General features: G+C 39.9%; 3 protein-coding genes across 3 annotated transcripts in view; 2 read left to right on the forward strand and 1 right to left on the reverse strand.

The window, feature by feature from the left end:
* Positions 1-521, forward strand: part of LOC130092582 (uncharacterized) — a 3,575-nt gene extending 3,054 nt beyond the window's left edge. Inside the window, exons 5-6 of the mRNA XM_056260484.1 lie at positions 1-41; positions 205-521. The exon at positions 1-41 is cut by the window's left edge and continues 32 nt beyond it. Coding sequence (XP_056116459.1) covers positions 1-41; positions 205-521 — 358 coding nt within the window. The remainder of the gene's footprint in view (positions 42-204) is intronic.
* Positions 522-17,386: 16,865 nt separating this feature from the next.
* Positions 17,387-50,145, reverse strand: LOC130092434 (gastrula zinc finger protein XlCGF8.2DB-like). The gene is made up of 2 exons (XM_056260290.1): positions 49,989-50,145; positions 17,387-19,088 (listed from the first exon to the last, which is right to left on the reverse strand). Exons 1-2 carry the CDS (start codon positions 50,071-50,073, stop codon positions 18,172-18,174), a joined length of 1,002 nt encoding a protein of 333 aa, XP_056116265.1. The 5' UTR covers positions 50,074-50,145; the 3' UTR covers positions 17,387-18,171.
* Positions 50,146-67,566: 17,421 nt separating this feature from the next.
* LOC130092432 (uncharacterized) overlaps positions 67,567-72,089 on the forward strand; it is a 6,841-nt gene continuing 2,318 nt past the window's right edge. Inside the window, exons 1-7 of the mRNA XM_056260287.1 lie at positions 67,567-67,844; positions 68,852-68,998; positions 70,380-70,543; positions 70,627-70,763; positions 70,949-71,042; positions 71,193-71,537; positions 71,674-71,851. Of these exons, the coding sequence (XP_056116262.1) occupies positions 67,763-67,844; positions 68,852-68,998; positions 70,380-70,543; positions 70,627-70,763; positions 70,949-71,042; positions 71,193-71,537; positions 71,674-71,851 (1,147 nt within the window). The 5' untranslated portion in view covers positions 67,567-67,762. The remainder of the gene's footprint in view (positions 67,845-68,851; positions 68,999-70,379; positions 70,544-70,626; positions 70,764-70,948; positions 71,043-71,192; positions 71,538-71,673; positions 71,852-72,089) is intronic.

The raw sequence follows: 72,089 nt of genomic DNA on the forward strand, positions 1-72,089 counted from the left end.
ACAAACAATGATCCAGCCTGCACAGCCCACCAATGTACAAGGTGATTCAGCTCACATCTTCATCCCTTAATTATTCCTTATTTATATGAATACTACAGATATTTCAGAGATAAAAGTGAAAATTATTTCTTTTTTCTGTCCCTTTTCCTCTCTTTTAGATGAGACCACTGCCCTTTGCTCCCTCTCCACGAGCTTCTCGCACAGGTTCCATCAAGGTAGGGGGTCTACTTTTTGTCCTGGACCATTTTCGGTGGACACAGCCCATGAGGGATTCCATTGATGGCCTTCTGGCAAAGTACCATGGGCAGAAAGACCTTCTCACCCAGGTGGATGCAGAGTATGCTGCCCTTGTGCAGGCTGCCTCCAGGGATCCCAATAGCCTCTTACACCCCACCACAAAACAGCATCTCACGTTATGTGAAGCACCTTGCCAAGATGACGAACACAAGTTCATCCCTGAACACCAGTCCAGAGAAACTCCTGGAGACCCAGCAGCTGTGGCATCACCTCACAAAAGGTAGTGAAACTGTAAGTGTTCCAGTGGTAACCCTCCCACCTGCCCCAGTGAACCCACCCAGAAATAAGCCCCAGGAGTCCCCGCTAACTAAGGGTGAGATTGAACAGATGGTAAAAGAAAACTGCGCTAGTTAAAATTACAAATGATCTACTCTTAGCTTCGGATCAAGGCTGTATCTCAATACTAGTCCTACTTGATCTTAGCGCCGCGTTCGACACTATAGATCATAAAATACTCTTGGATCGACTACAAAACTACACTGGTGTTCAGGGACAGGCATTAAGCTGGTTTAGATCGTACTTATCTGACCGTTATCATTTTGTCTCTTTACACGGGGGAAAATCAAAGTTAACGTCAGTAGACTACGGAGTACCGCAAGGATCGGTGCTAGGCCCTCTGCTATTCTCAATATATATGCTGCCACTTGGTAATATTATAAGAAAACATGGAATTAATTTCCACTGTTATGCTGACGACACTCAATTATATATTTCATCACGACCAGATGAAAACACTACCTCATCTAAATTGACAGAATGTCTCAAAGATATAAAATGCTGGATGACGCGTAATTTCCTGCTATTAAATTCAGATAAAACGGAGGTATTACTTATTGGTCCAAAAAACTACACACAAAACCTCTTACAATACGACTTTAATATAGAAGGATGTCCTGTTACTTTTTCCACTACAGTAAAAGACCTGGGTGTTATACTAGACCGCAACTTGTCTTTCGAAAATCATATTTCATATGTTACAAGAACGGCCTTTTTCCACCTTAGAAACATTGCTAAATTACGTAACATGCTATCTGTTTCTGATGCAGAAAAGTTAGTTCATGCATTCATGACCTCGAGACTAGATTACTGTAATGCTTTATTAGCTGGTTGTCCTGCATCCTCAATAAACAAGCTACAGTTAGTGCAAAATGCAGCCGCTAGAGTTCTTACTAGATCAAGAAAATATGATCATATAACACCGATTTTATCATCTCTGCACTGGTTACCTATTAAGTTCCGTATCAATTACAAAGTACTACTACTGACCTATAAAGCCCTTAATGGTTTAGCTCCTATGTACTTAACGGACCTTCTTTCGCCCTACAATCCACCGCGTTCTCTAAGATCACTAAATTCAAGGCTTCTGGTCATTCCTAGGATATCGAAGTCCACGAAAGGAGGGAGGGCATTCTCGCATTTAGCTCCAAAACTCTGGAATAGCCTTCCCGATACGGTCCGATGCTCTGACTCGCTGACACAGTTTAAAACTAGACTAAAGACGTGTCTCTTTAGTCAAGCATTCACATAATGCTTACCTTTTAGTCCTCTGCTATGCCATACGGAACCGTTTGCCACTGAAACTGCTTAACGCACCAGTGGGGCTCGACAGCCTTATAGACAAACGGGTCGGTCCGTATGGTTGCGGTTGGGTTGCGGAGAGTTGTGAGATTATAGTTTTCTAACACCTACTCCCGTGTAATGGAAATCATTATGAACATCAGCTATTTTAATTATTTCCCATCTGCCTTTCTGCTGTTATCTCGGGACGCTTGTCCCGAGAAAAATGGCGTTCGTAGGCTCCAGTTTTGTATCCTGCCTCTCACGGGGATTTCGGATGCCCCAACGCCTGTGATGAGAAGACCAACGCCTGTGAAGAGACGACTCAACGCCTGCGAAGAGACGACTCAACGCCGGCGATATGTTATCCCCTTAATATTACATGATTAACTAAATGTATTCTTTCCAGGTACTTTCTGATATGCACTTACTGTAAAGCTTCTTTGAAACCCTATGATTGTTAGCCAGAGGAGAACTGGCCCCTGACTAGCCTGGGTTCTCCCAAGGTTTTTTTCTCCATCCAATCTGATGGAGTTTTGGTTCCTTGCCACTGTCGCCTTGCTTTTGGCTTGCTTAGTTGGGGATATTTAATATTCAACAATATTATCGAACTGTGTTGTACTACTTTCATGTTATCACTGTGAAGCTGCTTTGATGCAATCTGTATTGTGAAAAGTGCTATATAAATAAATGTGACTTGACTTGACTTAAAAGAGATTTTGGAGAAGCAGCAGCAACAGCAGCCTGTTACAAAGAGGACACGGAACTGTGTTGCTTGTGGCCAGCCAAAGTCACGTTACCTTGGTGATGGCTCCTCCATTCATTTTTTTTATCAGTCTGGGAGCGTGAAGTACTTTTACTGCTCTACAAAGGTATACCAGATGTATGCAGCGGAAGGCCTCACCAATTCTCGAATGCCGTTTGCTGACTTTGCTGAAACACCTTTTTTTAATCGAGAGCTACAGGCCGCAAAGCAGCGCTCTGCAGAGGCAAGACAGGTAATGGAGGAGCAGGGAAAGAGAACGGCCATGGAGCAGCATCCCACTGGTCGCCTCTGTAGGTTCTGCCACAAGCCCCTAAAACAAGGCCCAGATAGTCCACATACACATACTGGGTTCCCTGGTGTGGCAGGGAAATATGTATATTGTCCTGCCAAAGTGTTTTCCCTATATCGGACAGAGGGGATGACCCACGAGATGACTTGGGGAGAGTTCTGTCAATCTTCCTTTTATGAGGCAGAAAGGAAGAGATGGGTAGCAGAAAAGGGAAAGTGACTGCCCTCATGTTTCCTTGTTTTGAATGTATATATTGTAATTATTGTATCATATAAAAAATAACTCTGTATCTTGTTTGTTATGGATATCTGTTACGTGCTGAAACCACTGTGGTTTGTTCTTGCCTTATTTGTCTTTCTGTTTTTTTTTTTTTTTACTTAAGAATGCCATGTTGGTCCATGCATGATTGTAAAATGTTAAAAAGTCTGCTTAACATTTACTGTTATATATGCATAATTTATCAGTTAAAATGTTTTTACAATTCGTTCAAAACTCGGAATGGAAAGCACTACTTTTAATCTTTTGTAATTTTAAATACTTTGCATTTCACCTGTAAGATTTTTTTTGCATATAATAATTCTTAAGCATGTTATTATATTGTTCTTACTTTTTATTAGTTTGTTACTTTTGGCACAATCATATTTATAACTACTGTATACATGCACATGGGCAGTAGGATAAACTTTGTTTAAATGAAAAAGTACTGTGTAGCCTGTTTCAACCTGTGTCTTTTTTATTCTTCCATAGACCTTTGTTCAGTAGGCACTTCATTTCATAGATTATTTCTTTTGGTCATGTTGAGATATTCCCATATTTTTTTTACATTTGTTCATTCAATCCAATTGCCTTGGTTCACATTATTGTGTACTTAACATGTACTGTACATAGTGTTGTGGTATAATACGTCTTTTAAAATGAAAAAGGTATTATTTTATAATTGTATATTTTATAATTGTATACTTTTATTCTTTTGGATGTTTATTTTTTATTAAAAAATAATTTAACTGAAAATATCCCAAAAATCCTTGACTGTTATTTTGGACAAGCACAATAAGTTACCGTATATATCACAGTGCACCAATTAATTTATCACAAAAATAAGGACTGTTTGGACAAGCACAATAGGTTATACACTCACCAAAAGGATTATTAGGAACACCTGTTCAATTTCTCATTAATGCAATTATCTAATCAACCAATCACATGGCAGTTGCTTCAATGCATTTAGGGGTGTGGTTTACTGGGATTTTCACACACAACCATTTCTAGGGTTTACAAAGAATGGTGTGAAAAGGGAAAAACATCCAGTATGCGGCAGTCCTGTGGGCGAAAATGCCTTGTTGATGCTAGAGGTCAGAGGAGAATGGGGCAACTGATTCAAGCTGATAGAAGAGCAACTTTGACTGAAATAACCACTCGTTACAACCGAGGTATGCAGCAAAGCATTTGTGAAGCCACAACACGCACAACCTTGAGGCGGATGGGCTACAACAGCAGAAGACCCCACCGGGTACCACTCATCTCCACTACAAATAGGAAAAAGAGGCTACAATTTGCAAGAGCTCATTGGACAGTTGAAGACTGGAAAAATGTTGCCTGGTCTGATGAGTCTCGATTTCTGTTGAGACATTCAGATGATAGGGTCATAAACAGGCGTAAACAGAATGAGAACATGGATCCATCATGCCTTCTTACCACTGTGCAGGCTGGTGTTGGTGGTGTAATGGTGTGGGGGATGTTTTCTTGGCACACTTTAGGCCCCTTAGTGCCAATTGGGCATCGTTTAAATGCCACGGCCTCCCTGAGCATTGTTTCTGACCATGTCCATCCCTTTATGGCCACCATGTACCCATCTGATGGCTACTTCCAGCAGGATAATGCACCATGTCACAAAGCTCGAATCATTTCAAATTGGTTTCTTGAACATGACAATGAGTTCACTGTACTAAAATGGCCCCCACACACCAGATCTCAACCCAATAGAGCATCTTTGGGATGTGGTGGAACGGGAGCTTTGTGCCCTGGATGTGCATCCCACAAATCTCCATCAACTGCAAGATGCTATCCTATCAAGATGGGCCAACATTTCTAAAGAATGCTTTTAGCACCTTGTTGAATCAATGCCACGTAGAATTAAGGCAGTTCTGAAGGCGAAAGGGGGTCAAACACAGTATTAGTATGGTGTTCCTAATAATCCTTTAGGTGATTGTATATATATATATATATATATATATATATATACTGTATGTATACATTAATTTTCTTTGCTTTGTCTTCCGTGCAGTTATGCCACAGCCTTCACCAGCATCACATGCAGTTTCTAGTTCTCCCAGTCCACCAGCTCCTGTGTGTAGGCCTTCTTCACAGACTTATGGCTCTGTACCACCTCCTGCAGCACAATCAGCACCTACAGTTCCTGCATCAATGCCGTCTGCACAGACAGAAGCACCTGTTACTAGCTACTTGCAAGATATTGGCCACTGGAACTGCTCTCTTCATCAAAGAATTTGGAAGAAAACAGATGGAGTCCATGGGGCTCTGGCCAGGATAACATTCAGTAAGACACCTCATGAATATGGTCTCCTTATGGCGCTATCCACCTCAGCCTGAGCTTATAGAGACAGACATGGGCCTTCCGTCACCAAAGTACTTCCAGCTCCATCCCTTTTTTATTTGGAAACCTGAGCACAGTATAAATGAAAGGCTTAGAAACAACTACATCCTGCCCTGTCTCTAAAGCTGTCCAAATCCTCATGTTGTGTCCTCTGGTGTGGGAAGACCCCGAGTGATCCTTGGCACTAGTGGGTAATATTACATCCTTGCTTCACGTCTGTGCTGTAAGGCATGTAAAAAATACTGGTTCGCTGATAAACCTTAGTTGGTGGACATGCTACCACAGCGATTCAGAAACATCTTGCCAGCCTTCCTCACCCATAAGAAGGCAATCTGTAAAACGGTGATGGATGAACTGAGGTGCTCTGGAAAATCCCCTAATGACATGGCCAACCAGCTGTCTGAGGTGCTTCACCTTAAGTTTGAAAGAGCTCACCTTGCTTACCTTCTCATTGTGCAGAATGTCAGGGATGCTGAAGCAGGGCTGTGAGGCCAGAAAACCATCACAGGAGCATTGAGGAAGGATGACACACCTGCACCGTTTGGGGGTTACGAAGACACTGATGGGTGGCATGGGGTGTCTGTGAGGACATGGTGGACATATTGGATTTCTGTACGTAGTTATACAAATATAATGTAAATATCTCTAAAAATAAAGGTCTAAAACATTATCAAAATGTTCTTTTCAATCATTCACATTCAAATACTTTCTATATTAAAGATAACTATACCCTATAAATGTTTATTAACCCTCTGGGGTCTACGGTGTTTTTGGGGTCCTTGAGATGTTTTGACATGCCCTGACATTTGTGCTTTTTTCAGTTGCTTATAAACATATTAATGGCACAGGTGAAATTACACTCTATTTAGCACAAACAGGGCTACCATAATATGTGAGCAACATGTATGTACATTTTTGTATTTTTGAGAGAATATTGTTTATGCATGTTTATTGAAAAAGATAAAATTAAAGTTTCTGAAATAAGGCCACAAAACACATACTAAAAATGTGTCCACAAGACTTTTGACTAATGGATGTTGTCACCTAGAGTTTTTGCTTCAAAATGATCTGAAAATCATCCGGCCTAATCATTCACATAAAACAATAGATTGTTTTAAATTGTGAAAAAAAAAAATTTGTTTGGAAAGGCCCAACCCCCTCATGATTAATTAGGATGTTCACACCTGAGAAGACAAAGACCCGCATAATAATGAGCCTTTCATTCAGGTGTGTCACACAAGAAAGAATGCAAGGACAATATATATATATATATATATGTATATACATACATACATACACACACACACACACACATATATATGTGTGTGTGTGTGTGTGTATGTATGTATATAAATATATATATATATATATATATATATATATATAGTAGGCCAATACATTTTATCATACATATTTCAAAGTTAAGGATTCATTATTTTGATATAGCTTGCATTGGAACAAACACTATAACAGTTGATTAGTTTATTTTTGACAAAACATACTATATATTTAACATATGAGCAGAAACTGTCTAACAAAAGCTTATTCGATGTCTATTTTATAGTAAAAACTTTATAATCTATCCAAAACTAATCCAAATCTCAGTAGGCTATAGCAATATAGTTTGGATGTGTTCATGTAAAAATAACGTTTACTAATGTAGGAGCGAGAGTGAATGAACGCACAGATGCGATGTACATCTGTAGTAAACAACATCACGCGCGCGTCTGTGCCATTCATTCATACAGACACGCAATTCATATTTAAACAGTCTTTGTGCAGTTTACAGACACTATTCAATAACGCGATTAGAACAAAGCACTTAAGAATAAATAACTTACTACATCAGCTGGATCCGCTCCTTGAAATTAAACTACCAGCACTTCTGAGGTAACTTTTCCAGGATTATTACGATAGTATTATTCCTCACAGCGCAGCAAGACGAGGTAAAGTTCAAGATTCTTATTAAACTGGATGTTTTATCCAGCTGATGTGGGCGTTGGCATGGCTTGCCTCAACATTTGCGTTTGAATAGCGCGCGCTCTCAGAGACTTTGTTTTTATTGTGAGTATCTATAAAAAAATAGACACTTAACAGGATCTAATAATGTACAACACTTATATGTAAGATCAAAATCAACAGAGTAATTTGAGTCTTTTTTGCACTGATAAGGAAAAAAGTGAGCTCGTCGCGTCGGCGCGATAGCCAACCCCAGAGGGTTAAGATATTTTAACATTTTGTACATCCTACACAAGAACAAATCTAACCATTTTTATTTTATTTTTGTGGCTACGTTAATCGTATGTAAAGGCTATCTAGATTAAAAAATGATTACAAAGTCATTTTATGGTATTTCCACCAGCTCCGCAGTCAGTACTTGCTTGACATGCCCCAGTCCCCTCCTCAGACAGAAATCCCTGTGTACCTGCAAGATATTAGCCATTGGAACTGCTCCCTCCATCAAAAATCTGGATAAAAACAGAGATGGAAGCCATGGGGCTCTGGCCAGGATCACGACCAGTGAGACACCTTCTGAACATGGTTTCCTTGTGCCGTTATCCTCCTGAGCCTGGGCTTTTAGAAACCAACACAGGTCTGCCATCACCAAAATACTTTCAGCTCCATCCCTTCCTCATCTGGAAACCTGAGCACAGTATAATGGAAAGATCCAGAAACAATTACATCCTGTCTTGTCTCTACAGCTGTCCAAATCCTCATGTTGTTTCCTCTGGAAGACCCAGAGTGATTCTTAGTGTGAGTGGGCAATATTACATGCTTTCCTCTTGCCTGTGCTGTAAAAAATACTGGTTCGCCTATAAACCCCAGTGGCTAGACATGCTACCAAACCGTTTCACTAACATCTTACCAGCCTTCCTCATCCATAAGAAGGCAATCTGTAAAACAGTGATGGATGAACTCTGGAACTCTGCAGCACTCTGAAAAATAACCAAATGATATGGCCAACCTGCTGTATGAGTTATGCTTCACCTAAAGTATGAAAGAGCTCACCTAGCCTACCTGCTCAGTGTGCAAAATATCAGGGATGCTAAAGCAGGGCTGTATGGCCAGAAGACTATCACTGGGGCACTGAGGAAGGATGACACACCAGAACCTTTTGGGTGTCATGAGGACACTGATGGGTAATAAATAAATAATTGCATGGCTTCAGGTTAAAAATTCATTGTAAATAAAATAAAATAAAATAAAAATTCAAATAAAAATTTATTGATTTAATTCCAAAAATAATTTGATGAGTTCTGTTGACAATAATGTTGATCAATAATGTATTTTTAAATGTATTTTTGAAGTGGTCTTAGCAAAAAATTGGGCAATGGATTTCTAATTATCAGCATGTTTAGCATAGGACTGGATAAATGTTGACATTTTAAATGACCAATAAAGTTCAAACTCCACACAAAGAACACAAATAAGGTCTCACATCTTCATGACATTTCAGGTCTATAATTTTCATGACCATTTTTTATTACACTGATCAAAATGAAATAGTATTCTTCCAGAGTGAATGCTCTTGTTTGTAAACCTGAGGAATCCACACTGAGGAACACTACAATTTCTTTTCAGAATGAGTTTGCAAATGACGTTTCAGGTCTGTGTGAAAAGTGAAACTCGTTTCACACTGAAGACAAGTGAATAATAATAATAATAATAATTAATTACATTTATATAGCGCTTTTCTATTCAAAGCGCTTCACATGGAAGGGGGAATCTCCTCAACCACCACCAATGTGCAGCATCCACTTGGATGATGCGACGGCAGCCATAGTGCGCCCGAACGCCCACCACACACGAGCTTACTGGTGGAGAGGAGACAGAGTGATGAAGCCAATCAGTGTATATATATATATATATATATATATGGGGATGATTAGGAGGCCATGATGGACAGAGGCCACTGGGCAAATTTGGCCAGGATGCCTTGGTTACACTCCTACTCTTTCGAAAGACACCCTGGGATTTTTAATGACCACAGAGAGTCAAGACCTCGGTTTAACATCTCATCCGAACGACGGTGCTCTTTTGATAGTATAGTGTCCCCGTCACTATACTGGGGCGTTAGGACCCACACAGACCACAAGGTGAGCACCCCCTGCTGGCCTCACTAACACCTCTTCCAGCAGCAACCTGGTTTTCTCAGAAGGTCTCCCATCCAGGTACTAAGCAGGCTCAGCCCTGCTTAGCTTCAGTGGGCAACCAGTCTTGGGCTACAGGGTGATATGGCTGCTGGCAGAAAGGCCTCTCTCCAGTGTAAAGCCTCATGTGAATGTTAAGGTTTCCTTTAAGCGTGAAACTCTTTCCACACTGAGGACAGATGAAAGGTCTTTCTCCAGTGTGAACTCTTTTGTGAACCTCAAGGATTGCCTTGTTTGAGCAAGTCTTTCCACAGTGATGGCACATGAAAGGCTTCTCTCCGATGTGAGTTACTACATGATTCTTAGGGTTATTGCTTTCTGTGAAACTCATTCCACACTGATGACATATAAAACTAATTAATTGATTTAATTAAAAAAATATTTTGAGTTCTGTTGACAATAATGCTGATCATTACATCAGTTTAATATTGTTTGTAATTTAAACTGAAATTTCAGTGATGTTTCTTTTTTTTTTAAGGGGTGACTTAATGAATTTGTCTCAACTAAAAATTGGGCAGTGGATTTCTAATTATCAGCATGCTTTGCATAGGACTGGATAAATGTTGGAATTAAGTAAAGGGTAAAACATGTTAGTAGTGCTTGTGTTTAGGCTGTGGGAAGTCTTAGCCTCATATCGCTGACTGAATGTCCGATGCATATGGCACACTTAACTGGAAACACTTCAGGATTTTCAAAGTCGCCATCTGAATTATACAGGATGTCCAGGAGACGTATGTGTTGCATTCTTTAATGGTCCGCCTGGAAACAAAGCTGTCGTGATGCCAAACCCCCTCATGGAAGAAGGACACCGTCGTGTTTACAGCTGTGACAATGAGCGCTTATCAGATCAACTAAATGCAGAATTTTAAAAGTATGTGACATATGTAAAGTTCTATGCATAGACTCTTTAAAATACTTCCAAGAGTTTTACACACTGTTCTGTATTGTATGGATATGAACATTATATTTTCACACTCCTAAACACAGAACAAAATGAACTATGATTGGTTGCTTTCTGGGCGGTACTCAGCCAATGAAAGCTGCAGAAGGTCTGGCTGGGCAAGACTAGGTTGTGGGTGGCAATGTGACAGTATACACTAGTCAAGTGAGCTTTATTTATTTAGTTCTTTATACAATACAGATTTTTTCAAAGCAACTTTACAGTGATAAACAGGAAAATGATGATCAATGATGCTAACTGTCTGCCTCGCTGCCTGCTGTGTGTTTGTTTGCTATGAGGTTTGCTCCGAAGTTGTAAGCTCCCCCTGAGCCTCGTATTTCTTTATGATTTGAGCCATCATTTACTATCTAGTTGTTTATACTACTAAATACATCTTACCCAACATCTCAGATTAACCTTACATCTCTAGCTTCCGTTATTGTTAACACAGCACGCTAGTAACTCGCTAACGTTAGCCTGCTAACGCGCCACCCGTGCGCTCATTTATTTATTTATTTTCTCGCGCGCGCCTGCGCCTTTGAGTTCATAAAGTCCAGGTAAGTAAGAATCAGTCAACAAACACAGTGAGTAATGTCTTCTTGTCCTGTTATTGTCACCTGTGTCACATGTCATATGTTTAGTATAGCCTTCTCCGATGGCAATATAGGATTTATATGTGATAAATGCAAGGAGACAGTCAGGCTGACGGAGAAGATTTCAGAACTAGAGACACGCATCCAAACTTTAATTGAGGATGGTAAGAATGCTAGATCTTTAGATACTGTTTTGGATGCGCCTAGCATAGTGAACTCTTTACATGATACGGTTCCGGCTGAAGTAGAGCCCGTGCAGCAGGGCAGATGGGTGACAGTGAGATATCGTTCTAGTCGTGGATCAAAGAACCACTCTTCCGTTCCGATTCCCATAACAAACCGATTTGCCCCACTCAGTGAAACACCCACTGAGAATTCTGTTGATTGTGCCCTGGTAATTGGTGATTCGATCACACAGAACGTGAAAATAGAGACACAAGCCACCATAGTCACATGTTTGCCGGGAGCCAGAGCGCCTGACATCAAAGCAAATTTAAAAGTGCTGGCTAATGCTAATCGTAAATTCTCTAAGATCATTATTCATGTCGGCACTAATGATGTTCGACTCCGCCAGTCGGAGATCACCAAAATTAATATTAAAGAGGTGTGTGAACTCGCAAGTACGATGTCAGGCACTGTAATTTGCTCTGGCCCCCTTCCTGTACGCAGGAGTGATGAGATAGTTAGCAGATTGGCCTCACTCAATGGTTGGCTGTCGAAGTGGTGTCCGCAGAATAATATAGAATTCATAGACAATTGGAAAAGTTTTTGGGGCAAGCCTGACCTGTTGAAAAGAGATGGTATCCATCCCTCCTGGGCTGGTGCTGCTCTTCTCTCTAGTAATTTGGCTCATAGTCTTAGAGATAAAACATGACAATCTGGGGCTCAGGTCAGGAAGCAGACAGACTGGCTAAACCGACCGTCTGCTACCGGCCTCACGTCACCAAGGTCAGATAAATCCCATCACATTGAGCCTCTTTCACCTAGATATCATCATATAGAGACTGTGTCTGTTCCCCGAATTTGGAAATCCAAAAAACGTCAGGTTAAATTTTTTATTGATGTTCAACAAATAAAAAACAGATATAATACAGATGAGCAAATGATAAAGCTTGGGTTGCTGAATATTCGATCCCTTACTTCAAAATCTCTCATAGTTAATGATATGATTTCAGATTATAATCTAGATGTGCTGTGTTTGACATAAACCTGGCTAAAACCAAACGATTACATTATTTTAAATGAGTCAACCCCACAAGATTACAGTTATAAACATGAACCTCGTCTGAAAGGCAAAGGGGGAGGTGTTGCTGTAATTTATAGTAATATTTTCAAAACCACTAAGAAATCTAGTTTTAAATATACTTCTTTTGAAGTATTGGTGCTTAATGTAAAAATATATAGTGTAAACGATAAATCACATTTGAGAATTATGCTGGCTACTGTATACAGGCCAGCAGGGCACCATAAAGATTTTATCAAAGAATTTGCGGACTTTCTATCAGAATTAGTATTGGCTGCAGATAAAGTACTAATTGTTGGTGATTTTAATATACATGTAGATAATAAAAAAGATGCAGTGGGATTGGCATTTAAAGACATTGTAAACTCAATTGGAGTTAGACAACACGTGGCAGGACCTACTCATTGTCGTAATCATACTCTAAATCTAATATTATCACATGGAATAGATGTTGATGCCGTTGAAATTCTGCAGCAGAGCGATGACATCTCAGATCATTATCTAGTCTCATGTAAATTACATTTAGCCAAGGCTCCAAAGCCGACTCCGTGTTATAAATATGTTAGACCTATAACTTCTGCCACTAAAGATTGCTTTATCAATAATCTTCCTAATCAGTTTCATCATCTCAGCATCCCGGATAGCTTAGAAGAACTTGATATCGCAACATAAACTTTTAACTCTCTCTTTTCCAGCACTTTAGACGCAGTTGCTCCGTTGCGCTTAAAGAAGATTAAAGAAAATAGTCCAACGCCGTGGTACAACGAGCACACCCAGGCCCTTAAGAGAGCAGCCAGAAAAATGGAGCGCAACTGGAAGAAAACTAAACTAGAGGTATTTCGGATTTCATGGAAAGAGAGCTCGATTGCTTACAGAGAGGCTTTAAAAGCTGCTAGATCTGCTTATTTTTCAACCCTATTAGAAGAAAATAAACATAATCCAAGGTATTTATTTGAAATAGTGGCTAAACTAACGAAAAGGAAAGCTTCAAGCTCAGAAGTGTCCAAGCAACACAGCAGTGATGACTTTATGAACTTCTTCACTTATAAGATTGATAATATCAGGGACAAAATTATAACTATGCAACCGTCTACCACAGTATCGCATCAGGGAGTGCATTGTAGTCTGCCTGAGGAAAAATTTGATTCATTTGTTGCTATAGGAGAGGAAGAATTCTGCAAACTCGTTAATTCATCTAAATCAACAACTTGTATGTTAGATCCTATACCGACCGACTAAGCTACTGAAAGAGATGCTTCTTCTTTGTCTCTAGGATACGTACCAAAAACCTTTAAACTGGCTATGATAAAACCGCTTGTTAAAAAACCACAACTTGATCCTACAGAATTAGTCAATTACAGGCCGATCTCGAATCTAGCTTTTCTGTCAAAGATATTAGAAAAAGCAGTATCCTCACAACTGTGTTCTTTTCTAGAAAGAAATGATATCTGCGAGGATTTTCAGTCCGGATTTAGACCGTACCATAGCACTGAGACTGCTCTCATTAGAGTCACAAATGATTTGCTCCTATCATCCGATCGTGGTTGTATCTCTCTATTAGTGTTACTCGATCTTAGTGCTGCATTTGACACTATTGACCACAACATTCTTTTAAATAGACTAGAAAACTATGTTGGCATTAGTGGAATTGCACTAGCATGGTTTAAATCATACTTAACTGACCGTTATCAGTTTGTAGCAGTAAATGAAGAGATGTCTTATCGATCACAAGTTCAGTATGGCGTACCACAAGGCTCAGTACTAGGACCGTTGCTGTTCACTCTGTACATGCTACCATTAAAAGATATCATTAGGAAACATGGAGTTAGTTTTCACTGTGATGCCGATGATACTCAGCTGTATATTTCTTCAAAACCTAACGAAACTGACCAATTCACAAAATTAACGGAATGCAAAGCTGATATAAAAAATTGGATGACTAGTAATATTCTACTACTGAATTCTGAAAAGACAGAGATTCTAATTATTGGACAAAAAACTTCCACACGTAATAACCTAGAATACTGTCTAACACTTGATGGCTGCTCTGTTAAGTCTTCGTCGTCGGTTAGGAACCTGGGTGTGCTCTTTAAAACCAACCTTTCTTTTGAAAGCCACGTGTCTAGTATCTGTAAAACTGCATTTTTCCATCTTAAAAATATATCTAAAATACGCCATATGCTCTCATTGGAAATGTGGAACAATTAGTTAATGCGTTCATGACCTCAAGGCTAGATTATTGTAATGCTCTACTGGGTGGTTGCCCTGCACGCTTAATAAATAAACTACAGCTAGTTCAAAACGCAGCAGCTCGAGTTCTTACCAGAACCAGGAAATATGACCATCTTAGCCCGGTTCTGTCAACACTGCATTAGCTCCCTATTAAACATAGAATAAATTTTAAAATATTGTTGATTACTTACAAAGCACTAAATGGTTTAGCTCCGCAGTACTTGAGCGAGCTCTTAACGCATTATAGTCCTTCACGTCTATTGCGATCTCAAAATTCCGTCCAGTTGATAATACCTAGAATATCTAAATCGACTGCTGGCGGTAGATCCTTTTCCTATTTAGCACCAAAACTTTGGAACAGTCTTCCTACCATTGTCCGGGAAGCAGACACACTCTGTCAGTTCAAAGCTAGACTAAAAGCACATCTCTTTGACCTAGCATACACATAATACATTATAGACTTCTATAATACAATGTTAGGCTGCATAGATTAGGTCAGCCGGAACTGGGAACACTTCCCTTAAATCTTGATGTACTCGTTACATCGTAAGAAGAATGGCATCTACGCTAATATTAGTGTCTTTGTTTATCCCGAGGTTTTCCCGCAGCCTGACGGATCCAGGCCGTATCCAGATCTGACGAAGGAGATTCGCCTGGACCCGATGACAATGCAGTGCTGAAGTGTCAACTATCCTCTCCCTATCCCTTTCCCACTCTACAGATAAAGCGTTGTGAATTTTGGTTCGCGTACCCCGAAGTGAAAAAATAAAACAAAATTCTGTATCAAAATTAATAGGCAAGACAAGTAGTTTGTTTAGGATATACAAACCAGCGCACATATTTTCAAAAGCACATAACTATAGAATCAATTCTGAATGTGCATGTGAACGCCGTCAGCGTTAATCACAGGTTCGCGTTTAAAGTCTGATCATTTCGACGGAGGTGAATCAATCAAAATTAACTTTAGCTGGAAATAACATTATTCAAGAACCGCTATAAAACCAAAACAATCTCTGTTACCTTAAATTATATGTTTATCTCTGTAAAGCTGCTTTGAAACAATCCATTGTTAAAAGCGCTATATAAATGAAGATGACTTGACTTGACTAACGGAATTCAACTCTGCTGTAAAAGCAGTTCTAAAAAAGACAATAGTGACATTAGTCAGTTCAGTGTTTATTCAGTTCAGTGACAGTAAAATTAATCAGTTATGAAATTAGTTCAATTCAGCCATAAGCAGCTCTACAGAAGACAATAATGTCATTATTCATTTTGAATCAGTTCAATGTTGATTCAATTCAGTTCAGTTCAATAACACTGGTGATGCTGCAAAAAAAACATAAATTATGTCAAATAAGTCAAATAAGCTATAAAGCAGTTCTGCAGAAAACAGTGATGTCTTCTTCATCCAGCTTACCGGTAATTCAGTTCAAGTTTCATTCTCATCCAAAAGTGTCAGTGCAATCAAATCAATAATATTACTGAATATTAAGAGTCCCCAACTAAGCAAGCCAAAGGTGACAGTGTCAAGGAACCCAAACTCTGGCCAAATGAACCATCATTGTGTGATTATGATTCCAGGCTGCATCACAGGTCAGATTGTGGATTGATCATTCAGAATATTTCATTTGGTTCCTCCTTCTGAAAGATTGGGATACGTCACACCAGTATTTGGTGGGAGGAGGAGTTGTAGCTGGTCATAGGGCAGAGGACTTCTCTGGTTCACCACACCAGGGGTGGTCCACTCTGGCCCCCGAGATCCACTCTCCTGGAGAATTTAGCCCCAAACCTAATCAAAAACACTTGAACAAACTAATCTACAGGATTAATAGAAAGCTATAGGCAGGTAAGTTTGATCAGGGTTGGAGCTAAACTCTAGGGCCAGGGCCACTACTCAATTATATTGAATTTAAACTGAACAATTACTTTTTTTGAGTAATCAACTTACAAATGTGTGTTTTGCTACTAAAGTTTCTATAACTGTGTAATCTGTGTAATTTGTTGGTTGAACAATTTCATAACTCAAAAGATGAATGCAAACTGTTGCTTTTGTTTTGAGATGTTGTACAGTATTCTTTTCAAAATTAAACAGAACAATTGATAAACGTTCTCTTCATCAATCCCCAGAAAAAAAATTCTACTATAAATGTAGTAAATGGAATAAATTCGCATTGTGCATGAGTTAGTTCACCCACCAAACAAATTCTGTCATCATTTACTCACCATCATGTTGTTCCAAACCCATAAGACTTCTGTTCATTTTTTAAACAGATAAAACGAGTCCATATGAATCAAGCGGTTCAGTTTTCTGAAGAGACATGATCACTCTATATGCTGAACACATGTAATTTAGGCTTTTATTCACATATAAACATTCCTCAACATTCACATCAGATATGGTAAACAAAACCTCAAGCACCTCAAGCAAACGTTTGCTTGACTTGCAAAGAACCAATAAGGTTCATACTCATGTGTTACGCAGCCCATTTGAGCTCCCGCAAGAACCAATGAGGTTTGTTCTCGTGCTTCAAGCAAGTACGGTTGTGCTTATGTTCGCTGATCAATGTTTATATGTGCATAAAAACCTAAATTAAATCTGGTCATCATATAAAGTCTCTTTAGAAATTTTGGACTAAACCACTCAATTTATATAGATTAGTTTTATTAAGAGTGGTGGTGAGATCAAAGGCTGTTGCAACTCTTTTTTAACAGCTCTGGGCTGTGTTTCCCAAAAGCATTGTAAGCCTAATTTGGTTGTAGAGACCACTGATTGCAATTGTTCTACGATCAACTTAGACTTACGATGCTTTTGGGAAACGCAGCCCTGGACAGACCCACATACAAATTGAGCCCTGTCAAGAAAGTCTAAAAATTTACAAATACAAGGTGATTCATACACGTGACAATTTTCAAATGCAGATTCAACAATCAGTCTGTACATGCAGAAACATTCATAAAGCATCAGTTTACTGTCGGGGATTTGTTGTGTTGCATCACGCCACATGCAGTGCAAGCACAGCATCACTAATAATAATGGGTTCTATTGTCTTTTGCTCTTGCCACTCGTGTCCGGTGTAGAGACAGTGTAGGTTCTGAATGTGTAAATTGCTGTTTGCAAATATGAGATATTAGTGATGAATGTGAATTACCTTATACATTTATTAATATTTTGTAAATACATTAATTCTGAGTCAATTCTAGCACCATAGTTAAAACATTTTCACAGAAGGCTGCAATATATCGTGTTCGGTCTATATACTTTATTTTTTATATTAATTTAAGTTGTGGAATTTCACGGCAATAGGGAAGGTAATTTATTCAATATGTTGTTTTCGTTGTATTAAATAATCAAATATAAAATTAAATATATGATTCAGGTCTATCTATAATTTTGATGATCATTTTTTATTACACTGATCAAAATTAAATAGTATTCTTCCAGAGTGAATGCTCTTTTTTGTAAACCTGAGGAATCCACACTGAGGAACACTACAATTTCTTTTCAGAATGAGTTTGCAAATGACGTTTCAGGTCTGTGTGAAAAGTGAAACTCGTTTCACACTGAAGACAAGTGAAAGGCCTCTCTCCAGTGTGAAGCCTCATGTGAATGTTAAGGTTTCCTTTAAGCGTGAAACTCTTTCCACACTGAGGACAGATGAAAGGTCTTTCTCCAGTGTGAACTCTTGTGTGAACTTCAAGGATTGCCTTGTTTGAGCAAGTCTTTCCACAGTGATAGCACATGAAAGGCTTCTCTCCGATGTGAGTTACTACATGACTCTTAAGGTGATTGCTTTCTGTGAAACTCATTCCACACTGATGACATATAAAACTTTTCTCTCTTGAGTGAATCCTCATGTGACAATTAAGGTTTACTTTACATCTGAAACTCTTTCCACACTGACCACATGTGAACGGCTTCTCTCCTGTGTGAATTCTCATGTGAGTCTGAAGACTTTCTTTTCGTGAGAAGCTCTTCCCACACAGCTGGCAGGTGAAAGAGCTCTCTCCAGTGTGACTTCTCATGTGGGTATTAAGGTTTCCTTTATGTGTAAAACTCTGTCCACACTCTTGGCAGGTGTAAGGCTTCTCTCCAGTGTGAACTCTCATGTGTACTTTAAGGTTTTGTTTTTGAGTGAAACTTTTTTCACACTGCTGGCAGGTGAAAGGCTTCTCTCCAGTGTGAATTCTCATGTGGACTTCAAGGTTTTGTTTTTGATTGAAACTCTTTTCGCACTGACGGCAGGTGAAATAACTGTTGGATTCGGTCTTCTGAGATCCTTTTTGTGGGGAAGCCTTTTCAGTTTGTGTGGATTTTTCTCCAGTAATGAAATCATTATGTTTTTCATACTGATTTGTCTCTTCCATTTCATCCAGTTCTTGACACTCCTCTTTCAGTGCCATTAGGCCTAAAACCATAAAAAAAAACAATGACAAATACAAGTTATTGGCACAAAGACACATACTGTACATTAAACCAACCTGAAAGCATTAAAGCATCAAAACCAACATAAAGCATAAAAGCCTCTTCTAGTGCTATTAGATCTTTGGACAACATGAAATCTTTTGTTAAATGAAGAGATTTCACCATTTCATCAACACAAGTATGGGGTACCACAGAGCTCAGTATTAGGTCCTCTGCTTGTATACACTTCAACTGAGGGACAGTATCATTAGATATCACTTATTATCTTTTGACAACATGAAATCTTTCGATAAATAAAGACATTTCATCTTTTCATCAACACAAGTACGGGGTGCCACAGGACTCAGTATTAAGTCCTCTGCTTTTCTGCTTGTATACATTTTAACTGAGGGACATTATCATTAGATTTCACTGATATGACAATGATACTAGGAATTATACTTCCTTACAACCAGACAAAACTACACAACTTTAAGTTTGCAGACTTATTAATAATATAAAAGATGGGATGGCCAGTCATTTTCTTCTTCTATTAAATTAAAGGTGCTGTCTGTAAGAATGACAGCTAGTGGTCGAAATAGGTACTGCAGTCCAAATTCAAAATATCAGAGATTATTGTTTCTCCCGCCCCTCCTCCTCAGACTCGATGCTCAAGCGAGTTGCCAGTTTGAGGACACGCAACAGGAACGAGAGCAATTGACAATGAAAGCTGAGGAGACTTAGTTAATGAGTTGATTTATCCATGTTTTAATATGCTCTTGTTCATAGAGATTTTGTTCAAAAAGAGGCTTTTTAGGCTGTGTGGAATCTGCAATCTCTGACCCAGTTTGTTTGCTCGTTTCCAAGGCTGCAATACGCTGTGTTTCCTGACAACTGCCATCCCTGGGTGTTGAAATACTATTGGGTGAACTGGCAGTGGGCGAGATCACACAAACCAAAACAAAAACCGACAGACAACACGGAACGGGTAAAATGTTAAGTAAAATAACTGACTGTAGAAGTGTTTTTCAGAGAAATGAGAATGTGAACTTAGCATGTTTCCTAAATATCTGCAAACATATTACATACAAAAAGTTACATACAGCACCTTTAAACCAAAACAGAAGTATTAAAGTGGACCTATTATGCCACATTTTTACAAGATGTAATATAAGTCTTGGGTGTCCCCAAAAGAGACACGCATCCAAACTTTAATCGAGGATAGTAAGAGTGCAAGGGCTTCAGATACTGCTTTGGATGCGACTAGTTTAGTGAAGTCTGTACATTGTTCGGTTCCGGCTGAAGTAGAGCCTGTGCAGCAGGGCAATTGGGTGACCGTGAGACGCTGTAGTCGTGGGACAAAACACCGCTCTTCTGTTCCGATTACAATAACAAATAGATTCTCCCCACTCAGAGAAACACCCACTGAGAATCCTGTTGAATGTGCCCTAGTTATTGGCAATTGTATTACACAAAACGTGAAAATAGAGACACCAGCCACCAGTCACATGTTTGCCGGGAGCCAGAGCGCCTGACATCAAAGCAAATTTAAAAGTGTAAGCTAATGCTAATCGTAAATTCTCTAAGATTATTATTCACGTCGGCACTAATGATGTTTGACTTCGCCAGTCGGAGATCACTAAAATTAACGTTAAAGAGGTGCGTGAACTCGCAAGTACGATGTCAGACACTGTAATTTGCTCTGGCCCCCTCCCTGTTCGCCGGAGTGAAGAGATACTTAGTAGACTGTCCTCACTCCATTGGCTGGCTGTCTATGTGGTGTCCGCAAAATAATTTAGAATTCATAGAAAATTGGAAAAGTTTTTGGGGCAGACCTGACCTGTTGAAAAGAGATGGTATTCATCCCTCCTGGGATGGTGCTGCTCTTTTCTCTAGCCGCTCTTTTCTTTTCTCTAATATGGCACATAGTCTTAGAGCTCAAATATGACGAATTGGTCAGGTCAGGAAGCAGCAAACTGGCTAAATCGACTGTCACTGAGGTCAGATAAATCCCATCACATAGAGACTCTTTCACCTAGATATCATCATATAGAGACTGTGTCTGTTCCCCGAACTAGGAAATACAAAAAACTCCCAAACCCATTTAAGGGTCTCTTTCACTTTGATGTGGCTCTGGCATGAAGTGAGAAGAGATGGGCGGCCGTTCTCCAGGATATTAGTTTTAAAGACACTCACCATTGGCTTGTGTGCTTTGTCAATGGAAGGAAGGAAGGAATTTGGATGGAAAATTAAAATGAGATGAGATATTTTAGAACTCCATTCATAACATCAAAATGGAGTAACACCTCAGGCGGCTACTGGAGGGGCTGTGGCTTGGTGGGAGACCACACGCTTTTATTTTGGGACTGCCTAAAGATATCAGAATACTGGCAAAATGTACAAAAAAATGTCTCTGTATAGATCTACCTCTTGAACCATCACACTTTGTGCTAGGGGGTACTGCCAGCTGATCTTGAAGAGAACAGCCAAACATGTTTGCTGAGAGTCCTTTTAATAGTGAATAAGGTAAATCACGGCCTCCTGGCTGAAGCCACACCCTCCAATGGTTAGACAATGGAGGGAAAGAATCCAAGACGTTTATAACATGGAGCATACAACAGCATTATTACAACTGAAAGCAGATGTATTCCTAAATAAATGGTCATCCATTGCCCTACGTTTTCATTTGATATGATTGATATGTAGAATTGATTCCTTATTCTTACTGTATTTATTTATTTTTGTGCATGCACATTTGTGCACACGTTTATGTTGTGTGTTCTCATTTTCTTTTCTTAATATTATATATTTTTCTTTTATTATTATTTTATTCACTTAATGTAATGGTCATTTGCAATGTAAAAATTACTGTATTATTTAGTACATAGGTTCTCAAAGTGCGGCCCGCGGGCCAATGGCGGCCCGCCGAAACATTTCTGGCGGCCCGCGATAACATCTGTAAAACTGTTAAAACTATTGCTTTGAAAAAATTAATATCTCCGTTTAGTGGTGTTTAGCGGCATCCATAGGCATAAGCGGTAATTACATGGTCCGACCGACCGATCGCACTTGACCTCACTCCCAAGGCCACCAGGAACAGTGGTTGTCTACACAGGAATAGGAATCGTGGCCAACCGAAACCAGCACCACAAATCCCATTGCAATTTAAAAGGGTATGTTGACCAAGTAATCAATATTCAATGTGACTTAATAATAATCTTAACAATGTCAAGCTTATTAATAGCCGCGTTTCCATTACCTTTCAAAATGTTCGCGGGCGCGAACACTTGCATTCTCCTATCAACAGTGGAAACAACTTAAACTAGTCTATCATTTCTGGTCATACAGAAAATAATAATGCATTATTCGCAACTACTTTTATTTGTGTAAACTCATAACAAGAAAACGTGCTTTTGTAAAATAAAATAAAACAATCAGTAGCCTAGGCTACTACGCGCTTTCATGATCTCCGTGAACTGGAGCGCGAGAACTGAAACAAAATATAGCCTGTAGGCTAAAGCTTAAAATGTGCACTTTTAAACAAACAAACTCGAATCGAAAGCAAATACCTGATTATGTAATCCGTATGAAAGGTGGATTTCTCTCTAAAAGCGCATCTGCTTAACAGCGGAGATGGAGATATGTTTTTAGCCGACACTTAGAAAACAATAGTTTATTAATAAACAATTAAAATGCCTCGCTGTTTTTTCAGACGCATTTATTATCATTAGCCTATAACTCAAATCAGGCTAGATCAGACACGTACAGGCTATATGGCTCTTCTCATTCATCACTGCGGGAAAAATATAAATTCCAGGTTCTAATTTGGCCTTAGAAAACCAGTAAAATCGACATGTTTTCCATATTAATTTGTGAATATTTAAAATGTTTAATAAAGGGGCAGAAAGTCATTTAAACAAAAATCTGAAGTCTGTCGATTTTTACTTTTTTTGCGCAGCAGTTGGTGAAGCCAGTTTAAATTAAAATTTTGTTCAACTTTGCGTTTTAAAAAGACAACCGTTCATTTTTCGTTTTTCAGTTACGGGTTAAAAAAGATAGATAATAATATGCAAATCTGCAATAATGGAAACGCGACTGACAAGCAATGATAGAAATGAATGATGATGATGACTTGTTTGGTAAGCTTCTATTTTAAAAGTTTCTTTCTCTCCCCCCCAAAATTTTCACAAGTTTTGCCAGGTTTAGCCTCAGTTATGAATTAAAATGTGTTTATTGCAACTAATGTAAACTGTAGAGATGCAACCTGGTCATTAAAATAATTTCAAATGGGATTTTCTTTTCAGTGTTTTTTTCTTCGTTTTCTCCCCCGCCACTTTGGCGGCCCTCAGTTCAATGTTGGGTTCCTAAATTGGCCCTCACCTATCAAAACTTTGAGAACCCCTGATTTAGTAGATAGTAGGTATATATGTGGTATTGCGGAGAGAAGGATCTTACCTCACATGTATTATTGTTGAGATGAAAGATATCTATGGACTGCTTTTCTGTTTGTAGACTGACCCGTGACACTTTACTGTACCATCATGACTGTACTGTATGACTGCACTTGATAAATGTAAATTAAAAAAAACATTAAAAAGAAAATGCAGACATCACCTACAATCACCCAACCTAAATCCAACTGCTGTGCAAAGGGTGCATTGTGAGGCCCATTCATTTGCTGTCTCACTTTGTGTACACGGATCATGTCTCTTCCCAGCAATATTAAGATCTGATTCTGAGCATCAGGATCTAGCTTCGGGATTAACTGTGCCACAGGTTTTAAGTGTGAATGAGCAAGAGAATTTCAGAAATTCTGCTCATTATCTTGTTACACTCTATTAGTGGTGGGAGATCGAGACACGTCTTACCATCCAGTGTCTCTATTTGAAAGCCTACCGCTTTTCTTCCAGATATTTATATGGAACCAGCACATGTTCTCAACAAATATGGAGAGGGGTTACTTTGGATTATGAATAGCCGAAAGAACTCTCCTTTGGCCAGGGAGCGGTTGCTCTGGTCGTCAATGATGATATACATCTTGACGGCTCGTTCCAACTGTCCTTGAGGAAATACACGCACCAAGCACATTTTCGCACGGGATCACATTGGAGTACTTTCTCCACAAACTTCTGTGCACATTGAAGTTACCTCTGGGGTAGTGTTGTTCTGTGTCTGGTTCTTGCACCGGACGTTTAGAGAGGGGCTGCGCTATGTCAGGATGCATAACTGCAATGTCTATCCGAATCACACTCAGTGCATTTGAGGATTGTGAGACAATCTCTGGCAACATGATTTGGAGAGCAACACTTGAAACATCTTATGTTCTTTCAAGAGATTCTTGTGTTCTATCAATGACCTTTTCCTGAAGGCTCTGCATTTTGACAGAGGATGCGGTTTGTTGTGAATAGGGCAGTGCTTCTAGTCTCTCCTGATAGTCTCCTTCACATTCGCTGACTCGGACTCATCATTTGTGGAGACATCTGTCTTGTGCACTGACACAGGAACTCTACTAGCACCATGTTTATAGAGGATTTTTTTCATTTCTCATGACTGTATGGCTACTGATTGAGAGCTTGAAACTAGGATCATTCCTGGCTTTAGCTCCACTGCAAACAAAACGAGTGAAGAAAGAGAATGGGGGAAAACTAACCTTATTCTCATCCTTGAAACATGAGCCAGCAAACAGCCATTTTTCTTGCAAACCTGATGGTAACTTCTCCACAATAGGATTAATTTTTTATTTATTTATATTTTTGAAACAGGAAAAGATTAAGGACAATCGGGCCTGGCTCAGTATAAACTGATTTTCAGCAGGTTCCTGCTCTGCAGAACATAAAACCACATACACAACAAAGGTTCACACACTAGACAGCTAGAGACAACAACAGACACACAAACCAAGATATTGGGCAACAGGAGGGGCTATAAAGCCGTCTCAATGGTCACAGATATACCTGTCCACTAAATGGCGAACAAATGTTATTTTAAACAGTCTTCTTGATGTGATAGTTCTGATGTGCTGTGGGATCTCATTCCAGGTTTTTGTGAGCACATAAAAAAAAGATCTCTGTCCATAACAGTTTCTAAAAGCCGGTAAAGGCAAAAGTCCATTTATAAATGATCTCGTAGTGTTCTAAAATGTCAAGGCATTACACAAAGAAAGTGCAGTACAGTGGTGAGTCCAGCCTGGGAGCCTGACATGGATCTTATGAGCTCTATTATAAAGTCTTATTACTGGTTCAATAATCTCATTTGTTGTTAGTGACCAAACAGGTAAACAGTACGACAAAGTGGACAGAATGATGGCATGAAGATAGGTTTTTGAAACAGAAAACAACAAATATGGTCTAATTTTGCTATAAACATATAACTTTTGATTTAACTTTCTGGTTAGGGTTTGAACATGTTCTTGATAAGTAAGATGTGAGTCAAGGTAGACTCCCAAATACTTATATGCTGATTGTGATGATCTGTAACGTGATGCGGTGAAGGCAGAGAGGAGGCTGGATCCAAACGCAGTGTACACGCTATATTTAAACAAACTATAAACTCAAACAGAGACTCAGAACTTGGAACAGGAATCTTTACACAGGAACGACCAACACTCACGTTAATCCTGGAACAGAACATACATTCAACAACTCACAAAGACAGGGCAGAAACACAGGGCTTAAATAATAAGGGACAAACGAGCTAGACAGGATAACAGAGGGGGCGTGGTTAACAAGAAACACCTGGGATAACTAATGGACAAGACAGGGAACCACTAAACATGACAAGACACAAACCCACATCGTGACATAACCCCCCCCCCCCTTAAGGAGCGGCTTCCAGACGCTCCAAAGACGATCCAGGTGGGGGGTAAAGCGAAGGCGATCCTGGGGGAGGGATGGAGGGCCAGGCCCGTGCAGGGGAACGGGACCAGGACATAGCCACGACGGGCCTGGACCGCAGAGCGTGGGCGACCAGGGCGGAGCAGGACGAGATGGCGGCCAGGGCGGAGCAGGACGAGATGGTGGCCAGGGCGGAGCAGGACGAGATGGCGGCCAGGGCGGAGTAGGACGAGATGGCGGCCATGGAGGTGAAGCCTCCTCGGGTGGCCATGGTGGAGAAGCCTTTACAGGAAACCATGGCGACGCGACCTCCATGGTCCTCTCGTGGGGCCTTCTACTGCCCCCCCCAAAAAATACTTGAGAGAATCTAGGGGGAGAACCGGCAGGGCGAGGCGCAGAGGCGGGGCCGGTAGGGCGAGGCGTCTGGATACACTCACCGGAGCCTGGCGAGCCGAACGAGTCCCCCTCCTCCTGCGACGGCGAGTCACTGGGCTTGATTCAATCACTTGGTCTGAATCACTTACTTTGCTAGATTCAGCACTCGACTCACTTGATTCGGCGGCACTTGACTCACTTGACACGGCACTTGACTCACTTGACACGGCACTTGACACGGAACTTGACTCACTTGACACGGAACTTGACTCACTGGACACGGAACTTGACTCACTGGACACGGAACTTGACTCACTTGACACGGAAATTGACTCACTTGACACGGAACTTGACTCACTTGACACGGAACTTGACTCACTTGACATGGAACTTGCACGGAACTTGACTCACTTGACACGGAACTTGATTCACTTGACACGGAACTTGATTCACTTGACACGGAACTTGATTCACTTGACACGGAACTTGATTCACTTGACACGGAACTTGATTCACTTGACTCGGGACTTGACTCGTGAACCGCGGGTTCGGCTGGGCAGACGTTAGTCGCGGGTTCGGCTGGGCAGACGTTAGTCGCGGGCTCGGAAGACCGAAACTCAGGCATGTCGGTCTCGGCGGGAAGAAGCTCAGGCATGTCGTGAAAAGCAGGCTCGACTTGGCTCACGTGAAGCGCGGGTTCGGCTGGATAGACGTGAATTGCAGGCTTGTGGAGCGCGGGCGCGACCGGGCTGACGTGAAGCGCAGGCTCACGCAGCTTCTTCTCCTCCACGCCCACAGTAAATGATGAACCGCTCCAGAAGAGGGCCAGGTTGACATACCCCTCCAGGGTCCAGCTGGTACAGTCATCCGGCATTAACTGGGCAACGTCCTCGTCCAACCCGCTCCAAAACAAGTCCATGAGCTCGAGGTCGTCTAAAGCCCCCAGATGACAGCACGACATAAAGTCCCTCACCTACCTCTCGTTGGACTGGCCCTCCTGAAATATCAAGGCAAGGAAACTTCTGAGGGCCTGGTTGCTGACAACTGCTGGATCCATATTGCGGTGAGTTGTTCTGTGATGATCTGTAACGTGATGCGGTGAAGGCAGAGAGGAGGCTGGATCCAAACGCAGTGTACACACTTTATTTAAACAAACTATAAACTTAAACAGAGACTCAGAACTTGGAACAGAAATCTTTACACAGGAACGACCAACACTCACGTTAATCCTGGAACAGAACATACATTCAACAACTCACAAAGACAGGGCAGAAACACAGGGCTTAAATAATAAGGGACAAACAAGCTAGACAGGATAACAGAGGAGCGTGGTTAACAAGAAACACCTGGGATAACTAATGGACAAGACAGGGAACCACTAAACATGACAAGACACAAACCCACATCGTGACACTGATACAATTGAAAGCGTTTGATTAGAAAAAGTGATAGGATTAGATATGGATAGTTGTCTTCTAGATGAATAAAAATACATGCATTGTGTTTTCTTGACATTAAGTGTTAAATGATTATCTTGCAACCAGTTCTGTAAATGCTGCAAATCCGTGTTAAGTTTGTGATTGATTGTGTCAATATTAGAACCAGAAAGAAAAATAACTGTGTCATCAGCATACAGCAAAGAACTAGAAAAATTCAGAACACAGGGAAGATCATTAATATACATAAGGAAAAGTAAAGGACCTAAAATACTGCCCTGTGGAACTCCCATAGAACACACTCGTGGCTGTGATGTTACTGTGCCAATTCTTACAGTCTGAGATCTGTCACTTAAATATGATGTAAACATATCTATTGCGGAAGATTACAAATGAAAAGAAAGAAGTTTGTTTAACAGAATTTGATGATCGACTGTATCGAAATCTTTCTGAAAATCTATGTATATATATATGTATAATACCATGAGGGGTATCGAGATAAGCTAACCCAGGTTGGTATGCATCTCCTTGAGCTGCAAGCAGCTCCATGAGCAGGTCTGCAAGCTCCCTTAGTTTTGTGTTGTCTTTTGGAGATAGACGTGGAAAGTTATCCAAGCGCTTAAATAAAGCACTTTCTATCACTTCCGGAGTGGGATAATATTCTTAAAGTCTCATCCAAGACAGTTGAAGAGAAGCTTGTGGATTAGTAACATATACAGCTCGAATCCTTCTTACATGATCTGACGATTTTTTTCCCAGCTACTTGACTAATAAATCCAACTCCTCACTGGCTGCGAGCTGTAAGTCTTGCGTAGCGTTAACAAATTAAGACTCCCATGCTCTGAAGTTCTCTGGGTTATCATCAAACTTGGTAAGTCCTGTGGTGACTAGCTCTCTACGTGCTAAGAATTTAGCAAAGTCTAACATAGGCATGGCTTGACTTTGAGAGAAATGTTGCGTATCTGAATGGACTGTGTACCTTTGTAAAGCAGGATCTGGATGTGGCAATGCTTTAGATGCAGTATTTGGTTTGGAACAAGGCAGATTGTACGTTGATCGCTTTCATAGATTCGGCTGTGCTCCTGAACTGTATTGTCGTCGTATGCAGCGCTCAAGCTCTGAGACTTATCTATTAAACGTGAAGTCGATTAATTTAAACAGGTTGACAAAGAGCTTTTCCAAGGTAATGTAGAAAAGTCAGAGCTCACCTGAGTGAGCTGTTTTGCATATTCTTCTTTTCTCATTGAAATCACATGTGATGAAAGTGTGCTCGTTTCACTGCGATTGTCGTTCCATTGCCGGCGGTCTCTAACGCTTCAACTTCTAACAGAGCAGCGCCAGCTTCCTTTTCAATTTCCAACGCCTCTAGACTCGCTTCTACCATTGGTCTTTCCTGTTCCAGCCTGCCTTTCTCTTTCTTCATTTCAAACTGACTTTTTGAAAACGCCATCTTGCTTCTAGCTTCTGCTGAGGCTCTAGCTTTAGCGGCAGCACTAGCAACTGAACACTTGGAGGAAGATGATGAGCGTTTAGAACTGACCTCTGAAGATGCCTTTTCTTTCCCTCCACTCACTTCAGTTTCCATGATTATATCTGTATGATCCTCCTGCACCCGCTGATCCATGGATTTTTACTGTACTGTTCTCTCTAAATCTTTGCTTCCCAAGCGTGAATATAGATAAACAGCAAGCCAAATTTAATGATTCAACATAGTGCAGTTAACATGGGCAAAAACGCCAGCCATTGAACCGAGTAAAACTGTAAATGAAAAAAAAGAAATATAAAAAAAAACTTATTAACAATCAAGATGACATCATACTTATTAAGAGTATAACAAATAAAATTCATATAGAAAGAACACAGAGTCCGATTAGAAGCATTATCAACAGCACATCATCGGCAAAACATAAACATCTTTGCTTATATCACGTTTAAACTCCTGCAAAATATTCTAGAAAGATATATGATTTAAATAAACTTACAGCCAATGCTTCTGACAGGCATTAGAAGGAGGATTGACTCGGATGAATAACAAACATATGTTGAGCACTCACTGCGCCATGAGCTCGTTATTTCCTGTTACCCAACGTGTCTTGCTCGTGGAAACACGTCAAAATAAAAGTCCTCAAATAGGAACGTGCATAATAGCGGCAGGCAAAAACAAAACTTATACAAAATATAAAATCTCGAAAATATAATATTTATAAAAGCAAATGTCCATCATGAATCATACACAGCCTCTAACAGAGGCAGAACAGGTATGCTGATGATACTCAGCTCTATATTTCTTCACGCCCTGACGAAACTTACCAATTCACAAAATTAACGGAATGCATAGCTGATATAAAAAACTGGATGACTAGTAATTTCTTACAACTTAATTCTGAAAAAACAGAGATTCTAATTATTGGACAAAAAACTTCCTCACGTAATAACCTAGAATACTGTGCAACACTGGCTGCACTGTCAAGTCTTAGTCATCGGTTAGGAACCTGGGTGTGCTCTATGATACCAATCTTTCATTTGAAAGTCACGATTCTAGTATCTGTAAAACCGCATTCTTCCAGACACCCTTCTTCCAAAAATATATCTAAATTACGTCATATGCTCTCAATGACAAATGAGGAACAATTAGTAAATCCGTTCATGACATCAAAGCTAGATTATTGTAATGCTGTTATGGGTGGTTGCCCTGCATGCTTAATAAACAAACTACAGCTGGTCCATAATGCAGCAGATAGAGTTCTTATCAGAACCAGAAAGTATGACCATATTAGCCCGGTTCTGTCAACACTCGATTGGCTCCCTATTAACACATTTGTGCCGGATGCTGCACGCCGATACATTACATCTACTGCCGGTTACTGTGTTGCGCAACTCTGAACCTCCTGCCGGCTGCTGTGTGGCGCAGCATTTTGTGTTCGTCATCCTTTTCATGACGCGTGCTGCATAGAACGCACTGTCATTGGTTCAAATAAACATGAGGTGGGTCTAGTTGATTTTTTAAAGACCATGTGACCACCCAAATGATTTCCATTACACGAGAGTAGATGTTAAAACTTCATGCTGATTTGTACTCTGCTTTTGCCAAGATAAGCACAAACTAAAGCCTTGTTTATACTCGACGCGTCCGCACGAGCGCGAGTCTCCGCTGACTGCGCGCGGACCTCTCCATATGGACGAGGCGTTTATACTTGACGCGCTCGCCGTTGTGCTATTCTGTGAAACGACAGGGGGCGACTCGGAGTAATTCTCCTCTAAACCACCAGGAATCAGCAGTGAAGAAGTAGTTTGCCATTTATTAGTAGTTTATTAATTTCTGATTCATATAAAAAGAGTAATAAATGCAGTAGGTTTATTGCACTTTCACTGCATGTAAACTAGTAAACAACTGAAGCCTTATTGAAGAGTGTTTAAACCTTAATTTCATCAGCAGGGCTTACTTCTGCTATTGTAGGCTTATTTTGTAAATGTAAGCAGTTACTTTATACAAGTGCAAACTGGGTGCTTAATGTAAATGTGTTCCTATTCACAAAATGAGAGGCTTTTATGGTCGCCCATCAATGCAAATGTCTCTGTGTATAGAAGGATCATAAACATGGTGGTACAGACATACCAGTTCGGCCAGATTCGGCTCGAAGTCGTTCATCTTCGGATGCGGCGCCGCGCGCGATGTTACAAAAAGTGCCGTGCACACCGCCAGGCGAAATGGGGTCTTGCGCACCCAACGCGCACGACCGCCCACACCGCAATGACGTCATTTTTGCCGCGCGCACTTCGCGCTCTTGCGGACGCGTCGAGTATAAACAAGGCTTAAGACTTAGCTTTACAGTAACCTATGCTTCTCCATCCATTTACGCTTCCTTCCATATGGTGATGTGAATCTCCTTCTGTCCAGCGTTAACGGTGTGGTCTCCCCAGTGGACCAGCACGACAACCGTCTGGATTGGGCCAAGTAGGGGACATCTCTAGGGTCTTCAAGTGGGCACCTTCCGTCCTCAGTGTTTCGTCGACTAGCCCACGACACCTCAAAAGGGCTCGACAGTGACTCTGGACTGCCCAGAGTCACCCCCCTCCGTCCCCCACTCAACTCAGCCCAGCTTACTGACCTCTACATCCCTCCTGCTGCTGAGACCTAACCACAATCTCACAATCTCTCCGCAACCCAACCATACGAGCCAACCCGTTTGACTAAGGCCGTCGAGCCCCACTGTCTTCGTTAAAGTAGGTTCAGTGGCAACGGTTCCGTATGGCATACCACCTACCACAAAACACAATATCTGCCCAAACACCAACCCTCATTCACGCAATATACACAGGAACGTAATAACTGTAATTACTATGCAAACTATACAAATAAACAGAGATGGGGGACTCGAGTCACATGACTTGACTCGAGTCAGACTCGAGTCGCAAATTTAAGGACTTGAGACTTGCTTGACTAAATTAAGAAAATAACTCGACTTGACTTTGACTTGAGATCCAATGACTTGAGACTTGACTTGACTTGAACTGTATGACTCGAGAATGACTTGATATACATTTTTATATAAATCATCGCAACATCCATTGATAAACAAAATGAAAGCAACAGAACCATTGACGTCAGTCATCAGATTCTGCGCGATTGCGTGACGCGGCACAATCCCAGAAATAGCCTACATCGCGGTGAGCGCGCTAAATACAAAAACATCTCCCTGCATCGTATCTTTTTGGATATAAACACTAGAAAATGGCCATATTCATGCAAGAAGATTTGTTGTACGCATAATAACTGGCAAGGGATATCGGACGACCATCACAACCTCGAACAGTCGAACTTCATTCACCACGTCTAAAAGTAAGCTATGGCTTGTTTAACCTGTTTGTTATAGTTAATTTGACTATCTTTAAATCTAGAGAGAATAATATTGGTCAAAACAGCATGCCTCTTTATACACAATTATGTTTTCAAATGTAGCTTAATGTTGTCAATATTCAAATGATAATTAATGATGGTATATGTTTTGTATAACATTTGCCACATTTCTTTTTAAATCATGCTTTAAAGCCAAAAATGTTGTTCTTTCCAATGACGAAAAACAATATAGAAAACTGTTAGTTTTGTCGTTTATGTTTCTCTTAATGTTATCAGGGGGTTGGTGGCAAAAAATGCCAGCAGAATTAATATGCACCCAAAATTCAAAATGTGGTGGAAAAATGGCCCTAGTAGGAGTTATTTTCATAATTATAACATATATAAAAAAATATTTCCAGATTATTGGCGCGATTGCAAATGTGATGATTTTATAAAACAGTTCAGTAAACAAAGAGTGAATATTGTGATGTGACATTTTAGACATAATATTCCAAATATTTTCTGTTTTTGCTCTATTTCTCCAATGACAATAGTTCCAAACAAGCCACAGAAAGAGTTATGCGTATTTGTGATTCAGTGACCTAGTTGCTTAGTTCCAGAATGAATCTGTCATTTTGAACAAATCAGTTGACTGCTTCTATGACTCGTACATTAAGACGGTGATTTGGCGCCACCTATTGGCGGTTTTAACTTCATAATAGGCTAAATGCCAACGTCTGTTACATAACTTATATAAAGAGGATGCAAGTTTGAAGAATGCCATTTGGTGGCATAGGAACCATTATACTTGAATTGTGAATTGTTTAATACATTTTAATGGTCTTCTGCAATGTTTGAGGCATATTTATTTTTTCATGCTTTAATGTTGGCCTAATTTCAGTTACATTTACATTTTAGGCTATGTAGTTTGAAATTGTATTTATTTTTTATTTTTTAGATTTTTATTGTAGTAACCACTCAGCTGTATGTGGAAATGCATATTTAAAAAAAATATGTTGCAAATAAAACCATAGTCCACAACTTATGTAGTTTTAACTTATTTTAATATATAAATTCAGTGAAATCATCAAACGTTTGTATGACTTGCCAGTGACTTGTGACCCAAGCTACGACTTGACTTGACTTGCTTGACACAAGGCAGTGACTTGACTTGACTTGCTTGCTTTTATAAAAAATTGACTTGGACTTGCTTGAGACTCGAAGGTTAAGACTTGAGACTTGCTTGTGACTTGCACATGTGTGACTTACTCCCACCTCTGCAAATAAACCAACAGACTCTTCAAGTTTTTCAAGAATTCTTCTAAACCGTATCGTGGCGGCCTGTACCCAGCCAGCCAGAATATTTCCGTCTCAACCACAGCCAGTTGGTGCTCCTCTCTGCTGCTTCAGATAAGTTCTTTACTGTGAGACGCAACTCTTGGCCGCTGAATCTGATGTCTCTGAGGAACCGGGTTGTAGAGTGTGCCACAAATCCTCGACAACCTACTTCCACTGGATAAACCTGGACTCTCCAGCCTGGCTGTTCTGCTTCAGTGGCCAAATGAGCACACCGCAGTTTCTTCCTCTCATATGCCTAATCTACAGCATCCTCCCATGGCACTGTTAACTCTATCAGTTGAACAATGCGTGCTGATCCAGACCACAAAACAATATCTGGTCGGAGATTAGTGGGGGCAATCTCAGGTGGAAAAATAAGCCGTTGATCAAGATCAGCCAGCATCTTCCAGTCCCTAGCAGCTTCCAGTTGTCCTGGGCGAGAATTGGTTTTAACACCTTTTCTTGGTGGTTGCTCGCCTGGGCGGAGGAATATTGTCTTCTGTGTGTAATGTTTTGCTAGAACAGGTGGCAACTTATTGGTCATGTTACGCTTGCCTTTCAATGCTAAAGCCAAACATCGCAGTACTTGGTCATGGCGCCAAGTAAACCGACCTTGGCTAAGAGCCACCTTACATCCTGTCAAAATGTGCCTTAATGTGGCAGGTGATGAACACAAAGGACAAGAGGGATCCTCTCCTACCCAGAGGTTTAGGTTCTGTAGTGATGGGAGAACATCATATGTTGACCTGATAAGGAAACTGATCCTACTCTCTTCCATTGACCAAAGGTCTTGCCAGCCCATCTTGCGTTGTTCCACACTCTCCCATCTCATCCACTCTCCCTGCTTGGCCTGGAAAATGGCCATTATACACCTCATCCTTTCCTCCTGCTTTCGCACCTCGTTGACTACCAGCTTCCTCCTTTGAGCTGGGCCTGCCTTGTGCCAATTAGGAGGAGCTAAACTGAGCCCAAAACCCCCTCTTCCATGCTGTAACTGTCCCACGATATCACCAATTTGAAGGGCAGCCTTTGCCTCTACCACAGATTTCTTTGCTGACCACTTTCTACCAGTTTTTAACACAGGTGCTGCCTCCCTTACACATTTTTCACGTGACTCTACTAAGGTCATTTCCAGTCTGACCTTGGCGCACTTAAACTCCTTGGTTAAAGCAGAGACTAGCAGCTGCAATATTCCTTTACTATAAAGTCCCACTCTGCTGAGGCAGCGTGGAACTCCCAACCATTTCCTTATGTATGAACTTATAACGCTTCCAGCTTATCCACTGTTGTCAAAGAAACCTCGTACACAGTCAGTGGCCACAGCAACCTTGGCAATAGACCAAACTGAAAGCACTAGAGTTTTAGTTTGCCTGGTAGAGGACAGCTGTTTATGCTCTTCAACCCTTCCACTGCTTGTCGTCTAACTTCTCCCACTCGAACTGTGTCCTTTAGATCCCCATCGTACCATCTCCCAAGACTCTTCACTGGCTTCTCAGAAACTGTTGGTATTGCCTCACCATTAATGAAGAATGTTAACTATCGAGATGCTCCTTGATTTAGAGGGCTTAAATTGCATTCGTGCCCATTCAATATTATTGGTTAACTTACCCAATAACCGATTAGTGCAGGCTACTGTTGTAGTCATGGTTGTCATGTCATCCATGTATGCTCTGATTGGTGGTAGTCGCATCCCAGAAGCCAAGCGCTCTCCTCCTACTACCCATCTTGATGCCCTAATTATTACTTCCATTGCCATGGTAAAAGCCAGTGGAGAAATGGTGCATCCTGCCATTATTCCAACCTCTAAGCATTGCTATGTAGTGCTGAATTCTGGAGTTGAGAAGCTAAATTGCAAATCTCCAAAATAGGCTTTCACTAAATTTGTTATTGACATTGGTACTCTGAAAAAATCAAATGCTGCCCAAAGAAGCTCATGTGGCACTGAACCATATGCATTAGCCAAATCCAGGAATGTCACATGGAGCTCCTTCCTCTCCTTTTTAGCTGATTGAATTAGTTGCCAGATAACAATGATGTGTTCTAAGCATCCTGAGAACCCTGGAATGCCCGCTTTTTGAACTGAAGTGTCAATGAAGCCATTCTTTAATAGGTAGGTGGACAATCTCTGAGCAATAATGCTTTAGAAAATCTTACCTTCAACGTTTAATAGTGAAATAGGACGAAACTGACAGATGCTTTTAGCATATTTTTCTTTAGGTATAAAGACTCTTCCTGCTCTGCGCCATACTCTTAAGTACAACCTATTTTTCCCATGCTACTTTTATCAATTTCCACAGAATTCGTAGAACTCCTGAAGCACTCTTGTACACCCTGTACGGAACTTTATTAGGCCCTGGAGATGATGAAGCCCTTGCCTTTCTCACAGCCTGCTCTACCTCTTTCCACTTAGGTGCACAGACCTCCATTTGGTATTCTGGTGGATTGATAGGTGGGATGTCTGATGGAATTGACATAGGCTCATGCCTTTTTGCATCTGTATGTGTTTCCACCAAATGTACTGTGGTTCGCAGAAAATCACTTCAATCAATCAGACATACACGTGCATTTGTTTTGGATTTTTTTTTGGAGACGCGCGAGAAAATGGCAACGACAGAGGAGGATTTTGACAGCGAGGGCAGTGACATTGAGTTGGAAGATAGTGAGGAGTTTGAGAGGGAGGAGGTGGTAGAGAATGATTATGATAAAAACATGCTGGAAGATCTTTTGGATAGAGCACAGGAGTTGGATTTGAGGGACACAGAAGGAGAGGAGGAGGATGGCTTTTACGGATTTCAGGTAGACTGGAGAACAGAGGGTTACCAGCCGCGCAAGGCGAAGCAGTTCATCCACAAACCAGGGGTGAAACAGCCGATCCCCATGGATGCTAGCCCCCTGGATGTCTTTACGTGTATTTTTACAGATGAGCTTTGGGACATGTTGGAGACGGAAATCGGTACGCCGAACAGACGCGTGATCAGGCCCCCACCAACTCGAAGTGGAGATCAAGACATTTGTCGGGCTGTGTCTCGCCTTCGGTATTTTGAAGCTGCCAGCACGCAGGGATTTCTGGAGGCAGACAAAATGGTTGTACCAGACCAACTTCCCCAAGGCCATGGCAAGGGACCGCTTCGACATGATCTGGAGGTAATGATTTGTGTTTTCTTTTCTTTTTCTAATGAATAACTAGCATAATAAATAGTAATACAATAATGGAATAATGAATAAATAGCATAATAAATAGTAATACAATAATGGCATAATGAATAAATAGCATAAATTATATAATTATGGTGATGATGGTTGATAATGATAATAATAAATACAATAATGTTAATATATAAGTAAAATACTGGCATAATGAATAAATAGCATAATAAATAGTCATAATTATGGCATAATGAATAACAATAAATATAAATACTATAAATATACACAAATAACATAATACATATAAAAAAATGAATACAATGATGGCAATAAATGTTATGTTATTAATTAATCTTATCATATGCATTTTCAGATATCTCTATCTCCAAGATAACATGGACCCTGCCGTGGACAAAACGGACAAGCTCTGGAAGATTCGGCAGTGGATGGACCTCCTCCTGGTCAGATTCCAGGTGCTCTATGAGGTCAATGGCTTTGTGACCGTGGATGAGTCCATGGTAAAGTACACGGGACGCCTGGGATTCCGGCAGTACCTCCCAATGAAGCCGGTGAAGTGGGGAATAAAGGTGTGGGTCATGGCGGAGAGCAAAACAGGCTACGTCACCCATTTTCAGGTGTACACGGGTGCCATTCAGGGTAAGACAGAGAAAGACCTGGCTCACCGGATAGTGGACAACATGGACAACTTTTAACGGGTGTAAAAGTTGTCCATGTTGTCGGTGAGCCAGGTCTTTCTCCGAAGTTGATGGTGGACCTCAAGGCCAGAGGGGTGCAAGCTTGTGGAACGGTGCATACCAACAGGAAGGACCTCCCCAAGAATAAGCAGCTCACAAAGGCAGCTGAGTTGAAAAAGCATGAGTTCAATGTGGCGCAGCGGGATGACTTGACATTCTGCGTCTGGCAAGACACCAAGGCTGTGATGGTCCTCTCCAACTACCATGACCCGACAGCTCAATGGTTAGTGAGGAGAAAGGCCAATGGTCAACGCCAGACGGACGTTCGGGTGCCAGCATGCCTTGCTGACTATCAGCAACATATGAAAGGAGTCGCTCTTCTGGACCAGATGGTGGGCTACTACCAGATCCATCATCGGTCTACGAAGTTCACTGCTAGGTGGCAGTGTGCTACCCAAATTGACACAAGACCGGCAAACGTGACAACGTAGAGGAACAAAATGGGTAAAGCAGTTGAATCTCACCCAACATGCCCAAAACAGAGAGCAGTAGAATTGAAATTTGGAATTACTTGGTTCTTAATCAGTTTTAAAAGCAATCAAACCTTGCCAAGCATCTGTCAGTAGCACATCCTGAGGGCATCATTCAAACGGTCTACTTTAGACATTTATTTTCACTGGATCAACGCCACATACATATGATTGAATCGTTTAAATAACACAAAAGCTCCAGCGTGCGTTTGAACCAATGATGTTCAGGGGCCTCATTTATAAACATTGCGTACGCACAAAAGAAGGCGTACGCCGCTCTCTACGCAATAATTGGTATTTATAAAAAGCAAACTTGACGGTAAAATGTGCGGTCCTTCACGCAAGCTCTGACCCAGGCGTACGCACAAAAACGGGTGAAATGAGAAATGGCGACACCGTCGGCAGATGGAAGAAACACGTGAAAGTGTGTGAAACTGTAGACCGTTGTGTAAAATAAATAACACGAAGACTTCTCAAAGCAAGTCTTACAATTAACAGCCTACACGAACACCCGTTTGATCAATCTGCAACAGAAATGCAAATTAACACATATTTGCAAAAAGAAAAGTGAAATATGTTCTGCAATAATATTGGCATGTTATACAATTCATCCTCATAAATAAGATGGTAAACAGAACGAAATAATGTACAAAACTGATATTCTCGCCAATGTGTCCGTCAGGCGGAGCAGATATAGATGCAATTAGATAGATAGATAATTAGGTAGATAGATAGATAGATAGATAGATAGATAGATAGATAGATAGATAGATAGATAGATAGATAGATAGATAGATAGATGTATTATTTGTCCACTGGGGAAAGTTGTTATCATAGTAAAAATGTCTTCATCAGCTACGGAATCATGGTATTCATGTGCCTTTAGTTTGTTTTATTTTTGATAAAATAACGTATGACGTAGACCTATGTCTCAATCATTCAGAAAGCTGCAAGAAATTACATTTGCGCTGAACTATTTCCCATTTCCAAGTAGATTATAACCGACATCTGTAGCTTGTCATTTCTTTTTTATTTCGGCCACAGTCCGAGGTTGTGAGGCTACAGCATTTACGGCGTCTGCAACCTTTTGCCACTCAAGTGCCTTTTTGGCATTAGTAGCCTAATGCCCACACTGTGCCCTCCAAACAACATTTTTCTCCTCTTTTCCACCTCGCCAACGATAACTTCTACTTCACATTGAGTGAAGTTACGTTTTTTGATTTCCTCTCTATGTTTGCCATGATTTCGCAATCGATCAATATTAACTTATGGGCGTTTCACGGACTATTTATGGGCAACTATGGGCGTGACATGAAGCCGCAAAAGCTGCGCTACATTTAGAATTGATTGTGATTTATTAAGGGAAAAATGCGTAGGATGTGCGTGCGCACGGTTTTATAAATCCGAATATTTCTGTGCGTACGCACGTCCTATGTTTCATCCGTACGCCACTTCTGACGCAAATCCTACGCAAAGTTTTATAAATGAGGCCCCAGCTCTCATAATCTTTGCACTTAAGTTTAGAAATGCTACATAAATTGAAAAAAGTAATCAAATGTAAATTAACACTGAATCCTTCCAATTAAAGTTAAAAAAGATATTTAGTGACAGACAGCAGCATGTATTAGGCGGCTGCTTTGACAGATCTGATATACTATTACACATGCAATCACGCATACCATTACACTATTTACATTCACGCAAGCCATAATCGACTGTGATTATGTGAATACTCACTAAGATGGACATTTTGTCATAGTTTTGTGTGCAGCTTGCTTTTATACTGCAGACGCAGTGTCTTTTGAAGCCAGAAGTCATTTGCATAGAAAGGGGAGAAACTTCTCACTAGAAAGTTTTCAAGTTACTGATTTGATGTGATAATCTGTGTTGATTAATTTACTAATAAACATTTGCGATAATTTCCCGCTTTATAAATGTGAAACCTGCAAAAATGAGTAAAATTATGTGCAATATCCACTCTAAAATTCAGGCCCAGTATGGTATCAATTTAATATCGGTATTTCAGTATTAGATTGTGTTACTGTACCATAGCCAAAATTTTGGTATCGAGCCATCCCTAGTTCAACGTTACATCAGAACTGAACTGAAGAATTGGGATCTGGCCTGAGAGCTCAATCACCTTTGAGTAGTAACAGAACAAGCCAATGGAAACCACAAACCACTGCGCTGCAGGTATATAAAGAAGCGTGTAGGGCTCACTAGTTAAGCTTTTACTTCAGATGAAAATTCTGCTCTGCAATTCATCTTTCGTGGTAGACAGAACCAGGAAGAAGCTCAGCACGTGTGTTGGTGTGACGGTGCATCAGCGGTGGTGACGAGGACTGCACTCTTTGAATTCCCTGAAAGAGCATTTTGCACACTGTGCAGGTGACCTTTCCCCCTGTGCACTACAGCACAAAAGAGCTTTTTCCAACTAAAAGAGTAAACACGGGTGTGACGTTGCATCTTTTTCAAGAAGTCATTCTACCCCATGTGTTTCTGGATGCGGTCGTTTTCTCGCCCCGGCTGACAGTCACGATCAGCGTCTTACGTGTCTGGGCCGTAAGCATGCTGAGACAGCAGTCCTGGATGAGTCATGTACACACTGTTCGGAGATGACCATCGGCTATGCGATTCAGTTTGCCTGGCTTCCCCCCAGGTTCAGCGGCATCCGGTTCACCCTAGTGGCGAACAAGGATTCCCCTGTCCTGTGTGCAGAAATCGCAGTCCTACTAGCGAAGGATGCGATAGAGCCAGTGCCTCCAGCCAACATGGTCAGGGGGTCTACAGTCCTTACAACATTACATTTTGGATCTGTGTGTCTTGAATCGGGCCCTTCACAAGCTTTTTTCCAATGCATTTACCCCAAGATTGGTTCGCAGCGATCGACCTGGGGGCTGTTCCATAAACCAAGATTAGAGTATAAGCCAGGCTTATTTCGGTTAGTCAGGCTTATTTTCGGTAGATTCGGTTTCATAAATCAAACTTAAAAAAGTTCAAACTCAGTTACCCTGGCAACTTATGCTGGGAAACTAGCCTGGTCCAGGGAAGGCTAACTGTCAGGCTAAGCCTCAGTTGTTACACAGATCCTCAACACTGACCGACAAGAACACAATGATATTACCACTGACAGTCTCTAATACCATTATTGGACTTTATAAATACACAGTATACAGAAAATCAACTTAAATAAGGCTACAATATAGACACATATATAAGGCGTTTTAAAGTTGTCCGTTTAGGACATGTCATTTTTGTAATAAAGACATTTTAATTAAGGAATGCCTCGGTTATCAGAGAATTCTTTTTTCTACACTGTCTCATATATATATATATATATATATATATATATATATATATATATTATATATTATGTACTTTATTATGTCTTTCAATTCAAACACATTTAACACAATTATACAAATGGACAGTTCCTTTAAAGACATTATTTTCCCCCAATAAATATTCCTTATTTTTCCTTCTACTTTTTTTTCTTTTGTGATAATACCAACACATACATATAAATAAAACAATAAATAAATATTAATAAAAATATAACATTCACATATATCAAACTCTTATAATGAATGACACATAATTCCTAATAGTTATTCAAGTAATATTATTTAAATATCAAATATTCAATATTAAATAAGTAGATAAATAAAATACAAATAACTAGAAATAAAAGGGAAGGTTACATAAAAATGTAGTAAATGTAGGCCAATATATATTCCTTTATTTTATGGAATATTCTTTGATTTTAGAGTTGCACATATCTTTTCAAAATGTATACATTTGTTCTTAATTTAATGTTATCCTCTCCATAATGTACTTTAGAAACTAAATCTAACCACTCATTTAAAACTGGGGATTCTTGCTTTCTCAAAAAAAAATCATTGCATTAAAAGCTGCAATTCTCAGCATTCTAAATAAGTATAGGCCTATATCTTTATTAGCATAGGTCCTATACCCAAAACTATATTTTGTATCTTTATATATTTAGTTTCTTAAAAAAAATCTTCCCTGAATTAGGCTACTTCTGTTCAATTTTTTTTATTTAGGCCTATAAGAAGTATAAAATGAGTGTAATGAGCTAGAAGTTCACTGCAACTTATCCAACATCCTAAAGAGAAATTATTATAATTAGAAGATATTTCTAGTGTTCTAAAATATCGCATTTTAATTTTCCAAGCAAAATGTATATTTTTTAATCAGAATTATTGCGCTCCTATTTGGCGCGCATGCGCGCAGCAGCGCTCGTTCAATATGAAGATTAGCAGCAAAATGGATACATTTGCACGACTTTCTAACATTTACAGATGGAGAATATAACTGTAAAATGTAATTTTTGCACTGAGGGGGAAAAAAAAACATGTCACAAATGCATAAAACAGCACAAAAACTACGCTGTTTGATGATGGATCGATTTGATCCACGATCGACCTCTAGGGCTGCTTCAGAAACGCGTGCACACGCAATTATCTAGACTAGATAAACCTGGATCAAATTAGTGAGATTGTGTGAACTTCAATTACCTTTTATGGAACCACTTTAGCCCCAACTTATTTGTTAGGCTCATTCAAGTCCGGTTTTGGAGTTTAATCCCCGCTTTTCTAAGCTTCATTTATGGAACAGCCCCCTGAAGGACATGTACTTTTTTTATGCCTCATTCTCCCTCGACACAGACCCACAAGCAAGATCAGTTGTGTGAATACAGGGACCTGGGGCTTCGTGTCAACTGGGAAAAGAGCAAACCCTTCCCCTTGCAGAGTATCTCTTTTCTTGGTATAGAGTTGGACTCAGTTAACATGACAGCACGCCTCACGAAGGAGCATGCTCAGTCAGCGCTGAATTTACCTGAATTTGTTCAGGGGCAGGACAGCTGTTCCGCACAAAAAAAATTCAAAGGCTCCTGGGACATATGGCATCATGGCACACACCAGGTGATAAATCACACTGGTCTGTCACCGAGCTTTCAACCCGTGGTCAGACCTTGATTTTCTACAGGCAAGAGTTCCCCTAGAACAAATGTGTCCAGGCTTGTTGTTGTATCGACAGATGTGCGCAACGGGCACGTTGCCTTGCTGCGCCTTACCACCCCCCTCGGACCTGTTTAAAGAACTGATGCACCTCACGACAGCCCCTCCCTATTATCCTGAGGAAGTACATTCTTTCTGAGGGAGGGGGCACCATTTGGCACACGCATTCAGACCTCTAAGTAAACTACCCCCAGAAGTGGTAGACACGAAAACTTAAGGTAGAGCCCAATCAGAGTCATCCTTTCTTTCCTGCAAGAAGAGGTGGAGCGAAGTTTGCCCCCCTTCACCCTGAAAGTGTATGTTGCATGATGAAGTAGAAGGCAAGTCTGTGGGAAAGCACAACCTAATCATCAGCTTCCTAAAGGGCGCGAGGAGGTTGAATCCTCCTTGACCATTCCTTTTCCCCTCTTGGGACCTCTCTCTGGTCTTAACTGCCCTACAGAGAGCTCCTTTTGAGCCCGGCAGTCAGTTGAGTTTAAGATCCTGTCTCTCAAGACAGTGCTCCTGACTGCGCTCACTTCCATTTAGGGACCTGCAGGCAATTTGGAATTCGAGCTGACTAACTAACTCTCGCGTAATCCTAACCCTTGGGGTAAGAGCTCACTCCACTCGGAGTGTTGCCTCCTCCTGGGCATTAGCGCATGGTGCCTCGCTGGCAGACAACTGTAGCGCAGCGGGCTGGGTGACACCAAAAACCTTCGCGATATTTTACAATCTCCTTGTGGAGCCTGTGCCTGTGTAGAGCCTAGCTAAAAGTGTCTCGCTTGCAGTGCCATTCCCCTCCCAGGACGGGATATGAGTGCCAATTTTGCTTCCCAGACGAGTTCTCTGCCTGACGAACCCTGGTTGGAGTTCCTCCAGCACCCTTCCGCAGTCAGATGCGGCGGAGGCATCTGGCGCCAGGTCTAGCACTTGTGTGCATGCTCGGTTGGTCAGCCCAGTGCTAGACTGTGTCCATATGTTGTATGGGCTTGTTTTATTATATGTTCCGTTTTCCATAGTATTATTTAAATCACAATATAGAACGTGGCTTAATACGGTAAAAACGTCCAGAAACCAACCAATTTTAATCACACTCTCTTATAGCCTGACGTCGTCATACTGAGATTCTAGTCAGAATGCGAGTCTGATACTGCTCCATTGGGCTGTGATTATGGGGCGTGTTTCAACCGATCCAGGAAAAAAAATGCCTCTGCACTCAATTGGATAGACCCGGGATAGTCCCGTAGGAAGGACAGGATTATTAGCCCGGTTCTGTCAACACTGCATTGGCTACCTATAAAACATCGCATAAATTTTAAAATATTGCTGATTACTTACAAAGCACTAAATGGTTTAGCTCCCCAGTACTTGAGCGAGCTCTTAACGCATTATAGTCTTTCACGCCTATTGCGTTCTCGAAATTCCGGCCAGTTGATAATACCTAGAATATCAAAATCGACTGCTGGCGGTAGATCCTTTTCCTATTTAGCACCAAAACTCTGGAACAATCTTCCTACCATTGTCCGGGAAGCAGACACACTCTGTCAGTTCAAATCTAGACTAAAAACACATCTCTTTGGCCTAGCATACACATAACACACTATAGACTTCCTTAATTCAAAATTAGGCTGCAAAGATTAGATCAACCGGAACCGGGAACACGTCCCGTAAATCCTGATTTACTTGGTACATCATAAGAAGGATGGTGTCTACGCTAATATTAGTCTCTCTGTTTATCCCCAGGGACCCTCTATGGTGGACCTGCGCCTGGACCCATCCCAACTCATCCTGAAGTGCCAGCCTCATCAGCCCTGTGAAGGCCTCATCGACACGACAGCCATCGACACTGATCCTCAACAACTCGTCTCCATACCGGCGTGATTACTTCGACTTCCAACCAGATGGAAATGGATAAATACTCTAAATGTTCCGATCCGATCTGACTTGTAATGCTGCCCGAATCATACACTGTTCCTTTGTTGGCCAGAGGAGAACTGGCCCCCGACTGAATCTGGGTTCTCACAAGGTTTTTCTCTCCATTCTGTAACCTGATGGAGTTTTGGATCCTTGCCACTGTTGCCTTGGCTTTTTGCTTGCTTAGTTGGGGACATTTAATATTCAATAATATTATTGATCTGCCTTACTTAAGGTGGACGTTGATGCAATTTTCTTCTAGAAACAAACTTTGTTGTATTATTTTCATGTTATCACTGTGAAGCTGTTTTGATACAATCTGTATTGTAAAAGGCGCTATATAAATAAAGGTGACTTGACTTGACAGCAAAAACATCTTTCTGATCGACAAATGATCGCGGTTCTAAACATCTAAATTCTCCAGCGGCAGCTATTCTTTGTTGTAAACGAATTCAACCCAAGCGCTCTTTGGTGACGTGGATGATTACATTACTGTTGATCATCTGTCCATCATGGTATAAAACATATTATACAATTATTTTAAAATGTTCCTAAAGTTTCACTTATAATCATAGGTGGAGTTTCACTTTTGTGCTGGGTGGCAGATGTTGGGGGAGGGATTTATTACTTAATAAATAATAATAAAGGAATTAAATAAATTAAAGGATTAAAAGGAATTTAAGGGAATAAAATATATAAACAATAATGGTAAAACAAGTTCTAGGTCTAATTGTAGTTATGAAGTAATCCATAGAAACAATTTGGAAATTTTTTATTTTAAAATGTGCACACATGCACTCTTATTTATTATGTCAAACGCAAACGTTTCTTGTCTCGTCACATTCACTTATGAACTACATGAATCATGATCGCATATTTTCAATTCAAAACAGCAAAATTTCACAAAAAGTTCAGTAGTTTGCATCACTACATAGTCTATTACTGTCGGTTGCTGAACATTTCTATCGTAAAACAGTTGTCAAATACTTATATCTACTTAAATATGTCCACAAACTCTAGTTGCATAATGACAGTAACAGTAAGACCCGCATTCTTTGATTTAATTTGGCCATTTCGATCATTTTGACATTGACGAGGCAGAGTAGCCCAAAAATGTAACTTTTATAACTTTTTGTCATCCTAACAACAAATAGCTTTACTCATTCTACACTAAAATTATAACAAAAGACAAATAAAATTAGAAAATATGAATTCTTTAATTTTTTATTCATAGCTCAGAGAACATCATTGCCTCTGGTCTGGGGGGCAGTACCTGATGTTTTAATGGTACAAAGACCATGGTCTTTTGACCATTTAATGGTCAAAAGATCAAGGCAAATTTGATTTCTCATGTCATGACCCCTTTAAACAAGCAGTTAACAAAATATCAGAAAACTATGTTAGTTCCTATAACGATGTATAAACCTAGGCAAATTCAAAGATTTATTCAAGACTAATGATTTACAACTTAAAGTGGCCCAGAGCGGTCTGATCTGGTCTAGCTACTGTGTGTTAAAGGGTTAGTTCACCCAAAAATGAAAATGCTGTCATTAATTACTCATGTTGTTCCAAACCCGTAAGACCTTCGTTCATCCTCGGAAAACAAATGAAGATATTTTTGATGAAATCCGAGAACTCTCTGACCCCATAGACAGCAATTTAATTACCACTTTTAAGGCCCAGAAAGATGGTAAATACGTAAGGGATAATCCACGGCTAGCCATGCATTAAAGGATTTAATGCACGACGTAGAGGTGAAGAACCACCCGATGCGAAGCGGAGGGTGGTTGCTTCTACGTCGTGCATTAAAATCCTTTAATGCATGGCTAGCCGTGGATTATCCCGCTTATACCTCGGTTATTTGCCAAGTTAAAAATAAGTTAAAGCTGTAACTGATGCTTACAGTGTAATTTTTTAACAGACGTGTAAAAATGACGGTTATTTTCTTAAGTTACGGCTCGTTAGTTCTAGCACTCCGTCCGCTTTAAATAAAGTAGAGCCATCGGATTGCTTTTATTTGAATGAATTATCACATTTATTTAAATTCATTATTAAGAGAGAGACAGAGAACTGAAAGAGAAGGAAGAGAGAGAGAGAGAGAGAGAGAGAGAGAGAGAGAGAGAGAGAGAGAGAGAGAGAGAGAGAGAGAGATAGAGAGAGAGAGAGATGCGTGCGCGAGTTACCTGTGAGCGTCTCTTCTTTAAAGTCTACAGTCCCCTCTTGCTTAAGCATATAGCTAACTTAATGATTCATGGATTTATTACAATTATTTATGAATGATAGGCAACACTGACAGTGGCAAGGCAATCTTTATTTGAACTAATCATGTCATTTATTTAAATGAATTAGCTGTGTGTCAAACCGAACTTTTCTTACAAGTCCTGTGGGTGTGAAAGGGGAGAGTGCAGGTGCATTTCTAATTTTCTCCATGTCAGACTCAGTAATACGCGGATGATGAACGCTGGTGTCTTTTCCATTTTTCCTGTAGCGCTTTAAAACTGATTTAAAGATGGCATTGCTTGACTTGAAGTCTTTATCCCTTATGATGTTGTGTTTTATAATGTGACGGTTTATACCTGCTCTGAGACGCATCAAACTTGCAACACTGTATTCGCGTCCAGCGGTAGACTGAACAGAGTGTTAACTGCCCATTTAGTTGTCTTTTTCGTATTGACCTCATCTTTGTCGTCTTCGATCTTATCTAGATCTGTCTTTTCCCTCCAAAAAACTGAAACTTATTTAAGTAATATACAGTATTTCGTCGTCACCCTGCCTCTCCAAATGCAAAACTGACATTAACAAAATGCAATAATGCAGTAACAGCTGAAAAAGTACTTGGGTGTGTGTTTTATTTTATATTTACCGGTCAATAATGCAATCGCTGCTGTCTGTCCCATTGAAGAACATGACAGTCAGCGTATGTTTTGGAACTATTGGGGCTTACATGAACCACGTGACAGCCATCACGGCGACATCAAAGAGTGTCGCAACTCTTTCTCTCTATGGCTTTGAGCCTACCTAAATAAACGTTTTCATATGCGTCTCTCTCTCACTCTTTTGCAAGTGTAACTCTGTTACTATGGTTACCAATGTTTATAGTAGCGGATTCATTTCGAACTGTAATCGAACTGACTGGAACTACCTGTGCATTAAACGGTTTTACTGCACACCTTCCAGCCAATCAGAATCGAGAATTTTAAACAGCCTGTGGTATAAATTATTAAAATAGTCTATGTGACTACAGTGGTTTAATCTTAATTTTATGAAGTGACGAGAAAACTTTGTGCACAAAAAAAAAAAAAGATTTTATTCAACAATGTCAGTCTCCTACGCTATTCACATAGAAAAAAAAAAACAGTTCAGCATTTCCGGGTTCTACGTCATAACGCTGCCTTACTATTGGCCGACGCATACATGTGACGCTGACACAGTCAGTCAATAACGAGGCTACGTTTTGACGTAGAACCCAGAGGCGCTGCACTATTTTTGACAGAATTAACTAACCCCTTTAAACTACAGAATGTTGTTCCATGCACAATCTGGTGGATTCTGCTTTGGAGCACAAAAAGTGTATGTAATATCATTTAAATTCTAAGAAGCGTGCCTGCAGGAATCCATATTGCGTGATGCCGTATGGAATTAATTAATTCTTAAACGCCACATCAGCTGTTATGTGGTTTTCTACAGTTAAGTACCTGGGTGTACCGTGTTGTTTTGACAGTATTTTGTCCTTTGATAATCACAATTCTAACATTTGCAGAACAACCTTCCTCAACCTTGTTGCAGGGTCAGTAAATAAGCTTTAGTTCGTATAAAATGTAGTGGCCAATTTTATCATCACTATTGCTGACTGCTTGTTAGGTTTCGTGTTAATTCTGATAATTAGACAAAGTTTTGAATGGCCTAAAGCTCCTCAGACGTTACCATATCTTCTACTGTGTTATAATCCCTCATGTTGATTACGGTCACACAATTTTAACCTGCTGATAGTACTTTGACAACTGCAAACCACATAAGGAGGTAGATAATTTTCCTGACGGTCTCCTAAACGCTTTTAATAGCTTTCACTGTCCGGGACTCAGACAATCTCAATTTAAGCCTAGACTAAAGATGCCAAGTTTACATAAACATATTCCTCAATGAATATGATACTCATTTTATTTGATTAGCAAAAGGCCCAGTGTCTCATTATTCTAGTTAAATTTGATTCAATTTAAGAATTTTTCAGAAAAGATGAGGCATGTATTTATTAAAAAAAAAATTTTTTTAAATGCCCCTGGACATCATGTGGCCAAATATTGGCCCTTAACCCTTTCACACTCAAGTTTAAAATATTCTAGTTCTTCCCCAGAACAGAACATACCGCCAATCCAAACTGTATGATAATTCTTAATCATCTTTGATGGTAGTGGTCCTGACCGAAATAATGCTATAATCATCACTTTTCACGATTAATTAACCCTGAGAGCTGTAATAGTAAAAGTGTCATTTTGGGTCAAAAATACCCTGCTTACATAAATATCATATTTAGCCAATTAAGCAAGATGATATGATTAAAAATATAACCCATCAGTTAGACAAAAGGTCAGAAAAAATGGGTATAACACTTGAAATTATGTCCCCCTCACTTTTGAAGTGATGGCTACGCCCTTGATGTGTAATATGGTGTAAACTGTGTATTGTGAAGTGCTATACAAATAATTTTGACTTGATGCTGTAGAGGTTGACATATTAAGAACCAAATGACTGAGTTCAGCTTTGAGAATAAAACCAACCTGTTTGTTCCTCAGTATCTTCATGTTTTATGCCGAATGCTTCTTCAATCCTGATGTCTTCACTCTCCTCTTTAATAAACGCCATCTTTTTAATAGTGTCACGTGGATCTCAGTTGCATCACCAGGAGTTTTCTGTGTTTTTGGATACTCTGCCATATTTAAGATGAAAATAAATAACAGAAAGAAAAATAAATCCAAATTAAATCTGTGTGTGTGTCTCAATCAGCTCAGTTCAGTAGTCAGCGCACTGACAGCCTTAAATGACCTTATTAGCTCAAAACTTACTTATGATTTATATTTGATATTAAATAATTTGCTTTTACAGTTAATAGATTAAATTTTAATGAAAATATTAGCTACTGGTTCGTAAAAGTTATCATTTCACATGTTTGTGTTTGTGTTCTCGTTGCATTTACACTGTTTTGACCAGCAGATGTCGTCACCGTGCGATGATTCGAGCGCTTCTAAACAGTGAATCATCATGCGAATCAATTGCTTTAATTTACTCTTTCCCATCACTACTTGCTAAAATGACCGAATTAATGGTTACTGTAAACTGGTTCACGATTTAAGGGGCGAAATGAGACGCACCTTCTCTGTTACACATGTGGATGCGCTGTCAACGCTATGGTAGAATAAGCATTGCAATGTTACATTCAATAATAACCTATTCATTTTACATCGCTTATAAAAACTATAAAACTGCATGATTTAAGGACTTAAAAACACAAACCTTTCTTTAGCTGTACATGACAGACGCAGGATCGCGTCGCAGCCTCCTGACGTCACTAATCCAGACCAAAATAAAAGTCCTGTTCCTAAATCACAATAGAATGCATCGATATTTAAACACAGAAAACGCATACAAGTTATATAAACGATCAGAGGTTATTGGAGTTAAATTCATGTCACCCGTTGTCTAATAAAATCCTGAAAGTAACTGTGTACCACATCTAATTATGTTGATTCTGTATAAAATAAAACGTCATGTTTGGGTGCAGAAACCATTTAAACCATTTATACCATGCGTTTTATTTTTAAAGACATTTTAAAAGAAATATTTGATGCATTTATGGTATAAAAATATTTTATTATACAATAAACAAGGTTAATTATTAGTGTGTGTATCCTCTGCTCTTTTTTTCATTACTTTGTATCCTAAATGTATGTTTGTAATGTATATTTGGCCTGGTAAAACCCAGTGATTGCATTGGGATGGCAAAAAATAACAAATAAATACATACATACATACATTTTTACTTTCTAGAGAAAATCATTTATGCATCTAACTGTGACCATGTATAACTTGTGTGGTGGAATATCTTAAAATGGATGTGGGATGGAACACAAATGATTTCATGTAACTGCACCTCAACAAACAGTGGTTAAACTGGTCCCACTGCAATAACAGTGCTGAAAGTTCACAGAATGTGACATGGCGAAACATTCTAGTACATCGGTTACGGTGTTGCGATATTATCCTACAAATAATAAATTTTCATGACTGCACATGCACTTTCATATGACAGATGCTTCAAACTGAGAGATCATACATACAGTAGTTGAGAGACATGTTCAACAGTCTAAATGAGCGTTTGTTTCCGCGGTGTAAGAGTTTGAGTGTTGCATGCTTTTCCCTGTGATCAGTTTCAATGGAATAAATTATCTCGCATAGACAAGGAGTCTCTGACACAAACACGATCCATCCATACTGTAAGTGTAACCGGTGGAGCTCCTTTGAGGAGGCTATAACCGATCAAATGGCTTATAATTGTCATTAAACACAGCAAAATAACTTAAAGGTGCTCTAAGTAACTTTTTGACCTTAACTGAACAGCTTCGGAGTGAGTGGAATGGTTATATTACTTATTTTGGGTTGAATGGTGGTGGTTTCGCACCCCCCTGGTCCCCAAGAGCGGAAAAATCCCACTTGCAGTTTTGGGCCGCCGGACTCGCCGTCAGGACGTATCGCGTGATATCAGGTCTCGCGATGTAATGAATTGCTTTACGGCACTGCACACGTACACGCCCCCATTCAAGCACCGGCTAGCTATAAGCAAAGGGCAACGATAGTTTGCGTTATGGCTGAGACTGCAAAAAAGCAGAAAGCAAGAAAATTATTGACGGAGGACCAGAGAAAGAGGAAACGGGAGACTGACCGAGCAAGAAGTCAGACTCAAGTAAACATCGGACCGGCGTTTTCCGAATGGCGAGAACTGAGAGAAACAGAAGCCTGCAAAACGGATGCTGACCTGGCCTTCTTGCTGTTGCACTTGTAAGTATCTTTGGAAAAATCTGTGTTTAATATTTAAAATTAAAGTAATTGTGACCCCAGGATGATTGCTATTGTATGTAAAGTTTTTATTATGATCGCTGTCTGTTACGGTCTTACTAGTACGCTAACGTTAGATACTATAACTTTGATGTTAGCATTGTCATTAGCAAACACATTTGATTTCTGTCATTGGTTAATTATTAAACCCGTCTATTGGTCAATTTATTAAACCCGTCTAGCAATGGCAGCGTTGGCTTAACTAGGAATAAAAAATAAACTTCATTAATTCGGTCAGTAAAGATAAAAAAAGAAAGTAATATTTTTATTCAGCAAGGACACATTGAATGTGTTTAAAAGTGAGAGTAAATGCATTTATAATGTTACAAAAGATTATAAGATTTCTATATCTGTTTGAATAAAATTTTTATTCATTAAAGAATCCTGAAAATACTATATCATGGTTTCCACAAAAATATGAAGTAGCAGAGCTGTTTTCAACACTGATAATACTCAAAAATGTTTCTTGATCATCAAATCATCATATTAGAATGATTTCTGAAGGATCATGTGACACTGAAGAATGGAGAAATGATGCTGAAAATTCAGCTTTGATCACAGGAATAAATTACACTGTACTATATATTCACATAGAAGACATTTTCAGTGAAATTTCGTTTCTTCATTGCTTTAGCCATGTTCTTGCAGGTTTCTTTTGCCAAATTGGACTAATTACCATATTTAAATTAATTTAATTGGGGGAGGAGACTGGGTGGGGCGTTGTGCTCGTGCATGTGCGCTCAGTTTTACGTTAATTGGGATGTACAAAGAGAATATGCGTGGGATCCTTCGTACGCAGAGATTCATACATCTGCTTTTTTTTGTGCGTACGCACATTTACAGCTTTGTCCGTACGCAATGTTTTAGTATGAATTCAACGCAAGTCTTTGTGCATGAGGCCCCAGGAGACTCGGTTGTATCTTTTAAGCAGGATTCTTTATTGCTGTTGCATCGCTATAGTCTGCTTCGTCCAAAAATCTTAGCCAAGTCTAACTAAGGGAACTTTACATTACATTGCAGTTTTATATACATTTCATGGGGGTGGGATTAATTACATAGAGGAGGGGACTCTTGAACAAAACATGTAAATGAAAGTACATGATTCAGCTGGTTACCTGATTTCATCAGGTAACAGTGTAACTCAGAGCCTTGAGATGCTAATCCAATCACCCTGATAAGATCAACAAAAGGCCCAGCTGACCTTTGAGATGTGACAAGAGGTTAATGTTCGAAACCTTGATTGCCTCAAAATGGAAAACAGTGTGTGCACTTTCTCAGTTAAAAATACTGTTGAACCTAAATTAAACATTTAATAAATTTGTAATCCTACACCATCATGGACATCGCACAAAGTCTGGACTCCAGAAACAACATATTCTTATAGCTGATGAATATGTCAAAAACGCTTGTTTGCTGGAAAGAATGTTTGCATGTCACACCCGAAGATGGCTGCACAAACATGCTGGACCAACAAGACACTCTTGATCTTTCAGCAAAGTTACAACAGATGACTGAAGATAATTATCCGTAAGAACTTCACGGACCCTAACTGCATGTTTTGTTTCTGTGTCAGTGTGAAAAGTATATATAACCTGCAATGTAAAGTTCCCTTAGTTAGACTTGGCTAAGATTTTTGGACGAAGCAGACTACAGCGATGCAACAGCAATAAAGAATCCTGCTTAAAAGATACACCCGAGTCTCCTGGTCTTCGCTTCTGAGTTCCTACACTTTAGAAGAAAAAGTTCACAACAATACATATGGTTCTTGAATCTTCCGGTAGCGACATGGATGGAGAGTTTTTTGAGAATACTTGAGACTTTTACTTTTGAGAATCAACCAACATTGATATGCCCACTGAAAATTTAGCAGAGGAGTTAAAGGGATAGTTCACCCAAAAATGAAAATTAAGTCATTAATTACTCACCCTCATGTTGTTCCAACCCCGTAAGACCTTCGTTCATCTTCGGAACACAAATGAAGATATTTTTGATTAAATTTGAGAGCTGGATCACTGCTACATAGGCTTCCTAAGGGAGTGAAACTTGACGACCCAGAAAGTCATTGAAGAAAATTTTTAAATAGTCCAAGTGACTACAGTGGCTCAACTATAAGTGTATCAAGCGACGAGAATACTTTTTGTGCGGAAAAACAAACAAAAATAACGACTTTATTCGACTTTTCCTTTTCTTCCTTGTGGGCCTGAGACGAGAGTTCAAGAGATTTCCACGACGCATGCGCGAGAACTGAGAAGAGGACGTTCTTCTTCTACTACTTCTTGTTCAGTTCTCGCGTATGCGTCGTGGAAATCTCTTGAACTCTCGTTTTTTTGGGTGAACTATCCCTTTAAAGAAGTGGATCAATGAATATAACATCAAGCACAATGCAGTAGATTACGTCTGACCGTCCGAATGTCTCCAACGATCTAACTTTACAAACGTGATTACGTGCGTCTGCCATACGTCTGGAGCTATCTATTTTTCCTTATTTTCTCATACATTTACTGTTATAGACATAGATAATCTTATTTAGGCAAAGTTTATGTAGGACAACATTTGATAAACTTATTTCTATAATGCTGAATGTATGTTAATGTACCATACATTTGGTATCCCAATGATAGTAACTTTTTAATAAAAGTGTAGTGTCATGTATTTTGATTATACGAATAAAATGGGCTAGTAAAATTCAGAAAAAGTCTGTCTTATCATTAGTTTGTTTAAGATTTATTAATGCTCTGCGGTCTGCATGCCTCGAGTTCACTCGTAGATTCTACATTTAGCATTAATTAACCATTCAGAAACCACTTTAGAGCTTATCGGGTTTTGTTTTGCCTGACTTGGGCGAGATTTTTGTATGCTCTCTCAACAGTAGCAAAAAAGGTGTAGTATGACTACCGGTAGGCTACATTTAATAGAGTGCTAGGCTTTATAAAAACTTTAGTATAGCTCTATTAAATAGTACATTTATGTTGAACATTTTTAAATTGAATGATTAATTACTTGTTCAGAATAAGAATAGCAGTAGCCTAGTCCAAGCAATCAGAAGTAGGCTAACTCATTTTAGTTTAAAACCCAATAAGCTCTAAAATGGTTTGATTCGTTTAGTCATGCTAAATGCAACATCTATGAGTGAAATGAAGGCATGCAGACCGCCCGCTGCAGAGCATTAACACATCTTAAACAAACAAATATATAAGGATAAGACCCACTTTTTCTGAATTTTACTATCCCATTTTATTTGTCTCTCAGAAGATCGTATAATCAAAATACATGATAATAGACTTTTATTACAAAGTTACATCTATCATTGGGATACCAGATGTAGTCCTACATAAACTGTGCCAAAACAAGATTATCTATGATGATGTCTATAACAATAAATGTATGTATGAGAAAATAAGGAAAAATAGATAGCTCCAGATGTATGGCAGAGGGACGTTCTCCAGACGTTCCTTCTTACAGACGTAATCCACACGTTAACTTCTAACGTAATGCCACCGTGACATCTGTATAGATCAGGGGTCTCAAACTCAACTTACCTGGGGGCCGCTGGAGGGAGAGTCTGGGTCAGGCTGGGCCGCATCAAGTATTCCACAAAAAAAATTGTATTCAAGTATTCCAAAAAAGGAGCACAACTAATCCAATCTTCTCAATCTTTATTATTAACGTTTCTTCTGAACTGTTCCTCTGAATTTGAACATTCCTTTCTGTACATGATTGGTTCTTCATGAGCTGTCCTTCTGACAGTTGAAGTTCATTTTACAAACTTTCTTTGTCTTTTCCTTATAACACATCTTTGTGATACTTAGCTATATTTGCTCATGTCCTTTTTATTTTCAATATGATATTGAATGTTTTTGTGGAAGGCACCTTTCCTTTTATTATACTTAGAAAAACAATTATTGCTTTTAAAATACAAATATTTGCAGTCATGTCTGCCCGTTTTATTGAATTCTTTCCACACATGTATAGTGTCTCAGGCAAATTACTGACTTTGCACAAATCAAAGCAAACCTTCTTATAAAACCTGTTGGACACATATCCTCCTGAGACCCAGAAAAAAAAAGTTTTTTGAATTTAGTTTTTTTCCATGTCATCACACTGTTTAGAGCACAATAAACAAATGGTAAAAAAACACATATATAAAATAATATTTTATTCATACGTTATGCTATGTCCTCTGTAGTGGACGCCAGGACTAAGTTGTTTAAAAAATAAAATGACATGAAATTATATGTATAGGCAAAAGCAATGGGATTTTTTTTCAATCACCAATAAATTTTGGGGTTTCAGGATTTTATCAACCAAAATTTGTATAAAGATTATTCTCAACTATGTTATGAAAGAAATAATGGAATGAATTGATACACCATTTTACTTTTTGCAATATGTGGGTAAAATGGCCATAAATTAATATTCCCATTCAATGCAATGTATCTACACACTGTATCTAATTTGCACATTAATGTGTTCTTGGAGCAACATTTAATGAAAAAATAAGTGTAATAATTGGAGTAATAATTGGCAACATTTTAATAATAATATCTAATATTTCATAGGAATATTGATGTATAATTTATTTCCATATTCACTTGTTGTGTCTCCCAGAATGCCTGATAAACATGATTTTAGTCCTGATGTCCTCTACAGTGGACACGTTTGAAATCAATGCCCTGTTCTGTAACAGAAAGTAATTTTTTTATTTGAAACCCCTTAACATTTTCCTGAGATGTTGTTTTATGAAATACAATTTGAAAAAGTAGTCCAATTTAAATATAATTACAATATATTATCATATTTCCATAAGAATGCTACATTTGATCACTAATTTAATGTCAGACATTTTTAAAGACCAAGGAGAAGTTGTTTTCATGGTGAAACCTCCAAACATTTGGTATCTCTCAAAAGTCCTGAATGTGCTCTTTACAGGACACCCAGGTTGTGTCATGTGACATGTATGATGTCAGAGAAATTAACTAAAATATAATGTCCACTACAGTGGACAAAAGTCTATTCTTGGGTCCCAGGAGGATATTACAAGCTCAAAATGACATTTCTGCACTTCGGATTCTAACCAGAAAGTAGACCATCCCGCTATCTATGGAATACTTATTACAACATACTATGATTTGGGACACACTAATTCTAATTTCGAATACTGTTAAGGATGGATAGTATGCGAATTGGGACGCAGCACCGGAGTCTTTACTAACGAGCTGATGAGTTGAAATCAGCTCGTTAGTAAAGACATCAAGAGGGTATCAGGTGTGTTTGATTATGGAGACATCTCTGCACTCCAGGACCAGTGTCTTCCAACCTCTAAAACACTGGTTTTCAATCCTGGTCCTGCGTACCCACCGCTCTACAGATTTAGGATGCAGATGATTTAGATCATCGGCTCGTTAGAAGAGAGCTTCATGAACTGCACTGAGTGTGTCAGTTAAGAGAGACATGTACAAAATGTGAAAAGCGGTGGGTCCCCAGAACCAGGATTGAAAACCATTGCTTAAAAATCACTATGCAATAATGAGTGTGTGATGGAAATGAGTGTAAACTCTAAGGATGCACCGAAATGAAAATTCTGGATGCACTTGGCCAAAAACCGAAAACAAAAATGACTTTTTTTTTAAATAATATATTTCTTATTTTAAATAACATTTTTGTATAATTGTATTATTATAAGATTTTTAAATTAAATGCAATAATTTTACTGAATTAGAATTAAAAAAAACTACAAGCCAATAAACTAACAAAAAATTGGACAGAAAATAGCCCTATATTAAAATAATATTAAATACCAATATACTATTTTTTATTTAGTTCTATGCAACAGACTCAGATAACAGATTTATTTTTTTGACTAATTATCAAAATAAAGTAAAGTCCTAGAAAACTATTATTATCAGTCTTAGAGCATGTGAGCAGATAGCAGGGAGTGGATCAGTGAACGAGAGGGTAGTGTCATTTTACATTTACAGCACAGTTGGACTACTGCAAACTGAAGTCCACTACAGACTGGGCCGTGAGCAGGGGCCGGTTTCACAAAGATAGACTTTGACTATAGCCACTTTTCCGACCAAGTAGTTACAGGAACTTAGTTATAGGAACTGTCCACTTCTAAACAGTTCTAAGAACTACTCTCCCCCAAACTCGGTTTTGCTTGTTCGCACTGGCCAAGTGGCCATAGGAACTGGTAGGAGGGGTAAGGGAGTGACGCAAGCACGGCGGCGGCGGCGCCAGCGCCACATACAACAACAAACCAGCGTGGAGGAGGCTAACGGAATGTTCCTGTTCTGCCTTGCCGGGACGTTAATAACGGAGTACGAACGGCGGCGTTTAAAGATCTTGAGTTCTGTACAGAGAAACACAGAAGACGAAGGCTCCAGCGTAATATGATCTTAAGTAATATGATGGAAGAAGATAGAAGAGCAGAGCGCAGGAGGCAAACAAAACGACGGGTAAGTTTAGCAAGCATGAGCAATTAGCTGGTTGAATGCGTTATGTTTGTCTTAAGTTATGAGTTAGCATAGCCTACATAGGCGAATTGCAACAGACAGTGAAGAAAATGTGTTGACAGTGGGCGTGACTTATAAGTTGAACCAATCAACGTAGACCTAGGGAAAGGGAACTAAAAAAGTCCTCGCTCTAGACTAGGTACTGAAAGAGTTATAGGAACTACGGTCTGAGGAACTAAAAAATCCCCAACTTAGTCCGGTCGGAACACGCGAAAAAAAGGGTTATAGGAACGTTAGGTTCTAGGAACTGCAAAAGTCCCTCCAGTCGGAAAGCGGCTTATAGCTTAGATATACAGTAGTATATAGTCAGACTTCAGATAGACATCTAAATTAGACCCTTGCACAAAGCACTTAAGACTCTGACTATCTTAAGTAGGACTACACTGCAATGCATTCTGGGTAAAATAAGATACTTTTCAAATAAAATAAACATAGCGGATCGAGTAAGCGCATTCAACCACTCAGTGCAGTTTACCCCAGCGGAAGATATGTGTGTGTTGGAGGATGTATTACAGTTACAAGGACATTTTTAAATTTAAATTTATTAAATTATTAATAAATAATTAAATTTAGCGGAGAATGCAGTAACAAGAGGAAATGTTTAATTTGGAAAAAGATTGCTACGACAGTTAACAGCGTTAATCCGACCATGAGTGGAGCGTTAAAGACGTACAGAAAAGATACAAAAGTACAAAGTACAAGATGCCAAAAAAGAAATATTTAAGAGGAAATATCCAAAAACGGGAGGAGGACCCCAAGAGAAACTATATATATGGTATATATATGGCTATATATATGGTAAGGGCCATTTTCCCTTTTTCGCATTGTACCTCTCTCTGTCTTGTGTTAATAGAGTCTCTTTATAATCTCTGCCACTTTGTCTCTTCATGATTTTCGTAACATTATAAACTGAAAGAAATATTTGAAATTTGCTTGTAAAACTTTGTAAACAGAGCAGCTTATCCCCTCAAAGATGGCGTCTCCGGGGAGGTCACGTGACATTAATTGGCCTGTGGGAACTATGTATATGTTATATATATAATATGAATGTTAATGCCTTAATCAAACACACCTGAACCAGCTAATCAAGGTCTTCAGGATCACTTGAAAAATCACAGGCCAGGTGAGATGAAGCAGGTTGGAAATAAATGTTCCAGGGCAGGTTCCCTAAATGCATCGTAAGCCTAAGTAGATGTAGATCATAGAACCATTGCACTGGTCTCTATGATCAACTTGATGCTTTTGGGAAACGCAGCCCTGGACAGTGGGTCCCCAGGAGCAGAGTTAAAGACCTACACTTTTTTAAGTTAAGTTTTGAGCTGCAAATGATGTCTTCACATTTATTTGAAATTGTGCTGTGATATCATATGGCACGTGATTAATCTAAATTTAAATGCTGAATATGAGTCCAAACATACGTCAGTACACTTTTTTTTTTCACTGATGAAAATGTTTGTGAGTGCTGAAATCAAGTTGAAATGGTGAGATCATTGCACTCATGCACTCAAAGATGGCCGTGATCAGCTACAATAATGCAATGCAAAAGTCAGATTTGCAAGATGTTAACTCACAATTGTGAGGGAAAAAAGTTTAATTTTTATTCCTTGGCACAAACAAGCTTCAATACATAATGACGAATGCCCAACGTGTAAGTCACTGTAAAGTGAAAGCCTTTTTAGGCAGGGTTAGTATTTGTCTGGTCATGTGATTTCAACATGTCGGTCCACACGAGGGACCCGCTCCATGTAAAATAAAATATCTTTAATTAAGACCCTCTTCAAAAATATCCTTTGTTTCTGTAATACTGAACATTTTAAACAGGATCAAATGACTGAGTTCAGCTTTGAGAATGAAACCAACCTGTTTGTTCCTCAGTATCTTCATGTTTCACACTGAATTTTTCTTCATATTATAGTTTATATTAGGGATTTAATTAATTCTCTGTTACTGTGTGGATGCTCACAGAAATACATATCATTCATAAATGTTAAAGGTTCTCTAAGCGATCCTGGGTGACGTCACTCCTTGTTGACGTTCGAACTATTGTCAAACAAAACGGAGGCTAGCTAGACCCTCCCTCCTCCTCATCCGCACACTAACCCCCCAAACCACACCCCCAAACCCTTCTTGTCGGTCATTGGCTGGAACAGTTTGTTATGTTTCGTGGTGCGGGTAAGCCCAGTTTGTTTTTGTTGCCGTTTGTGGAGCCTGGGGTGTCTGCAGAGACCGCGTTTTTTTACAGTGTGTTCAGGGGACAGGCAGCTAGCGGATAGTGAGGAGATGTTTGCTGTATGTGACAAAAAAATGTTGGCCTAAAAAACGCGTGACATCGCTTAGAGCACCTTTAAATAAAGCATTACGTTGCATTAAAAATTAATAATTACAATAATAAAATTATTGTAAGAAATATACAGTTGTCTGAACTGATTGTATTGATTTAATCTTAACTGCTTAAAACAAACCTTTCTTCAGCCGTTTCACAGATGCAGGTCAGATTCGGCGCATCCTTATGACGTCACATAACGACCAAAATACAAGTCCTTTTAAAGCTGCAGTAGGGAGTTTTGAGAAGACGTTGACTTAGCCTGAAAATTTGAACAAGCACAACTTACAGGTCCCACCCCCTTTGCTCTCTGCTGCGCTACAGCCCTGCCCCCACAGCTCGTCCCTCCACAGCTCCTCCTCCACAGCTCCTCCCCCCACAGCTCCTCCCCACAGCTCCCCCCCCCCCCCCCCCCACAGCTCCGCCCCCACAGCTCCTCCCCACAACTCCTCCTCCACAGCTCCTCCCCCCACAGCTCCTCCCCCCACAGCTCCTCCCCGCAACTCCTCCTCCACAGCTCTTCCCTCCACAGCTCCTCCTCCACAGCTCCTCCCCCCACAGCTCCTCCCCCACAGCGGACCCCGATGACGGCAGATAAACAGTTATGGCACATTCACTGCTAGGGACGAAACATCAACAAATATGCTTTACATTGACTAAGGCCTGCCCATACTTTGACTACAAACTTGGTCCTCAAATCATTACGTATTTTGCAATACATGTAATGTAACTTTATAACGTTGCACCCTTTCTATAAGTTATAAATAGCTAGTAAGATAATTTACATTTATTTACATTTAGCTGACGCTTTTATCCAAAGCGACTTACAATTGCTATATTTCAGAGGTCGCACGCCTCTGGAGCAATTAGGGGTTAAGTGTCTTGCTCAGGGACACATTGGTGTCTCACAGTGGATTAGAACCCAGGTCTCTCACACCAAAGGCATGTGTCTTATGTGTCTTATCCACTGCGCCACACCACCCCCCTTATATAATATAATATAACGGTAACTAACGTAACAGTATGTAAGTAATTATTCTAGCGATATGTAGGGCTAATGCTAGATAAGGTTTGCTAGTACATTTGTAACAGGGTTCAGTTGTTATGGGAAGAAGGAAGCGAACGTTCAACAAGTTTAGTAATAAATAAACAAATACAAAATAATAAGTATAAGCACACAAAAAAAAAAAAAATCACAACGTAAAATCAGGCCTGTTCCTCTCTCCACTGTCGTCGCTCCTCCTTTATGCTTCCGCTCCGAGATGCGAGACCGGTGCGTCTCACAGGTGTCGTTCATTATCACTCACGCCACCGGCCTCGTCCTGCTCGCCACAACATTATTTCAGCAACATGACAAGCCACCGGCCTCGTCCTGCTCGCCACAACATTATTTCAGCAACATGACAAGCCAGTGGATTAGCAGGTTTCAATTGTTGCTTTGCACAATGCGTGACATTTTATCTACATGTCACGCGGCTAGAGTTTTGACAACGAGTCAATGGGCTCTGTCTAATTCTTTTTCGCTTGTTTATCGGCATCCGTCTTTTCCCTTTTACCTGTCTTTGTTTTATGAGCAGGTGCCACTCGAGAAATTGGCAGTTTAGGTTGTTTCTCCGCCATTAGCACAGCTGCGGCACACCAGCAATCTTGAGTTTGGTTTGAACGACGGTACGCGCTGTACAAGAGAGGGGTGTGATCAGCGTGTACACGAGCGTGATTGACACTGCTAAGACATTCCTCCTGGCTCTGATTGGTTGTTTCTGACCGGGAGCGGTGTATTTCTGCTAATGGCAATAGGACCACTGGGAGGAGCTTGATTTTTACACAGATTATCTGTCTCATATTCTACTTTTCGAGTGGGAGAAGTTAGATGACAAGCAGTGGAAGTGTTGAAGAGCATAAACAGCTGTGCTCTACCAGGAAAACTAAAACTCTGGTGCTTTCAGTTTGGTCTACTGCCCAGGTTGCTGTGGCCACTGACTGTGTACGAGGTTTCTTTGACAACAGTGGATAAGCTGGAAGCGTTAATAAGTTCATACATCAGGAAATGGTTGGGAGTTCCACGCTGCCTCAGCAGAGTGGGACTTTATAGTAAAGGAATATTGCAGTCTCTGCTTTAACCGAGGAGTTTAAGTGCGCCAAGGTCAGACTGGAAATGACCTTAGTAGAGTCACACGACAAATGTGTAAGGGAGGCAGCACCTGTGTTAAAAACTGGTAGGAAGTGGTCAGTAAAGAAATCTGTGGTAGAGGCAAAGGCTGCCCTTCAAATTGGTGATATTGTGGGACAGGTACAGCATGGAAGAGGGGGTTTTGGGCTCAGTTTAGCTCCTCCTAAATGGCACAAGGCAGGCCCAGCTCAAAGGAGGAAGCTGGTAGTCAACGAGGTGCGAAAGCAGGAGGAGAGGATGAGGTGTATAAAGGCCATTTCCCAGGCCAAGCAGGGAGAGTGGATGAGATAGGAGAGTGTGGAACAATGCAAGATGGGCTGGCAAGACCTTTGGTCAATGGAAGAGAGTAGGATCAGTTTCCTTATTAGGTCAACATATGATGTTCTCCCATCACCACAGAACCTAAACCTCTGGGTAGGAGAGGATCCCTCTTGTTCTTTGTGTTCATCATCTGCCACATTAAGGCACATTTTGACAGGATGTAAGGTGGCTCTTAGCCAAGGTCGGTTTACTTGGCGCCATGACCAAGTACTGCGATGTTTGGCTTTAGCATTGGAAGGCAAGCGTAGTATGACCAAAAAGTTGCCGCCTGTTCTAGCAAAACATTACACGCAGAAGACAATACTCCTCCGCCCAGGCGAGCAACCACCAAGAAAAGGTCTTAACACCAATTCTCGCCCAGGACAACTGGAAGCTGCTAGGGACTGGAAGATGCTGGCTGATCTTGATCAACGGCTTATTTTTCCACCTGAGATTGCCACCACTAACCTACGACCAGATATTGTTTTGTGGTCTAGATCAGCACGCATTGTTCAACTAATAGAGTTAACAGTGCCATGGGAGAATCCTGTAGATGAGGCATATGAGAGGAAGAAACTGCGGTATGCTCATCTGGCCACTGAAGCAGAACAGCGAGGATGGATAGTCCAGGTTTATCCAGTGGAAGTGGGTTGTCGAGGAGCTCTGAAGGTTTCTGAAGACCGTTTTTGAAGCCTAAAGTGGGCGTAGCCGACCGTCGCCATCTTGGCAGCGCGTCACTCCCGGAAACGAAAATGGGCAAAGATGCGGGACATGGGTGGAGCCGAGGAGCCTGCTGCTGAAACCACGCCTACCTAGCTCGACACAATCAAGTTGTCTTTGGATGGAAGATATTGGCGGTTGATTTTGAGACGATTCAAACCAAGCTTACTATTTGAGGTAAATTAAGCTCAACCTACACAACAAAACTTGAAATACCTATTTATATGTTATTGATATTAAACTACACAAAGTTTAAAACGCTGCAGCACTTTTTAATACATGTGGTAACTAGGGATGGTAAGATTCACCGATTCGCATTGGTGCATCGGCATAAAAGCTAACGTTCCATGTTAAGTCAATGTAAAGACGCGTTGACGCGGGTCTGGAGGTCCTGCGGCACGATTTCGCCTCATTTGCGCGTCCAGTTCGACTAGATTGATTTCTCCTTTCTGAACTGTTGCTCAAGCGCGTTCTCTCACCACCACTGCTGCAGCTGCTACGTGAATATGACGTATCACAACACTACGGAGTGCAAGGCGTGTCCTGAGAGTCACCTTTAAACCTTATTGTGTGTTCACACCGAACGCGAATTTAATTATTTGCGCGAGTGGAATACATATAAACTCAATGCAAAGACGCGAATAGACGCATCATTCGCGCAAGTTGAAAAATTTGAACTCGAGCGAATGTTCAAGCGTCTAACTAGACGCGATAGACGCGTATTTGACGCTCTATTCGCGTTCGGTGTGAACACACCATTAAAGTAGGACATTTAAGTTAATCTGGTTTACAGAAGCCTGTGACTGCAAATAATAGTTTTTCATATATATATTTTTTTACATTTGAATACAGTTATGAAAGACCTGTTTGTGAAAGTTTTTTTTTATTTGTATTATTGTTTATGTTAAAACAGCTCCTGCTTTCTGGTCACTGTATAAAATATGATTCATATACACCTGCTGGCAAGTTACAGAACATTTCTTTATTGTTTATCCCTGAGCATCCTTAGATTGTTTCACTGTTAAATGTATGAGCTGTTAAAAATGTAACTGGAGACAGGACAGGAAAATAATGTTTTTATTTAGCCTAATCTTTTGGTTTTGTGAAAGAGCCATGCATTAAAAGTCAGATGGCACTTAAGCTACTTTATGATCTGCTGTATGTCTGAACAAAAGAAATAAATGTTAACTATCTATATAATATTGAATTGCATAGCATCATATTTTTCTCCATTGCATCGTATTACATTGAATCGCATCGCGTTGAATCGAATCGAAATCGGATCGCATCGTAATAGTAGTGTATCGTATTGCATCGCATCGGTAGCTGCTTATATGTATCTTTAATGTATCGTATCGTTGGCTATGCATCGAGATGTGTATCGCATCGGCCTCAGCTATGGAGATGCACATCGCTAGTGGTAACGTTTATTTGCAACATTAGATGACTTGCAGAAAACGTTAATAATTGTCATGAATAAGAATTAACGTTATAACTTTACTTAAAAACTTGCATCTCAAGGGGGCCCGGGGTAATCGGACCCCTGAGGCCCCCTTATGGGTACAAATGGAGACTAACCTGGCTGTCGGCACCTCCCTAACGGCACTGTTGTTCTCCAAATTGGATAAGCCTAAAGAGTTAAATAAATTAAGCTTTGTTTTGAAAAATTCAGTAAAAAATTTACATCAGGTGAGAAAAGTTTTGTCCCTGCCGGAGACCTCTGTTCATATGCCAATTTGTTACAATCAGTCCTTTTTACCCCCATGGTCTGATAGAACTTACCATATCTGTAGCGAGAAGGGTTTAGGTTCCATTAAAGATCTTTATGTTGAGGGGCGGTTTGCATCTTTTAATCAGTTAAGAGAGAAGTTTGATTTGCCTCATGCACATTTTTTTCGTTATTTACAAATCAGACATTACGTGAAGTCCAAAATTTGTAATTTTGAACTCCTCCCAGAGAAACATGTCTTTTTCTATGTTTTTTTTAATCCTCCTGACTCTAGGCATCTTATTTCTAAATTTGTTTGTTTATTTGGAAGCTGCCTCTCAGCTCCTACTGCAAGGTTTAAAAAGGCCTGGGAGGAAAACCTAGGAGTTGAGCTCTCTGATGACACGTGGGACAGGTGCTTGGCTACGATACATGCCTGTTCAGTCAACAGCAGACATCAACTGATTCAATTTAAAGTGATCCACCGCTTACATTACACGAAATCTAAGTTGCATAAAATGTACCCCTCTGTTTCACCAATGTGCGACAGGTGTAAGGTGGCAGAGGATACAACCTCTCATGCTTTCTGGTTTTGCCCTTTATTGTGTGTTTTTTGGACAAGCATTTTTGACTGGTACTCTAAGGCTTACAATATGCCTCTTTCACCGGATGCTGAACTTGCCATCTTCGCCCTCTCACATCGTACCTCTTGCCTATCAAGTGCATTGCAACAGTCCTTGATGCTGGGTATGGTCGTGGCTAAGAAACTTGTGCTCAAGAACTGGAAGTCACCCTCACCTCCTTCCTTCCAGATGTGGTTAATGGACATGATCTCTGTCATACTGATGGAAAGACTTTGACTTTTAAGGACTGATTCTTTAGAAAAGTTTTCCGCTGTTTGGGGTTCATTTCTCGGGTATTTACACAGCAAATGTCAGAGTGTTACAATTCCAGAGTTTTGATGACCAGAGTATAATTTATACACTTTGGAGTAAACTGGGCTTGAAGTACACTTGTCAGGTTTCACCAGAAACTCTCTCAAGTTTTAGTATATTGGTTTAGTGTTGATGTGGAGCTGGTAGTGTAAATGGTGGGATGATGAACTCTTTGAGAGTCAATCTGTTGCTGTCCCGTCAGCATATGAGTTTAGGTTTCGATACGTCATCAGATCGACTACGCGTTCCCATTGGTTGAATCATGACGCAGCCTCGTGGACACCAGTTTCCAACTGACATCCAAAGTCGACATTTTGATTCCGCGGGACTTGAAGGTAAGAAACCACCAAGTGAATCATGCCGAATATTCCTGTTTGTCTTCTTGTTTTAATTCTCATAACTAAAACACTAAAAACGCTAATGTAGAAGTAGAAGAGGTGTGACGTCTGGTAATATAGTTTAACTAACGTTAGCTAACTCACTATGCGAATGTTAAATCTGATAAAACTGTTTTTTTTTTGTGGTAACGTTAACGTTAATCAAATGATCGACCATTAAATTAAATTTCAAAATGAAAATGCAGCATTCATTTGTTGCTGCCGCTCCCAATTTTGGGCCTTGTTCAAAATTGACTACATTAGCCTAGCCTTGAAAGCTAACGTTACAGATTCCCTGAAATGATTGAGTCTGACTTTTTGCACTACATTTGGAATTGTGCGTGTTCATTAAAGCAATTGCATTATGTTGTAGTAATATGTGAGGAAAACTACAATGCTTTTCAAAGTGCAGTACCGAGGAAAGAAGAAGTACATCAAACTCAATGGAGCATCATATCCAGAGTTTCTCAAGGAGGGTAAGTTAATCTTAATGGCATTCTTCTCTTCGTTCTGTTTATAATTTAAGTTTAGATCAGAGGTCGTGTAAACCGAATATTTTCCGTCATTGACTGATTTTTTTTTTAGCAGTGAGGGAAACATCTGTAGGTCGAATCAGGGTTCCTACAAAGTCTCGACGAAAGTTTGGAAAATGCTTGATTTTATTTTAATTCATCAGAACGTCAGATGTAACTAAAAATATAAATAAAACTGGCTGGCAATCGTGTTTTTTTTTTTTTTTTCATTTCGCAAGGCAGCCTCTGTTACGAAGTACGTCTCGTGTAATTCCATGTATCCGGCGCCTCGTGTATTCGACTGGCGCGCAAACTACATTAAGGCTATGTTTACATGGAAACGATTCTGAAGAGAAAACGCAAAAGTGGCGTTGCGTCATCACTTTTTATTCTGCGTTTAGACGAGCTTTTTGTGTGGGAAATCCGCGTGCAGATGGTGACGCAAAAGTCTGTGAAATTCAATGTAGTATGCACTCCAGGTGGCGAGGAGTGCATACTATAACAACACCAAGTCCACGCGCCTGCGTACAACCTTCACTGTCAAGCAGACTTTTGCATTTTTACCGTTTACACGGGAACGCGGCGGTGGAGCCGTGACTCTCGATTAATGCTCGATAAACATCTAAAAAAGATGTCCGCCAACAGGTTGAAGATGCACGTAAATTTCGCCTCAAACTTTTGTTTTTACGCGCGTCAATTTCTCTCTTGACGTGCAAATGGACACAAAGTGGTCAAGCGTATAACTGGATGTGGTAGGTGCAAATTTGATGTGCTATTCATGTCCGGTGTGAACGCACAGTTACGCAACCGCTGGTTTAGATGTACGTTTATATGACATTTTTTTCTTAGCACCAAGCTAGTCTACCGTAGCTTTGCCCATTAAGATAGAAATAGTGCTAAAAAACATTATTGTTCTCCCACTTTGTTGCATTTTTAAACACAACAACTTATGTTTTTTTCTGTATTCAAAGCTAAAGAGAAGTTCAGCATACCCCCCGAGACAAACATGTATGTGCTGGATGACAGTGGAACAGAGGTTGACGAAGAGGTCTTCAGCGACATCCTGGAGGAAAAAGGAGACATCGTGTGGACCATTGTTAATGTTCTTTCAGTTTCTGGTAAATGGTTGTACAATTACAGTGTACATTGCAGGGTTACAATATAGGGCTGCCTGTCGCGGTGAAGGATTTTCCCTTGGGGTAATTTTGAGTGGCTCAATATAGCAGGATGTGCGGTTTTATCGCCATTTATTTATTATTTATTTATGTTTGATTTATTATATTTATTTGTTGCTATAGGCCTATAAAGTGTTACGATGTGGTCAGCATGCACAAAAACTAGTACATTTTCAGTAACCAAAATAACCGAAACTAAACAGCGTCTCTGCGCATTGAAAAGCTGTCACTCAGCGCGCAGTTACAGTGCACACGCTGTCTTTGAGTCATTATAACCGTTCAAAAACGCTGATTCATTAAAAGATAGTAACACAAGGTGTTAATTATTTTTAACTTTGAGCTCCACTTTTCAAGGCTCAGCTGACCAGCAATGCGTCGCATGGGTAATGCTGAAGCTGATGCGATTCAATGCGCGTGACTCTGATTTTTGTTTGCCGCGGCTTTCTCGCGCTGTAGAATGCTGACCAGCGCTGTTGCTGATGTCATTCATGGTAAATACCCTTAAACGTTGAAAGGATGACATGACATATTTCACTTTCCTTGGACACAGCAACCTTTTCACAAATCTATATGACTTGATCTCAAAGACAGACGCAGGTCATCGCATGCGCTCAGTCGATCACTCTCATTCACTGTTTAGGCTTTAGTGCAAATCCACGAAGCCTCTACAAATCACCATGATAAAAACAGTTTCATTATCATTATTAACATATTTAACATTCAATACACATGCACGAATTTCAAAACAAGAAGGGTATTGCCTTATGAAAAAAGAAAACACGCGAATATCGTGGTTGCTGCGGTTACTTGCATTCCTCTGCGTTTGGCTTGTTAGTAGTGCAGTAATGCAATATTGCAGTTATCGCGACAGCCCTATTACAATACCAATGTGTTAACATTGTAATTTATTTGCTATCACAAAACCAAAACAGTAGCTTCTCACCAATGTCTGATTTGCGCTTTCTCTGTTAAAGTACCTCTTTGCATATTTCTAACCTTATCTCTTATCTGTTCAGTGTTCACATTAGGATGTAAAAAACTACATTTGAGATAAAATGGATTAGCCGGTAAGACTGTTGACCCGAGAACTTCTCAAAAAACAGTCAGTCTTGCCATCTAGTAGTTAATGTATCATGGCCTAAACTGCTTAAAGTCTGGCCACATTAACTACCAAAACTCATGTAATTTTTAGATGACAAAGAAAACAGTTTCCTGGAAGCAGTCTCACCATGCTCTTTTTTTTTTTTAACCTCTCCTAACTTAAACCTGTGGAAACATTGACTGAACTATTTTTTTTAAATGTTGATCTTTTTGCCTTTTTCAGACTCTCCGATCCAATCCTCATGCACAGACACCTTGTCACTATCATCACCCTCATCGGACAGTGATGCTTCTCTGATGTCCCCAAAAAGACAGCGCATTGATGACGCCTTTGTGATGTCCCCAAAAAGTCTACATACTGATGACAGTTCTTCACAAGCCAAAGAGGTGATTTCAGAACATTTCTCTTTATGTTTTTAATATTACATTTACCAGTTACTGTTACCACAACATGTTTTCCTGTTGTCAAGCTTGTCAAAAGAATTCTTGAACAAAAGCCTGGAGGGGAGAAAATCCTTGCAAAATATGCAATGACAGGAGAGATGAAGGACCGAGCACGCCGTGAACTAGTCGGCATTGTTGTTGCTGAAATGTTTGAAAAGTATGGGTAAGTAAAATGCTTTATGGTGCATGATTTGGTAAAGTGTATATTCATAGTATTCAATTGCAGATATGGTAGTTGTAATCAAATAGGTGATTATCATTAAATGACAACCGTGGCTAATGAGCTGTGGCCTTGCGCAGATCATAGGTTTTCCAGTGTGTTGGTTTTAATGCACATTTATTCCACAGACGTGCTCCCCCTATGGATAAAAGAGCACAGTATGCGTTGGGGATAGTAACACTGTTCCCCTCTCTAAAAGATCCCTACTCCAAAAAAGGCTATGTGAGTACATATTTAAAAGTAAGGTTAATCTTAACAAACAAATGAATAATGTTCTGGTGCATTTTAGAAGTCTCACACTTCTTTTCTAAAGATCTATTAATTCATGCTGAAACTTTTTTTTATATACATTTCCATCTTTGTTGTCTTTAGGAACACTTTTTTGACATAGACAGCAATGAGGGCTACATTGCCTGGAAGATTAAAAACACACAGCGAGATCTCAGCAATGGCGGTACCAATGGCTGTAGGAGAAGGAGCTCTCACACTACAGGCAGCAGTGGACCAAACTTGGAGAGAGAAGGGACTAAAGTGCAGCAGTTGGAGGGAGACCAGTGTCGTGAGGCCATATCTCTACTGAAACACAGCACAGACAACGAACAGATCTTCATGAAAATGAGAGAAACCTTCCAGCACAGGCAAAAGTTGATCCATGATCCTGAGCAATGCAGCACAGTGCTTACTGTGTTCCCAAGGTTTCTTGACACAAAAGGCCTGGTAAGTTTTTTTTTTTTTAAGCACATTTACTATGTTTTTGCAATGTCAAGAACAGCTGTTCAAAGATTAAAACTGTCACCTGCTACGACTATACCACCATCATCAAATACACATATGCTTGCTTCCTCCCCTTTAGGTGGCGCAAGACTTTGACCTGTTGTTTGGAGCTGAGACTTCATCAAAACTCCTTGAGAAATGGGATTTCCTGAAGGCCAAAGTAATAAAGCAAGCCAAGAACATCAGCAAGACACCCCTGCTTGACCACCTTATCCAGTCTGCAGAGGAGAACACTGATGAGGATGACGAGGTCCCAGGTAAATAATTGACATGAATCTGGTGTGTATCTTTCAAATGTCGACTTATTTCATTTCTTTACCATGACAAATGGCTGTTTAGACAAATAATATATATTTTTAGGGCTGCAACAACTAATCAATGAAATCGATAATGAAAATAATCGAGAAATTTCATAATCGATTAGTTTGGTCTGTGAAACACTGTTTCGAGATGTGTTTTCCTCAGTATTTTACACAAGATTTATTTATCTTTAAA

This window comes from Rhinichthys klamathensis, unplaced genomic scaffold (assembly GCF_029890125.1).
Source record: "Rhinichthys klamathensis goyatoka isolate OS25496 unplaced genomic scaffold, OSU_Roscu_1.1 h1tg000176l_1, whole genome shotgun sequence".
Lineage (NCBI taxonomy): Eukaryota > Metazoa > Chordata > Actinopteri > Cypriniformes > Leuciscidae > Rhinichthys > Rhinichthys klamathensis.

Bases quoted from the DNA above. Each gene is read 5' to 3' on its own strand.
- LOC130092434 (XM_056260290.1), bottom strand. From the start codon at position 50,073: ATGGCGTTTATTAAAGAGGAGAGTGAAGACATCAGGATTGAAGAAGCA. The intron at 19,089-49,988 runs GTTGGTTTTATT...TTATGGTTTTAG, and splicing joins AGATACTGAGGAACAAACAG to GCCTAATGGCACTGAAAGAG.